Source organism: Helianthus annuus, chromosome 2, assembly GCF_002127325.2.
Source record: "Helianthus annuus cultivar XRQ/B chromosome 2, HanXRQr2.0-SUNRISE, whole genome shotgun sequence".
Taxonomy (NCBI): Eukaryota; Viridiplantae; Streptophyta; class Magnoliopsida; order Asterales; family Asteraceae; genus Helianthus; species Helianthus annuus.
Genome location: NC_035434.2, coordinates 171,045,061 through 171,117,149, shown reverse-complemented (window position 1 = coordinate 171,117,149; position 72,089 = coordinate 171,045,061). Strand labels below are relative to the sequence as shown.

Here is a 72,089-nt window from a genome sequence, read left to right as displayed (position 1 = left end):
AAATAACAATATAGTCACCACAAAGTGTGAATTACAATAACTTAATAACGAGACGTGAAAGCATTTTACTTTTACCAATCTTCCACAATCTTCAACATCTGATAGTTGTTTCATAACCTTCCACATCATAGCTTCTAAAGTCAGTCGCTAGCATTCAGTATCGTTTTGCAACCACTTTTGTGAAATGATAAAGCATGAATCAAGGATCTTGGGGCTCGAGTTCTTTTCTTCTGCACATCAATATTGTTCAAAATATATTTTCTTCAACTTTAAAAAATGTAAATACTAGTTTATATTCTCAATCTCCTTAGTAGAGGCCAACTTACTTCCTCAGCTTGTAATGTCCAGTTTTGATCATTTATATTCTCAATAAGATCTGCAAAATAGGGTGTTGGTAAATTTCCTAAATTTGATCATTCTACTAGAAACTGACACAAAAAATAACTTAAAAAACATCACACCACCTTGTAGATCTTATGAGAAAATACTGCAATTGGTCTAAGTTCATCATTTAGATGAGATAATTTAACCTGTATAAAAAATGCGTTGTTCCAATCAGGAATGCTAACTCGATAATTTAGCCTTGAATATAATTTAAATGCAAGTTCATTGTATTTAAAATCCAAAGTACCTTTGTCTTTATTTCATTAGAGCATCTCCAACAGTGCTCTGCTTTGGTAACCTAATATTGTGTATTATATGCTGCAAATTAACAAGATTTAGAAACCTACCAGTAAAAAATATCATTCAAGATTCCATATACCTCTTGTTTACATGGTGGAAAGCAACTTTCAAAGTTCTCCGACATTATAATTCAAACAGAGGGATGTCTTAACACTTCACAAGACCATGTGTAGTGGTTAAACAATATAATGCCCCCACCATGGGGCATTATTCGACACGTGGCAGTCCAGTCAGCATGGGGTGTTATTACAAAAGTGGCGTAGTGGGAATAATGCCTGATAATGCCCCTTCCAATCATTAAACAAAAAAAAAGCAAACTATTTTCTCATTGGTGGGTCAAACCCAGTCAACCATTCCACAAACCATGTTAGGCGTTTTATATATAATGCCCCACCAATTTTTTTTTTTTTAATAATGCCCTATAATACCCTATGTAATGGGGAAGGGGGCGTTTTTTACCCTATAATGCCCCACTACACATGGTCTAATAAAGAATATCATAAACCTGAACCCAAGCAGAAAAAGACTATATTTCAGATTTTCACCATTGCCATATGAATACATGTTCAAGAAAAGTCAAAAGTATAGAAACTAGATTGTAGTGAACCAACAAATCTAGCAAGTGTTCTGCAAAACGCTACTTGATGGGGTGGGGTTGAGAATAACAGTTGCAAGGAGTAAGTCTATTTTTTGTTGGGTAATCCAGATTATGTTTCTAGCCAACTCTGCCAACCACGTTATCATATGTATGCAATTTTGACTTGTCGATTTTTGTTACAATACCATTTTTCATATAAGGATTACAATATTAGTAAGAAAGCCCAACTCACAATTCAAGACATAAATCATCTTCCTGCTATCTAGAGAGCTTAAATGAACTATCTGCAAATGGCAAAACTCAGGATCGTTTCTTCCTAACTTGGGATATTTTAATATAAAATATGGTGAAACATAACACACCTGACGATTTTTCACATATCATAGAAATGAGGCAACATCAGTATTTCAGTATTTTTCATCAGCTTTAGGAAGTTCCGGTCAGCAAATAATGTCTCCATCTTTGATCTAAAAAGGATTTAATAATGGAATTTAATAATCCCAACTTTCACCAGTTGGCCGGCAACGGACCCAACTTCAAAAATAGCCACTGGCGGTCCCAACTTTTGACATTTTGTAAAACATTGGACCCTGGCTAACACCGTCCAAGGGATGTTAGTGGTGACCGCCCGTGGTCCAATGTTTGAAGTTGGGACCACCCTCTCCTACTCTCCCAGCAAGGGTCCAATGTTTTACAAAATGTCAAAAGTTGGGACCGCCAGTGGCTATTTTTAAAGTTGGGTCCGTTGTCGGGCAACCGGTGAAAGTTGGGATTATTAAATTCCATTATTCCTTTAATTTTTTAGATGTAAATGCATAGCCTATTTAATGATAAAAAGGTCGAGAGGGGTACCTATCTAGATTAAAGTGAGGTTCTTTGTCAAGGTGTTCACACATCACACATGGCTCAAGTTTGATTTCCTGAACAACGATGGCTTAAGACATGGTTAAAAACACACAACTAATAGTGTAGGAAACAGAAATTATACAAAAAAACAATATCAATCACTAGAAGTTACTGGCAGTGTTCTGTAATAGACAATTAATAATAAATATACAAGTGGGTCCAACTATCTTGTTTCCAGACTTAAAACATAAGAAAATGAGTTAAATGCCTGGTTGCAAATATTGCAAACTTGGTCTTAGTGGTTTAACAATTACACACTTACACTTGGTCTCAATGGTTATAATTTTTGAAACCGGTTAATCTCTTAACATCATGTACATAGTTAGTTAGTTAGAATTATTATTAAGTAGCGGTTACAAAGTACGAGGACAGAATTGACAAAGTGGAAGTTAGAAACTACCCTCATAACCGAAAGGGTGTGTCTCTACACACACACCTATTCGATTCGGTATCAAGGCACAAGAAGAAGAAGACGCGACAGTTGGAACGAGTGGACAAGATTCGACATACTTCTTCATGATTCAATCACAACCACATATCCAAGAGACGTGTCCTTTCACGAAGAGACGCAACCATTCACTCGTACCCGTAGAAAACTATAAATAGGGACATGTAGATTCATTTGTAACATACTCTCAATTTGATTTGTAAACATTCATTCGACTATTACAAGTTATTGTTATTCAAGTTATTCACGCTCATTTAGAGATCAAGATCCAGTTCGGGCCAACAAATTGGTATCAGAGCATCAGGCTCTAAGCGTGGGAATCGCAAGGCATCGCAGGGAATTCGCGATCAGGTTTCAATTTCGTTTTAATTCGCAAAAGTTTCATTTCAGAATTTTATTTTCGGTTCTAGGGAAGTCGGTCGAACCGAACGGTTAGTAATCTAGGGTTTGTTTTGATTCCGGGGTTTAGTGCGAATTAGATTGTTTTGGTTATTTGGTTATTACACGATTCGGGTAATCGGGGTTGTTAAGATATATTGAAACCAAAAGGAAAGTTTAGTAGAAGTGAAGATTATTCGGCAAGAAGATATGTCAGGAGCAACCGGGCAAAGTCCGATAAATGGAAATTCTCTTTCCCAGTTTCAGTGTCCGATTCTGAAACCAACAAACTATACAGTTTGGGCTATTCGTATCAAGACGATTCTTGAAGCGAATGGTTTGTGGGAAACGATTGAACCGGCAGAAAATGCAACGGTAGACACTAAGAAATATAAGTCTGCAATTGCATATCTGTTTCAAGCAATACCAGAAGACGTTGTATTGCAAGTTGCAAGTTGCAAGTTGTAAAATTGCAAAAGAGATTTGGGATAATCTAAAGATTAGACACGTTGGCGTTGATCGGGTACAAAAGGCGCGTATGCACACGCTGTTGTCAGAATTTGAATTGTTGCAAATGAGGGATGACGACACTATTGATTCGTTTACCGCAAAGATTAATAGTATCGTTACCCGAGCAACTGAAGTAGGAACGACAATGAGTCAACCGACTCTAGTACGCAAACTCTTAAATGGCGTACCAGATAAGTTTACTCAAATCGTTGCCTCTATGGAACAATACTCCGATCTAGAAACCATGACGCTACAGGAAGCGGTCGGAAGACTAAAGACGTATGAAGAACGTCTCAAGTTAAAGAAAGGAAATCAAGGGGAAAGCGAAGATAGGCTTATGTTCACACATCAGGATAACACCAGAGGAAGGCAATCTAGAAACCGCGGTCGTGGTAGATTTAACCAGACGCGTGGAAATTGGCGAAACAACGGAAATAGGCAAAGTCCCAGAAACGAAGGATCTACATCTAGACCTAGAAATGGAAATTCTAGAAATTGGTGGAAGTTTGCAAGAACCGACCTAAGTAAGATCCAATGCTTTAAGTGTCAAAAGTTTGGACACTACAAGAAGGACTGTTCTGAGAAAGACGAAGTGCAAGAACATTCAAACCTCGTCGAGGAAGACGAAGCACCCGTATTGTTAATGACAATACAAGAAGAAAATGTTCAAGAAAGGGCTCTGCTAAACGAGGAACATATAAAACCGACAAGTTATGCCTCAGAAAATGAAAATCTATGGTACTTAGACAACGGGGCCAGCAACCACATGACAGGAGTGCGAAGTCACTTCAAGGAATTAGATGAAACGGTGACAGGGCAAGTACGGTTTGGTGATGGGTCACACGTAGAAATTAAAGGCAAAGGTTCAATACTACTGGAATGTCTGAACCAAGAACAAAAGATTGTTTCACATGTCTACTACATTCCAAGTCGGAAAACCAATATATTGAGCCTCGGACAACTTACAGAAATCGGTTGCAAAGTGGTTATGGACGGAGATTTACTTACTATCCGAGATCGAAATAGAAAGCTACTAATGCGAGTCAAGAGAATGAAGAACAGGTTGTACAAAGTCAAACTGAAAACAGGAAAACCGATCTGCTTACTATCAAAGACCGAAGACACAGCATGGTTATGGCACGCAAGGTTAGGACATTTACACTTCGACGCTATTAAGGAAATGACTCGTAAGAACTTGGTACATGGAGTTCCCCAAATAAGTCATGCTAGTCAAGTCTGTGACGCATGCTTATTAGGAAAGCATAGTAGGGCACCATTTCCAAATCAGGCAAAGTTCAGATCTTTAAAACCTCTGGACTTAGTCTATGGAGATTTGTGTGGTCCTATAACTCCACCAACTCATGCTGGGAAGAAGTATATATTCTTACTTGTAGACGATTGTACTCGCTACATGTGGGCGTATTTACTAACTTCCAAGGATCAAGCATTCGAAACATTTAAGGAGTTCAAAGAAAAGGTGGAAAAGGAAGCGCAAACCAAGTTAAAGATGCTAAGAACGGATAGAGGAGGTGAATTCACATCGGCTGAATTCAACAAGTATTGCAAAACCAACGGCATAGCAAGACAGCTTACAGCACCATATTCCCCACAGCAAAATGGAGTAGTAGAAAGGCGAAACAGGACGATGTTATCCACTACTCGCAGTATGCTAAAGGCAATGAACATGCCACAGAACTTTTGGGGTGAAGCAATACGACACGCGATATACGTACTAAACAGGGTTCCAACAAAAGCCCTGGTGAACAAGACACCATATGAAGCACTAAAAGGAAGGAAGCCAAATTTAGAACACTTGAAGGTTTTTGGCTGCACTGCTTACGCTAAGGTACTACCACTTCAACAAAAGAAGTTAGATGATAGAAGTGCACCTATGGTTTACCTTGGAATAGAAGAAGGATCAAAAGCATACAGATTATATGATCCAGCAAAGAACAAGATATGTGTCAGTAGAGATGTAAAGTTCATAGAAGGTCAACCATGGAACTGGAATAGTTATATGGAAACGGTAGATTCAGGGAATCCCGAATGGACAAACTTTGTCATTCAAGATGATGACATACCACCAGAATTAGAAGAAAATGAGCCAAGTAGTCCAGGCAGTAGCGGGCCACATCATGACGATTCAGGAGTAGATCAGACAAAAGAACAAGACTCCTATGTAACCCCGCCAGCATATTCATACAATCAGAACTCAGCAGAAAATTCAAGCAGGTTATCAAGTGGAAGTCCATCCACCTCTGAAAGTACAACAGGAAATATTAGCAACACTCCAGTAAGACTAAAAAGTCTCGAAGACCTGTATGAAGAAACAGAAGAAATTCAACTAGATCCACATGAATTATTACTCGCTGAAGAAGAACCAAGGAATTACAAGGAAGCATCTAGTGACAAAAAATGGATTGAAGCAATGAAGGCTGAGTTAGACTCAATAAACAAAAATAACACTTGGAGTTTGACAGAATTGCCAAGGGATCACAAGGCAATAGGTTTAAAGTGGGTATTCAAGACTAAGAAAGATGCAAACGGAAACATTGTCAGACACAAAGCAAGGCTAGTTGCAAAAGGATACGTTCAGCAACACGGAATAGACTTTGACGAAGTCTTTGCACCAGTAGCACGTATGGAAACAGTACGACTAATGTTGGCTTTAGCAGCATATCAAGGTTGGGAGGTACATCATCTAGATGTGAAATCTGCATTCTTACACGGAGACCTCAAGGAGGAAGTCTATGTATCACAACTAGAAGGATTTATAAAGCCAGGAAATGAAGGAAAGGTTTACAGACTATCAAAAGCACTGTATGGATTGAGACAAGCACCAAGAGCTTGGAATACGAAGTTAGATCAAACCCTAAAGTCACTTAACTTCAAGAAGTGCAATTTAGAGAACGCAATCTATACAAGAGCAAGTGAAGCCTCTACACTAATAGTTGGAGTCTATGTTGATGACTTGATAGTCACTGGAACATCAAAGAAGGAGATAGACACCTTCAAATCTCAGATGAAGAACAAATTCGATATGAGCGATCTAGGATTGCTAGAATACTATCTGGGAATAGAAGTAATTCAAGCAGGAGGTGAGATAGGCATCAAGCAGACATGATATATCAACAAGATACTCAAAGACGCTGATATGTTATCCTGCAATGACACGAAGACACCCATGACTCCAGGAACTCAATTAACAAAGACTGAAGAAGGAGATCTAGTAGATGCAACACATTACAGAAGCCTGATAGGTTCTCTCAGGTACTTACTACATACAAGACCAGATCTATGTTACCCAGTCAGTCTACTTAGTAGATTCATGCAAGAACCAAAAGAACAACACCTGAAGGCAGTAAAGCAAATACTACGTTACATCAAAGGAACTAAAGAGCATGGAATCATCTACAAAAGACAAGGAGGATGTAAGATTACAGGTTATAGCGACAGTAGTTTGGAGTTAATACAGACAAAGGAAAAGGAACAACTGGTCTGGTATTTTACTTTGGAGAATCACCTATAACCTGGTGTACACAAAAGCAACAAACAGTGGCACTATCATCATGCGAATCAGAATTCATGGCAGCCACTGCGGCAGCATGTCAAGCACTATGGCTTAAAAGATTGTTAAGTGAAATCACAGGCTGGAAGGAAGAAAAGATAACACTCAGAGTAGATAATGTTTCAGCAATAGCACTCATGAGAAACCCAGTCTTTCATGGAAGAAGCAAGCACATTGACACACGCTATCACTTCATAAGAGAATGCGTGGAAAACGAAAATATCACTGTGGAACACATAAGTGGAGAACTACAACGGGCAGATATACTAACAAAGGCACTAGCAAGGATCAAGTTTGCTACAATGAGGGAACTGCTCGGAATTCAAGATTTAAAGCAACTCATGGATGTTCGAGATTAAGGGGGTGAATGAAACCGGTTAATCTCTTAACATCATGTACATAGTTAGTTAGTTAGAATTATTATTAAGTAGCGGTTACAAAGTACGAGGACAGAATTGACAAAGTGGAAGTTAGAAACTACCCTCATAACCGAAAGGGTGTGTCTCTACACACACACCTATTCGATTCGGTATCAAGGCACAAGAAGAAGAAGACGCGACAGTTGGAACGAGTGGACAAGATTCGACATACCTCTTCATGATTCAATCACAACCACATATCCAAGAGACGTGTCCTTTCACGAAGAGACGCAACCATTCACTCGTACCCGTAGAAAACTATAAATAGGGACATGTAGATTCATTTGTAACATACTCTCAATTTGATTTGTAAACATTCATTCGACTATTACAAGTTATTGTTATTCAAGTTATTCACGCTCATTTAGAGATCAAGATCCAGTTCGGGCCAACAATTTTTACACTCATATGGTCCTTATCACTAAACTCTGTTAAGTTATCCAGTCAAATTTATATTAAATTACTAAAGTACCCTTACTCAATAGCTAGGGCAATAAACACACTAATATAATTTTCCAGAATGATAAACCTAAAGTTGTAATAAATGTGTTTGTTCATCTTGAGCTTTGTATATTTCATATATGATAATTATCAACCATAACCTCATATTACTTCCAACTCAAGATCTCTATATACCTAAAAATTCCATATTGTTTTTTCTATGGTCATAAGATTTTAAAATACCGCTTGTCCTCCTAGTGATGTCAAAAGATCCCAATTATCTATAATAAATACCATTTGAATCCCATGATAACTTGATTGTTGAACCATTTGAAATCCTCCTAACATGATATACACCCTCCAACACATATCTTCCCCGAATTTAACCGCCAAACTCAATAATTTTAATTGAAACCCTAAATCTTATTGAAGCATGGTTGATAGATGAGAAAAAAATTACCTGCGCCCCAGGGCTAAAGTGAGGATTGAAGCATTGAAGTGTGGAGAGACAACTGGCGGCGATGATGGTTCCTCGGTCACTCGGCAATGATTCATAAGTGGTGCAATGGTGGAAACTGATAGAAAAGGGAAATACGAGAATGTGAGGGAAATTATAAAATTTGGGGGAAATGGTCAAATGGGTATCTAATTGGAATTTGGGGAGGGAAATTAAAATTAAAGCACTTGTAAACTAATTATCAAATAAAAATAGGGACTCAAATAGCACTTTACTCAAATAAAAATAAGAGTTAATTACCAAAATCATCCCTGAGGTTTGGGCACGTTTGTCATTTTCGTCCAAAATGACACTTTTGTACAAAATTGCCCCCAACATTTGTAACTTTTTGTCATTTTCATCCAAACCACTAACTTAATTTATTTTTTCTGTTAAGTTAAAGATATTTGGATAAAACTGGCAAATGTAAACCATAGGGATGATTTTGGCAATTTACTCAAACCCTTTTTAATTTCTTTTATTTAATTTTTTTATTACATGTATAATAAAAAAGAATATACACGGAGTTTTTAGAAAAAAAAAATTAATCGTTTTGTCACATAATTTTTATAAATTTTCATCCAAATCACTAACTTAGTTTATTTTTTTGTTGAGGTGAAGGATGTTTTAAATTTTATAAATTAAGACAGAAATTAATTTACAGCTTCTTATAAATCAGTATTGTAACACCCCGTATTTTCCAAATGTCAGAGTCAAAGTCAAATATTGACTGTTATTGGAATTAAAGTTATTTTTTGTATTATGTGGAGTAAGTGTTGTATGATCAAAATGAATCGAATGTTAAGCGAATGCGAATCGATGATCGACTTTGAATAATAGGAAGTAACAATGCGATAAAGTTAATCAATCAATAACCAAGCTAACCGAATCAATCATCGAACTCGAATACGGGAAATTTTGGTACTTTATACGTGTGTGTGTGCCTTATGTGTTACTTGTGCGTGTTTACTTTACGCTGTGGTATGTGGTGAATCAATCAAATCAAATCGAAACTCGAAGGATAATCGAACTCAATCAAAATCGAACTCGAATTAGGAAGTAAGGATGCTTATATGTAGATATAGTGATTGGGTTTAAAAGTAATTTGATTAGGGACTCTATCATACTCAAATCATCGTTCATCGAAATCGAAATATCAAAAATCGTCACTAAACGCTCAAAGGTTGTGCCAATCGAACAGGGCAACCTGGTCGAACAGGCCAACCGATCGAACAGCCCTGTTCGATCGGCCAGCCCATTCGATCAGTGCAACCCTGGCCGATCGGATGCACCTTTCCTCTTTTGGAAGCCTATAAATAGGGCTGTCCATGTCTTCATTTCCACTTTTGGAAAGTTCTGACCGGCCAGCTCCTATTCTTCACTATTTCTCAGATTTCTCTCCAAATCGGTAAGCTTTCACTCTAATTCTTGTACGATCTTACTCATTTAACGATTCTACACCTTTCTATCTTTCAAAACTTGGATTTAAACCGTGAAATCACCAAGATCTAGGTGTTCTTGGGTGATGTCATCATGGTGTTTTTCAAGAACATCAAGTTTTGGCATCATTCCGCTGTGATTAGCTTAGATCTAGCCGATTTCCACATAAACAACCTAAAATCTGTCAAAGATCTTAACATTTCACGGTGGAAAAGATTGAAAGACGGATTTTTCAACTATCTTTCAACTCCTTTACACTCAACACTCTAAAACCGGTGAAAACGGAGCTTGAACCAACTCACAAACCATTTTAAAACTATCACAAGGTTCAAGATTCGGGTTCTACCATGAGGTTCACCGATTTCGGGTTAAACATTAAACGGAAGTTCCAAACAGTTCAATGACCGGACTTGGGTGATTCCTGCCCGAACCAGTGAACCAAGTAAGGACTTAAGTTCTGTGGTTCAACTCGTTATCAAACTACCTCGAAATCACATCAAGTTAACCAGAACAACCAAGTGTTAGAAGATAGGCTAACCAGGTCAGGAATGCTGGCCGAACGGTTAGGCTGTCCGAACGGACGGCCCAACCGAACGGACTACCCAGCCGATCGACCGGGCCAGCCGATCGGCTAACACATGGACCCACAATTTCATCAAGTGTAGTATTGACGAAGTGATGCTCGATCGAACCTACCACTCGATTTGTAACATTACTCATCGAATCATGAGATACTATACTTCAACACTTAGCCATTTTTTTTCTCGAAATATTGGGATGTCACCCGATCGAGCGTGCCACCCGATCGAGTGACACACTTATCTATAATAAATACCATTTGAATCCCATGATAACTTGATTGTTGAAACCATTTGAAATCCTCCTGACATGATATACACCCTCCAACACATATCTTCCCCGAATTTAACCGCCAAACTCAATAATTTTAATTGAAACCCTAAATCTTATTGAAGCATGGTGGATAGATGAGAAAAAAATTACCTGCGCCCCAGGGCTAAAGTGAGGATTGAAGCATTGAAGTGTGGAGCGACAACTGGCGGCGATGATGGTTCGTCGGTCACTCGGCAATGATTCATAAGTGGTGCAATGGTGGAAACTGATAGGAGAGGGAAATATGAGAATGTGAGGGAAATTATAAAATTTGGGGGAAATGGTCAAATGGGTATCTAATTGGAATTTGGGGGGGGGGGGAAATTAAAATTAAAGCACTTATAAACTAATTATCAAATAAAAATAGGGACTCAAATAGCACTTTACTCAAATAAAAATAAGAGTTAATTGCTAAAATCATCCCTGAGGTTTGGGCACGTTTGTCATTTTCGTCCAAAATGACACTTTTGTACAAAATTGCCCCCAACATTTGTAACTTTTTGTCATTTTCATCCAAACCACTAACTTAATTTATTTTTTATGTTAAGTTAAAGATATTTGGATAAAACTGGCAAATATAAAACCACAGGGATGATTTTGGCAATTTACTCGAACCCTTTTTAATTTCTTTTATTTAATTTTTTTTGTTACATGTATAATAAAAAAGAATATACATGGAGTTTTTAGAAAAAAAAATTAATAGTTTTGTCACATAATTTTTATAAATTTTCATCCAAATCACTAACTTAGTTTATTTTTTTGTTGAGGTGAAGGATGTTTTAAATTTTATAAATTAAGACAGAAATTAATTTACAGCTTCTTATAAATCAGTATTATAAAGAGAAAAAGTCATTGGCGGGCAACACATAACAATCGATTACAACATTTATAGTATTTACATATCCTCGTTCCTCGTTCTGATCAAAAGCCCTAAAACATCGGTTTGTAATTCTGAAAAACACTTAACTCCGTTAAGTTATTTTAACGGCAGACTATTTTACAAAAAAATTTGACGAGGTCGGATTATTATTGGCTAATAACTGACTTGGGATTATTATCGGCCAATTTCAGAAAGATGGAATTATTGTTTTCCAATTTACCTATTCTTTTTTATTATATATGTAACAAAATTAATTAAATAAAAGAAATTTAAAAGAGTTTGAGTAAATTTCCAAAATAATCCTTGTGGTTTTATCTTTGCCAGTTTCATCCAAATATCCTCAACTTAACAGAAAAATAAACTAAGTTAGTGGTTTGGATGAAAATGGCAAAAAGTTACAAACGTTGGGGGCAATTTGGTATAAAAGTGTCATTTTAGACGAAAATGGCAAACCTGCCCAAACCTCAGGGACAAGTTTGGCAATTAACTCTAAAAATAAACATACATAGAGACACTACATATTATAAACATTATCCACAACTACAAAAAGAAGTGGCTCACGTTAGCAGGTAATAGTGAATGCCTTCAATTGGGCAAAAAGGGAGGCAGGTGTAACAGTACCAGGCACCTGCCTGGCACTCCCCTATTGGCCAAATAAAATTATGATTCTTTCCTGATTTAAAATTATGAATTTGCCATCAGTTCAAATTTATGTTTTCGCTCCCGCTTAAAAAATTTTTACGCTTTTGCTCTCAGCTAAATATTTCAATTTTACCCCCGGTTAAAAAATTACGATTTTGCCCCATTTCAATTTACAGTTTTGCCATTAGTTTTTTTTCCCTTAAAAAAAGATTTTTTCGTTTGTTCAAAATTATGTTTTTACCCCACTTAAAAAAAATTTACACTTTTGCTCCTGGCTAAAAATTCCAATTTTGCCCTCGGTTCAAAATTACGATTTTGCCCGGTATAAATTTATAGTTTTGCCATTAATTTTTTTCTCACAGCCAAGTTACGATTTTACCCTCAACTTAACTTTACATTTTCCCCATCGTTTTTGTTAGTTTTCCTGGTGACATTGCAATTTTGCCCACAGTGTAAAATTACAGTCGTGTCGGCAACTTCCTGGCACTCCCCCGTTGGTCCATTTAGTTTACAATTTATCCCCGAATTAAATTTATGATTTGGCCCTCAGTTAAAAATTACGTTTTTCCCATCGTTTTAGTTTTTTTTTTTTTTTACCAAAACTATAAAGTGTTTTTGTATTAATTGGTTTACTACCGTCTTATCATCGTTTTTGCTTTTTTCCCTAGGAAAATTATAGTAGTCTTTTTTTAATTGGTTGAGAATTATTCGGCCCTCACCCCGCAACGCGGACGGGGCATCTACTAGTTATAAAACGTTAACTTAAGATTTGATATAGATATTTTTGTTATAAATATAAAAAAATACACATATAAACGAGCATCATCTTATTCTATTTAATTTTAGTAGGTAATTACTCAATATGCAGTGTTTGTATTCCCAGCCGTATCGTGCGGGGCCCTTCTAGCACATATATATGTATATTTAAGTGACCCACTAACACATGTATCACCCAATATGTTCAATTAAGTTAGTATGGTCAATATTAGTCAGCTAAGGTCAACGTAGGGAAGCTAATCGAACCCGAACTCGACGGGTAAACCTGAAACCTGACATATTTGGGGCGGGTTTGGGGTCGGCTAATCGGGTTTGGACAGGTTTAAGACTAGTTTTTATTTATTTTATTATATTTTTTGCGGATTTGGGATTTTGTGAAATACCCGATTACCTGATAAGGTGTACCCATTACCCGATTCTATACCTGATATAATTTATTTTATATTTTTAAATATGTATACATGTGGTACATCTATTTTTATACATACATATACATATATATATATATATATATATATATATCTTATTTCATATATATTATAGTTATTTGATATATTATCATAGTGATACTAAATGTAACTAATTCTTGATGGGTTTTGGGTCAGGTATATTTACTAGGTAAATTTTTTTACTTATACCTATGACCTCTTCCTATCTAAACCTAGAGGAGTTTTCCCTCTACCACTAGGCCAAAGCCTCAGTGGCAAAACAAGAGTTTATTTAACTTTTACAATTCAACATTTTAAAATAAAAATTACATTTAAATTTTCATAAATTTAACTTTTTTAACAAAAGTTGCAAATTTCATTAAAATGTGCAACCTTTCAAGAAAAAAGGTTGCAAATTCATTAATATTTCGCAACTTTTTATGAAAAATATTGCATTGAATGTTCTAATGCAACTTTATCTTCAACAAAGTTGCATTAGAGTCAAATGTAACTCATTAAGAAAAGGTTGCTTCTAAAAAGTTGCATTAGACCTATTTTCTAGTAGTGAATACACCCCTCCCATACACTTTAAATCGTTTTCTTTTCTAGCATTTTCAATTGAAACTTATTACATAGTTAATTCTTATAGGATGTGTTGATAAAGCCTTGAACCGAACATATTTAATCTTTAACCATGAACTCTGATTACCAACTTGTAAGACCCGGACTTAAATAACTAAAAATTTATATAAAAGTATTGCATTTATATACATGTAACGCAAATAAACGTCCATACATATTTCAAGTTTGATAAAAACTTCATAAGTATTTAAAACACTTCAACACGTTAACATTGTTCGGTTCGTAAAATAACTAAACAAAAAGCGGAAGCTTGATCTTCGGTTCTGTTCGATTCTTCGTTATGCTTGATCTTCATCCGTAACATCATAGCGATCACCTATATATCAAATATCATCTCATACGTTAGTTATATGATGCTTAAACATAGTTTCATAACCCAAGTTTACCAAAACAAACAAATAAAAAGATGGTGAGAAGACCCGTTGTAAGCTACGGCATGTATGCCGTAACTTACCGCACCTGTTTTATGTTGTTTCTAGCCATCCCCAGTCGTAGGTTACGGCTGGGAGTGGTAGCCTATGGCACAGCCCAGCTGCAGCATTTCCATTCTTGTCCCTTTTTTACAAACATGTCTATAATTTCCCGATTACTTATCCGTCTCACACAAAAATTGTTTCTACGTGACCAAAAAACATTTGCCAACGTTCTTAACTTATAAACCCATAACTTGGGTTTAAAACTTTATGTTTTACGCTATCAGTTCTAAATTTAGATGTTTATTTATTTGACCCTTTTGCATGTTTGAGCAATCGAGCTTATGAAATTTACATCTTTTTTTGCAAGAACATCATTTTTACGACTTTACCCCATTACCCGGGTTATTAAATTTGCATTTCACGCATCTGTTGCCCGGTTTGCGTTTACTCTTATTCGACCCTTCAACCTTTTAATGGTCGAACTTAATTAGTCCGAATTCTTTTCAAGAATTCACAATCTTCCGATTATGACCCATTATCCGAGTCCATTGATTTATTGTTCGCGTTCACGTTACCCGGTTTACGCATGCCTTCGTAAATTTAACCCTTCAATCGGGTTTATGCCGACGTCATTACTCTCACACTCATTTCGGTATGCGTTACAACTTCATTTTGACCTGTTTGTTTGTTCGTGTGAAATCCATCACTTGGAACAAACCAAACTTATTATTAATTCGTTCTTTGATCCATTTGGTTGTTTCATGTGAATTCCATCACTTTAAACAAACCAAACTCATCAACATTCCTTATTTTGATCCGTTTGGTTGTTTCATGTGAAATCCATCACTTTAAACAAACCAAACTTGATGAGTAATTACCATTATTCAGTCACACACAAATAACACACAATTTAACAAAAACACAATGAAGCGTAAAGCCACGTACCTTAAAGTTTTCCTTTCAAGCGCGTGTCCGCCCCGGCTTGACCACTCAATACTTCACCCAAATTGCCTATAGAGTTCAATCCGATTTATCATTTAGAACTCATAGTACAATTTATGATTCATAAACTTGAAAGTATTCAATTAGAAGGCTCATGTTATGATTCTTCCACACCTTTCAACAACTCACATTCACTTAGGCATTATATCAAACACCTTATGGACATGGATTTTTACACCAAGTTTATTAAGTTTTCACTTCAACAATTACCCATGTTTTTCACACCTTATTAAGTCAATATGACTAGTATAATTGATATCTAGAGCTCACAATATTAACATCAAATGCATCAATTTTACTACCACAATTCATGTGTTCAACATATCTACAAAAAACCCACTTACATATACGTAGTATATTACCCTAATACTTAATCATAACATTTTCTCTACCATTATTCATCAAGGATTTGCCTCAAATCATGTGGGCACTACAAATTTTATCACAATTTCAACAATCCCTACTTCAACTGCACATCATATGGTTTATCAAGAAATCACTACTTCAACATATACTAGATTTTTGACATACCTTATGATGAGATGATGTTGTAGACTCTAATTTATCAAGCATGCATCAAAATCACTTTGATTTTTAGTTGAGTTAGATGGATTTTTTAAGTTACATCAAAACAGAAGGTAGACAGGCAACAAGCTGCTCCGCCACCCCTTTATTTAAAAAAAACAAAAAAGCAGACGAACTGATATGTTCACAGACGCTAAGAACTATTTTTTTTGCATAAGAACGTAAAGAACGATTTTCATACACTCCGAAACTGGCTCAAACGAATTTTGATGATTCATTACAATAGTGTTGGAACTCATTAAAGCTAAACTATAAAATCTAAGATCGTAAGGTTCAACGAGTAAGTTCCAACGTCGCTACGGCGCTGAAATGAGTTGAATCAGAGTTCGTTTGAGTTGGTTTTAGAGTCCTAAAAGTCATTCTTAGGCAAACATTAATTAGTTCTGATGTGATCTCTCTCTCTAGCTCACACACACACACACACATACATACATACATACATATATATATATATATATATATATATATATATATATAGGGTAGGGTTCATGCGAAAACCACCTTTATTGCGAGAACCAATGTGTACCGATACCGTCCCGATCTCAAATTTTGTGTAAACTTGGTACCGATACCGAAATATGTCGGTACGGTATGGTATCAGTATTTTGAGGGTAAAATTCGGTATTTTACCGATACCGTACCGTACCGATACCGAAAAAATTCGGGATCGGGATTTCCGGATCGGGATGGGATCCGGATCCGGATGGGATGGGATCGGGATCAGGACGGTATTTTATACCAATTGCTCATCCCTACCCCCCCCCCCACCCCAAAAACACCTCCGAAAAACCTAACAACCCCATCCCCCACCCCAAGCTAAATGCTAACTGCTAAAAACTAAACCAAAAAGCTAAACTCCCAAAAAACCTAAAAAAAATATTTAAAAATTTAAAAAAACACACAAAAAAATGTTTAATAATTTTTAATAAAAATCGCTACTTTTAGTATCCACTTTTTTTTTAATTTTTAATTAACGAAAAGTAGAGATTTATATAAAAAAATATTAAAAAGAAATTTTTGTGTGTTTTTTAGATTTTTTAGGTATTTTTAGTTGTGTTCACACTGGTTCTTGCGGTTCTCGCAATAAAGGGTGGTTCCTAACGGTTCCTTCTCATATATATATATATATATATATATATATATATATATATATATATATATATATATATATATATAATAAAAGAAATCAATGAGGGGACACATATCATTAATTGGAGCCATCTAATTTTTAGTTTTTTTCCACTCTCTCCAACTTAATTATATATAATTAATATTAATTAAAAGATAATTATAAAATTAAATTTAATATAAACTTAAACAATTCGTATTGGAGATAATATAATATTTTGAAATTAGATTTCAAAATTATTTATCTTGAAATTAACAAAAGACGTATAATAAATATAAATTAAGATATATAAATGATTTATTTATTTTATTAAACAAAAGACGTAATAATCCCAACTTTAAAAATTCCTTCCAATAATCCCAACTTGTAAAACTTTTGTCGCCATTGATCCTTTTCAAACATATAAGAATTTGGTCTACTCAATAGATTCAATTACATCTAGACACTCCTTATTTGATTTAAGTGCACCTATGTTTGAAAAGGATCAAATGGCGGCCAAAGTTTTACAAGTTGGGATTATTGGAGAGAATTTTTAAAGTTGAGATTATTATTAGCCAACTGGTAAAACATAGGATTATTAAAATCCAATAACCCTAAAAATTATATTTATTTAATCCATGTAATAAACGAGATTTTAAAAGATATATTGTTTTATTATTTGGTATATAAAATTACATTTATTCAACTCGTGTATTACACGGGTTCTAACCTAGTATATTTGTAACTAATAAATGTATATAGGATTTAAGTAATTGTTAACGAAAAGTTTTAGAAGCTATTAGAAAATCGTTGGATTTTATTTTCTCAAAATTAAAAATAGTATTAGAAACACGAGTTTGGGGATAAAAATACTTATCTAACTTTAAACAACCTAAGACGTGAAATGTTTTAATGCCGTACGTACCTCTTCCTCTTCTTAACCGAATCGAATTTGGACTCGGTTGGTGCGAAGTTTTTTCGTATCTGGTCTCATATCGTACATTCTCTTTTCTCACCCATCCCGTTGTATCAAAGTCATGAAAACTTGAGTTTCTTTCACCACCTTTTATACTCCACACGTGACACTCTTCTTCATTAAAACGACGTACACAAATGTAACGCAAGCTGATGTTGATAACTTGTTCAACTTCACCAAAACATTCCAAGTCTATGTTGAATATCTCTCGAACGGAATAACACTTTGAAATTGTTATTTGTTCTAGATGTTTCAATAATCGCATTGGATTGGTTGGAAATAGATTCTCAAGCTTATGACACGTTTCCACCTCAATGTCTCTTAACATGGGAATATTATCAAATTCCTCCTCACTACTACTCGGCCATATCCGCTCCAGATTCTTCATACTTTTAATAACTACCTTTTTCAACTCGGAAGTTCTAACCTGCAAAAATAGCTCCACCCAAACAATACATTACATTACATTAAGCCAAAAAAATAACTAAACCAATTGACATATACGTACAAATCAATTATGTGTAATCAGCTACCTGACTGTTAAAGAGTGCTTGTTGCAATGCAGAAGTATTTTTATTGTCAGGATAAATGCTAGTGATTCTGGGAAGTTCATTAACTTTCAGTTCAACCAGTTGCGGTAGCTCAACCACACTGTCAACCGGGAACAAACGTACAAGCTTTGGTAAGCAACCTAAACATAAATACTTTAGCTCCTCAAAAATGATCATCTCGCCTTTACCATTTATCTCGCCATTGTAATCATGCACCACTGCTTCCAAATCATAGCATGACCAAATTGTGAGGCGCTCAAGTTTCCTCAAACCACGTGTCACATGTATTGGGAAGAGGTATTTCAACTTATCACAATCATCAACCTCAAAGTCTCTTAGATACAAAAAAAAGCTTTGATCAGAAGGATTGACTGGAACAAAATCTTCAAGATGACTCATATGCTTCATTCTTAAACATAGACTCTCTGATTTCTTGACCAACTCATCAATTTTGTAGTCCACAAGGTCGCTTCTGTGCTCATCGTCCCAAAGGAACAGCTGTAATGTAGTTTTGAATGAAATTATTGTTTCCACATATCATAGAAATTGACCTCTAATGCACAAAGTTGGCATGAAAGCATCTTTAACTCTTCCAAATTAGCATCCGTGAAGCAGATTCCTTTCTTATAATCACCTCTCATATAAAGCTCTTCAAGTTTGACTAAATTTATAAAGACGCCATCATCAATATGAAGGTCGGCACATTCTGTCAGATCTAGTAACTTTAGCTTTCTTAGATTCCCTATCGTAGATGGTAACTTGCGGATGCCACAACAAGCAAGACTGAGCACCTCCAAATTCACAAGATCTCTGTTGGTGCACTTGTGTCTGTACTTTGTCTGTATTCGGTCACGATGTAAACGATGTCCTTGTAAGTCATGTAAGTTGACCAAGTCAACCGTCCTCCTGGTTTGACTCAGTCAACAGTAAGTAGAGTTGTTGAAAGTTGTCTGGCTCGAAGGATAACCTCGAAGGATAATGTTGATCCTTCGAGGTGCTCGAAAGATATGCTTCGAATGATTAGACCTCGAAAGATGATCTTTCGAGGTCCCTGCTTATCCTTCGAGAGCATTGTATTCGAAAGATGATCCTTCGGACCATCTTTCGGATCCTTCGAGCAGACCTGCTGTGTATGGGTATATATACCCATGCAGTGTATGTGTGAGTCAGTTCTGAAGTTCTGCCATTTTGCACCGAGAGATAGAGAGTGTTGAGAGCTTTCTGTCGGAACTCACACACACACACACTTGAGAGTTTACATGTTAGATTTGTAAACATTGTGCTTGTAACCGAAACCTTCATTTGCATTAATACGACTAGTGTTAATCGGTGAATCTTTGTGTGGTTGTGTTTATACTTGTCTCATCCCGGTTTGCCTACTAGCTTGGATTCCGCACTCGCTAGTAGGTTTGTATAACAAGGTTTAGGTTCGTAATCCTCCGCGAAACAGGGACCTACAAGTGGTATCAGAGCCTCGCTCTTTACCTTGTTTAAAACCGGGTTTTTACAAGTTTTGGTGTGTTGAAACACTTGGTTTTGCACCTGTTTTTACTTGATTTCTTGCATTTTCATTGAGTAAAAACGTGTTCTAAACCTATCGGGAGTGTTCAGGGTCGGTTTGGGTAACATAAAAATCGTGTTTGTGAAACTTTGATTTTTCCGGCCATATTCCGGTTATCATTCCGGTGAACTGGACTTGAGGATATGGTTTGCCTATTTTGGTAAAATTTTTGAAAGTCAAAAAGTTTGGTGAAAAGTTGTTGCAGAACCATCCATTCTGCCGAAAGTTGGTACACCAACCCATCACCTTTTCACCAACCTATCACATCAAAGTCAGTTGTGTCAGAGCCTCTCGAAAGATATCTTTCGACATCGAAAGATCATCCTTCGATATCTTTCGATCAAGGAGGGCTCGAAAGATTTATATCCTTCGACCCATCCTTCGAAGTCTGAAACATATCCTTCGACAGAGGAATCTTTTCGAAAGACTAGTGTCCGAAAGATTAGGATCCTTCGTATTGGTGAATCTTTCGAGATCTGTTGATCGAAAGATAAGGATTTAACACGAAAGATAAGGATCTTTCAAAAGGGAATCCTTCGTGTTCTTGAGTCTTTCGAGATCATTGTTCGAGAGTCAACAGTAATCCTTCGAGTACTGTTGATCCTTCGAACAAGATTATATCTTTCGATTGTGATCTGTTTATTGTTAACAACTTTCTGTGATTTCAGATCTTTCGACCAGGATCTTTCGGTTGTGTATCTTTCGGATCATTCTTACTTAGCATTTATTTTGCTTATCTATCATGAATCCGAGTTGGTGGGGAAGTCCGGCTCCAGACAGTGGAAAATACATGAATAGCAGTCAATCTCCTTCATGGGCCGAATCTCCGGTATCTACATCCTCACAAACAAATGCCACTCCAGCTGGTCAATGGGCGTTTGTTTCAAATCAAACTCCGAGTATTCAAAGTCTTCTACTTAGCGAAAGTGAAACCGGAAGTTTGAACAGGCCTCCAAAGTTGATGCATCTTAATGAATATCCGGGATGGGTTGATCGTTTCCATACATACATTCTTGGTCAAAATACAGAGTTGTGGTTGCGATTCACTACGGAATTCGATCAAACTATCGAGGTTGCTGCTTCTTCGACAGCTACATTTGCCGATCTTCCTGAGGATCAAAAGAAGACGTATGACTTAGAAAAGAAAGCATACGCTATTCTCACTCAAGCACTGAGCAAGGATATTTATCATCAGTTCGTCAGTTTCAAGACTACGAAGAAGCTGTGGGATGCATTGAAGACAAGAGGAGTAGGTAATGAAGCCACACGTCAACTACGACGAGATCTACTGAAGAAAGAATTCGATGGCTTCACATGTATGGATAAGGAGTCCTTGGGAGATATGACAAGCCGCTTCTATCATCTACTTACTGAGCTGACCAACTTTGAAGTCACAACGACTCCAACAGAGGTGGTAAAGAAGTTTGCCGATGCATTGCCTCCTCAATGGAATAACTTCCTGGAAATCTTGAAGTACAACGGAACGTTGAAAACTACAAATATCAACGATTTCGTGCAGCTTCTGGAGAACAAGGATCAGGAAGAAACGTTGAAGGCAAAGAGAGTTGCAGTGCCACAGAATCCAGAGATGTATTATGGCACCTCCAATTCTTCATCTGCAAAAGCCGGTTCACATGCTCCACTTCAAACGGCGTTTGTCACAAGCACGGATATGTATGGCAATCCAGTGCAAGTTCCTGTAAAGCCGCCTCCAACCACAGATCTGTATGGAAATCCAATACAACCACCTCCTCCTCCTCCTGCTCAACAACCACAATATGCGTGTTATGGAGGAACATCATCTGCTGCAGGTCAACAATCAAAGTCAAATACAGTACAGCTTGACACTTCAAGTTTTTCTAAAATCAGTGTAGAAGTAGCTAAGGAACACATGGAGCTGCTTAACACTGTAGTGAGCGCGTACTGTGGGCTGATAGAGGGTCAGATTGGAAACATTAATCTGACACAAGAAGATTACAGGCAGATTGATAAGGAAGAGATGGACTTGATGGACATCAAGTGGGCCTTTGCGAGTGCAGTGAGAAGAGCAAAGGATTGGATGGAAAGTACTGGCAGAACCAGCTTGGAAAGTAAGCGAGACACCAAGTATGGGTTCGATAAGCAGGCTGTTAAATGCTTCAACTGTGGTGAACGGGGCCATTTTAAAAGGGAATGTACAAAGCCAGCACAGCACGGGAATCAAAATCCCTTCAGAAACCGAGGCAACCAGCAGAATCAGAACAGAAACACTGAGCGTTCATTGGTGCCTGCAAATAACCAAACCAACCGAGCACTTGCAGTTCAGGTGGATGAAGGTTGTGACTGGTCAATCCAGTTGGGTGGTGATGCTCCTGATGAAACAGCATGTTTTGCTCAGATTGTGAAGGAGCTAGTTCACACCAGTGGTAGAGAATCTTCTGCCAGTGGTGGTGAATCGTCTGAAGATGAAGACTCTTCTGGTTATAGCAGGAGTGCTGATGAAGAATCATCCAATTCTGGAGATGATTATGTGGGTGAGACATCGAATGCAGCAATCGATGCAGATATTGATGAACTCTTGGAGGAAGCTGCAGCAGAAACTCAAAGAAGATCTATTCTGGTGGATCAAGCTGCTTATACTTCGTCTTCTCTCCATTCAGCCTTTATGGCTAATGTCGACGGTTCATCAAGTCAGGTATGTGTCGATGAACCCACTGCTGCTAATTGTGATGAATGTGCTAGGTTACATGCTAGATATGCTGAAATGGAGAAAAGTATGTCTGAGTTGCAAGGCAAACATGATGCTTTACAAGCTAGTTTGTTTGACTTGCAAGACAAACATACTACTGTGAATGAAAGTTTGAGTGACTTGCAAAGTAAGCATGACGCTTTGCAAGAAAAATATGATGTGACCTTTTTCCACAATCAGAAATTGACTGTGGATCTCTCAAAATGCACAGAAGCCAACATGTTTCATGAAAACCATGAAAAAGAATTTAAGTCAATGATTGAAACATTAAAGAAAGATAAAACTGAATTGACAAAAATGGTTTCAAGAAAACAGACGGATATTAACTTGTATATATCTCGCCTTGAGAATATGCAAAAAGAAATGGCTTGTGTGAAAACCGAAAGTGATGCGATCCAACTCAAGCTAGACAGTTATTTGAGTTCTAGCTATGTGTTAGATCACATCATTGACGTTCAGAAGGAAAAGAGAGATGTCACATGCATAGGCTACAAGAAATGTCCACCACCAGTGAGACATAATTATGATGCCATGCCTGATGAAGAGGACAGAGTTTTCTTTGAACCTTCTGTGCCTCTAGATGTTAAGGAGTTTGCTGCAGGACTCGGATACCAAAAGGAAGTATCCTCAGATTCAGATGTGTCAGCAGATACATTTGTAAGTGCTGAACAGAATCAAGATCCTCCAGTTGTGATTGAGGATGCTGATTCGTCTGATGATGAATCTGATGATACTGTCCCAGCAAAGTCTGATGCGGTAGTCAAAAATGAGGACATACCTATTGAGAATCACATTCTATGTGATCCCCCTGTCAAACCCGCTAAGACTGTTGCAACTGAGTCCTCATCTGCAGGAGAGCCGGAGAGTGTGAATTTGCTGTACACTCTAGTTGGTGATGATAAAATTTACTCAGACAAAGATTTTCCTATTAAGAATGTTAATCAATCCTTAATCTGCAAAGTCTTTGAGAATTCGACGAGTAAGTTCTTGGGAAAGGCAGGACCTAAAGTTACAGTCACACAGTGTCCTCCAATCCCAAAGGATGAAGTTCGAAAGCAATTTGGCAACAAGAAATTGCCAACAGTGCCAACACAGCAAAATCACACCAAACCCAAAGGTAAAGCACCGGCTCCAGTGCAAAAGAAGCCGAATCAAAAGAAGAAGAAGAATGTTAACTTTGTGAAATCGACGGGAACAGACAAAATTGAAAAGTTTGAAAATCAATCTAACTTAGATTTTGTCAAGAAAGCTTTTGTCGAGAAAAGAAATGAACCAAGTAGTTCAAAACCTAGTACCTCGGGTTCACAAAGTTCAACATCATCGGCTAGACGATCACATGATTCTTCGGGGTTTGTAGAACGAAGATCATGTTTTGAGTGTGGAACCATTGGGCACATTATTAGAAACTGCCCATATCTTCATAAACAAAAAGGAAAGGTTGATGATCCCCGTGGCAAAACTGACCGTAAGCCAACTGTTTCCACAAAACAAGATCCCCGCCTTGTAAAAGAAAGGGAAAAGAAACAGAAACGGCAACAGGTCAAAAAGGTGGAAAAAGCGATTAAAACCGATGTGGTTCAAAAACAATCTGTTGTTGTAAAACCAGAAAATTCTAAAACTTCAAATCATCAAGAAGTTAAAATTTTAAAGAAAAACACTGGTGAAACCAAACAGACTTGGAAACCAAAAACGGTTGTTGAATCAGGGGGACCATCACAATTCACCAACCATCAAAGACAAGAAGTGATTGTCATTGATGAAAATGGAAGACCCAAGACCACAATGGCTTGGGTCCCCATCTCCAACTAATTCATTTGAGTTCATGTGCAGGGTGCTTCAGGAGGAACTATCAGTAGTCACTGGATTGTTGATAGTGGGGCATCCAGGCACATGACGGGCGACATGAAGCTTCTCTACGACGTTAAATCTATTAGAGGAGGTTATGTTGCTTTTGCTGGAGATAAAGGTGGATACATTACGGGTGAAGGAATGATATCTAACGGGATTGTCAGCTTTGACAAGATCAATTTTGTGCAACAACTTGATCACAATCTTCTTAGTGTTTCTCAAATCTGTGACAAGAAATTTTCAGTACACTTTGATGCTAATGGATGTTATGTGCTGAAACCCGGCTTCAAAATTCCAAAAGAATGGATTCTCTTGTCGGCTCCAAGGATAAATGATTTGTACGTCCTTGACATGAGCCAGGCTATCACTACGTCTGCACAAGCAACATGTTTCGTTTCCAAAGCCACAGAAAAAGACACTATCTCTTGGCACAGACGAATGGGTCACATTCATTTACGAAAAATGAATCATTTGGTTTCAAATGAATTGGTGAATGGTGTTCCCCTCAAAAATTTCCATCTTCAAGACATCTGTGTTTCGTGCCAGAAAGGAAAGCAAACAAAGAAGAAGCACCCTACAAAGAAGATCAACACAGTGGCAGTTCCTCTTGAACGTTTGCACATGGATTTGTTCGGTCCTGTCAAGCACAAGAGTATTCGGGGTGATCAATACTGCCTCGTGGTTACTGATGATTATTCACGATTTTCTTGGGTTGCGTTCATGGCACACAAGAGTGAAACCTTTGGCATTATCAAAAACTTGATCATTCAGATTGAGAATTTGTATAAGTTGAAGGTTAGGCGGATACGTAGCGACAATGGTACTGAATTTAAGAATCATTCCATGGCGGAGTTCTGCACTTCAAAGGGTATTCTTCATGAGTTTAGTGCAGCTTATACTCCTCAACAGAATGGTGTCGCTGAACGTAAGAACCGCACATTGATCGAGACTGCTAGGACAATGTTGGTAGAGTCGCAGCTACCCATTCCATTCTGGACTGAAGCTGTGGCCTCTGCATGCTATACGTTGAACAGAGTCCTTACAGTCAAAAGACACAACAAGACCTGCTTTGAGCTTCTTCAAAAACGGAAACCAGATTTGTCTTATCTCGAACCGTTTGGAGCTCCATGCACAATCATCGATCCTAATGGAAAGTTTGGGGCAAGAGCAATTGATGGATACTTTCTTGGGTATGCCACCCCTAACTTACGAGTCTGGAATCTAGAGACTAAAAGGGTCGAGGAATGGTCTGAGGTCAGAGTACAAAGGCACACCTTGCCGGTTAAAAATCCGGGTCAACCTTGGATGTTTGAGTACGATGACTTTTTCAATTCGATCAATGTTGAAGCCGCCGAAGAAAATGCTGCGGCTAGGATGTTTTTCGAGAGTGACAATGCAACAGTTTCACCGGTGGTTCGTCCAATTCTTGTTAATCAAGAACCATCTTCCTCGGTGAACAATAATACTCTCAACAATGAGGATTTTCATGATGCCAACGAATTGAACGAATCTTCAGAGGATGATGAATTTCTAGATGCAGATCAAGAAGCTCCTACAACAGCAGTTCATGGTACTTCAGAGGGTACTCCTCCAGTGGATACACATAGAACAGCTGAGACTACTGCATCATCTTCTTCGTCAATTCCGGGCCTTGAATTGGTTGTTGATCTTAATCTCAATAACCTGGGTATAAATGTTCCAGTTCCAGATAATCCAGAAACAAGGATTCATAATACCCATCCTCAACAAAACATCATTGGAAATGTGCAAAGTGGCGTTCAAACAAGAAACATGTTGCGAAACAACAACAATGCAGGCTTGTATGCAGCTATTCGAGAATCCGGGCAACAAAACGACTGGTCCTTCGCGTGTTATGTCTCACAAGAAGAACCAAGAACGTGGAAAGAAGCCTTGAAAGATAATGCTTGGGTTGAAGCAATGCAGGAAGAACTGCAACAATTCCAGAAGCTGGGTGTCTGGAAACTCGTAGAGAAACCTGCTGGATATAAGAAGATTGGTACCCGTTGGGTTTTCAAATGCAAAAAGGATGACCGCGGAGTTGTTATCCGAAACAAAGCTCGTTTAGTCGTTCAAGGTTTTCGTCAGATTGAAGGGATCGACTACAACGAAGTCTATGCACCAGTTGCACGTCTCGAAGCAATTCGAATCTTTTTAGCCTATGCGTCTTTCAAAGGATTCAAGGTTTATCAAATGGACGTGAAAAGTGCATTTTTACACGGTGTGGTTGAAGAAGAGGTGTACGTCGAACAGCCTCCAGGTTTTGAAGATCCTATCCATCCCGATCGGGTTTGGTTGCTCAACAAAGCTCTTTATGGTCTTCATCAAGCACCACGAGCTTGGTATGCAACCTTATCACACTATCTGCTAGAGAACGGTTTTCGTAGAGGTCTTATCGACTGTACTCTTTTCATCAAAGAACAAGATGGAGATCTTCTTCTGGTACAGGTATACGTTGATGACATTATTTTTGGTTCTACTAATGATGTCTTGTGTAGGGAATTCGAGCGCATTATGCAGGATAAATTCGAGATGAGTGCTATGGGGGAAATGACTTTCTTCTTGGGCCTACAAGTACAACAAACGGAGTCTGGGATATTCATCCATCAGACTAAATATGTTGGTGACATCTTGAGCCGGTTCCAGATGTCTGATGCAACGCCCATTGGTACCCCATTGCCAACTAATCACGGAATTACTCCAGATTTGAAGGGAGAAGCTGTTAGTCCTTCAATCTATCGCGCTATGATCGGATCTCTTATGTACCTCACAGCGTCAAGGCCAGACATAATGTACCCAACATGCCTGCTTGCCAGATATCAAGTTAATCCGAAGGCCTCACATCTTGCTGCTGTTAAAAGGATTTTTCGTTATTTGAAGGCGTACCCTGACACCGGTCTGTGGTACCCTAGGGATAATAACTTTGAATTGGTAGCTTTCAGTGATTCTGATTTTGGCGGATGCAAAATCGACGGTAAATCCACAACGGCTGGATGTCAGTTTTTAGGAAATCGCCTAGTCACATGGCAGTGCAAGAAGCAGACGTGTGTAGCTACATCAACATGCGAAGCTGAATACATTGCTGCCTCAAGTTGTTGCTCCCAAGTTCTTTGGATCCAACAACAAATGCGGGACTACGGTTTTGAATTCCTAACTACTCCTATTTACGTTGATAATTCTGCTGCTTTAGATATCACTAGAAATCCTGTGCAGCATTCAAAGACCAAACACATCGAAATCAAATATCACTTCATACGTGATTGCTTTGAGAAAAGGCTAATCGATGTTGTTAAGGTCCACACCGATGACCAACGTGCCGACTTATTTACCAAAGCTTTTGACAAATCAAGATTTGACTTTTTATTATTGGTAAACGGCATTAAGGTCAAGCAAGAGTAAACCAACATCGGAAAATCATTTTTGTAAATACCTTTGTGTTTTAAATTTCTCTTAGTTTATTGATTTTAGGGGGAGTAAATTCAAAAATCTGAAAATCCAAAAACATCGAAAAATTTCAAAAACACAAAAACAATAGAAAAACCAAAAATGAGTTTCCTGGAGAGCAAAAGAGAAAATGATAGTACATCAGTGGTCTATCCAAACCTCTTTAAACCTTAAATGAAAAACGATAAGCAGCTCTATATAAGATGTATCGGTAGGCTCACAATCATTTTAAAGTGTGCAGGGTGATATAAATCTTAATCGACTAAAGATCAGGTGGGAACCATTCATTGGCATATGGTCTTAGTACCGAAATTTCGTTTGATAGATTGCCGAGGTTCTGAGATATTCGGTCTTTATGCTGCTTATCATCTGGGTATCATGGTTGTATCTTTTACCGAAAAATAACGGGGACGCAAGTCTAGATCTTCCATGATACTATACATACGTGTACATATTTCATACTGCATTCGACCTCAATAAGTGATAAACAATCACATGTCCATATCAAATAAGTGATAAAATATCACATTTATCCGGGAGTCAAGTTCGTCTCTCTGCTGTACGGAAGTACTGACCTGTTCACGGACTTGCTCCTGTGCCCTCATGCATATGAAAGTCAAGTTCCTCATCAATAAGTGATTATATCACATAGGGCTTGTTTTCAATTCAAAATAAGTGAGTATCTCACAATTTATACGGTCAAACAGATGATAATCGGTATACTCACCGGTAAGATGAACTCTCGTGCATACCTTGATACGGGAATGTGTCGTGATGTGGATGAACACCGGTCGGTAAGTATAAATCATACCTTAACGTATCCTCTAAACATGATTACATCTGATAAGTTGAGCTTAAGTGGACAACAATACCGATAATTGTTATAGGATGCTTATCTTAATATTAACTAACTGAACAACAAGAGTGTTTTGGCATGACCGTACACTGATATGATTCTCTTACCCTCGAAACTCGCAAAAAGAATGTTTGTATATATTCATTTATTTACTGCTTAACTTTTATTGTTTTTCTTTTAAACAGTTTCGTCGTTTGGTGCATATCAGCACGACATTAGCGGTGATGTCGTTTGATAACACTCAAAGGATTTTAAATTGTTGTCTTTTACTTTCAAAAATACCAAAAAGATTTTAGGAGTGTTTTAATATAAACCTTATAAAAGCCAAAAAGATTTTCTTTTTACCTTATTTTCGATCGTACGATGTTGGAGCTCAAGTCTTCGTTACCTGAAACCTGACTGAAAACCGAACTGACTAAATCTTCATAAACGGTCAAAAATTTGCAGATTTTGAAAGTTAGAATTTAAAATTGATAAATTTATTAAACTTTCAAACTGTCGGACGGTGTTTGATTGTGACATGGTCATTCGTGTGTCATTTGTTTATACTATATTCCAAGCAGTTGTTCTCATTATGCGTTTAGATTTCTTGCATGTGCAGATTCTAAAGGCTAGGAGAACATGGTCGATGACAAGCATTGGAATGAAGACATGACGTGAAGGCACTCAACTGATGAAGATGATCGAGTTGCCGTTGGCCATCATCAACACCACAAGGATCTCACTTCATAAAGATAAAGTCTTTTCACGAGCATAACTCAAGGGGGAGCTTATGTTAAGGGGGAGTTTGTCAACACACTTCCTACATGATACGGGTAGTTTGTTGATACACTTCCTACTTTCAAGACGTGAAGACTTTGAAGATTCTCCGACATTGAAGACTTGTAAGGACGTCAGAGTTTTGAGAACTCGAAGACCAAAGACCGTCGAAGTCCAAGACGAGTCTACATTTATTGGAAGACAAAGACAAAGCTACAGCCAAGGGGGAGTTTGTTGGTGCACTTGTGTCTGTACTTTGTCTGTATTCGGTCACGATGTAAACGATGTCCTTGTAAGTCATGTAAGTTGACCAAGTCAACCGTCCTCCTGGTTTGACTCAGTCAACAGTAAGTAGAGTTGTTGAAAGTTGTCTGGCTCGAAGGATAACCTCGAAGGATAATGTTGATCCTTCGAGGTGCTCGAAAGATATGCTTCGAATGATTAGACCTCGAAAGATGATCTTTCGAGGTCCCTGCTTATCCTTCGAGAGCATTGTATTCGAAAGATGATCCTTCGGACCATCTTTCGGATCCTTCGAGCAGACCTGCTGTGTATGGGTATATATACCCATGCAGTGTATGTGTGAGTCAGTTCTGAAGTTCTGCCATTTTGCACCGAGAGATAGAGAGTGTTGAGAGCTTTCTGTCGGAACTCACACACACACACACTTGAGAGTTTACATGTTAGATTTGTAAACATTGTGCTTGTAACCGAAACCTTCATTTGCATTAATACGACTAGTGTTAATCGGTGAATCTTTGTGTGGTTGTGTTTATACTTGTCTCATCCCGGTTTGCCTACTAGCTTGGATTCCGCACTCGCTAGTAGGTTTGTATAACAAGGTTTAGGTTCGTAATCCTCCGCGAAACAGGGACCTACAATCTCCAATGTAAGACCAATCAGACGTCAATTCGCATCTATGGAGACAAAGGGATTTAAGGTTGATCGAAAATTGAAGAGATGTCGGAAGCGGTGGATATTGCATTTTATAAAATGCAATGACTTTGAGATTTTCCATACTTGCATAAAAATCTTCCGGAAACTTGAGCGACTGATCCCCGTCCATAAGTTGTATAAAAGAGAGGTCTGGGTACTTGAAGTCTCGCGGAAACTCCGACATACCCATGCATGTTAATGAAATTCTTTTGCAAGATTTATTCATTTCGTCTCTACTCCACGTGGATACATCGCCATGGTTTACAATCCAGTTCAAATCACCTTTGGAAACTCTTTCTAAGACAAAAGCAAGCACAAGATCGTGCATTTTAACACATCCAAGCCGTTCACTGTCCATCAACAAATTAGCGTTTACGAGATTGCGCACACATGTATTTGTCCTGTCTCGAGCCTCTCTCAAAGTGGAAACATTTTTAAACAACTTTAGGCCCCATCCATGTCTAACCAGATCCTCTATTTGAATATCAGAGTCCTCGGGGAACAAGCCACAATGTAGAAAAATCTCTTTATCCTCATCTTTTTTTACATACTCGTAGCTTATTCTGATAATTTCTTGCACGTTATCATCAAGATCATGATTCTTTAGACGGTTAAGTGTATCCCTCCACACATAATTTTCTTGAGATTTAAGGGTTGTGCCAATGAGCTTGATGGCAAGTGGCAAATTACCACATTTTTTGACAATATCACATCCTATTTGAAACCGATCTTGATCATGTTCTATACAAACTCCAGTATATTTAGAAAGGAAATTTTGTGCTTCCGCGTCTGACAACACATTGACTCTGACTACTTGAAGAAGGGTAAAAGCATCAGCCGCAATTTGTGTGCAAATATTTGAATCTCGTGATGTCAACAACAACTTGACGCCTTTTGGCAAAGGACTTGTTAGTCCAATATCCTTGATTTCAACCTTCCCCCACACATCATCTAATATAACTAGAATCTTTGCTTTATCCTCTTCTAACTTTTTTTCAAATTTTCTACGGAGACTATCTGCCCTTGCTGTTACAGTTTCTTCACGTAAACCTTCGCCTCCTATGCATACGGCTATTTCATTCTGAATTGAAAGCATGTTAGGATTTCTCCCAAGGGTAACTTTCACAAAGAAATCAAACATCTTCTTGTCTTCTGCAACTTTTTTAAGTTGTTCCATCATGGTGGTTTTTCCTACACCACCCATTCCACACAAGGCTATCACTTGACTCTTGTTGTCGTTTTGTTGAAGGAGCTTCAATGCATCGTTGAACGGCACGTCTCTGGACTTGAAGTCATCTCCACCCGGTGACGATGATAACGGTGTAGAAGTGGTGGAGGATGTGGCTCTTCCAGTAGGCAATGGGGCATCGGTCCAAGTAAACTCAGAATATTTTGAAATCAGTTCTTGGATCCTCATAGTAGCCTTAGAAGCGTTTCTTCCCACTCGATACCTATTTTTCATGTGCAAACATCCAATGTCATCATTTGGGATGCTTTGGACTTGATCCTTGACCTTCTCAACGTCTCCCAACCAAGCCTCTACACGAGCAGGTATCTCTTTCTCATTTGTTTCGTTTCTGTTCTTGTGCTCTATAACTTCAGTGCTTGTATCCACCAAATCTTTCAATTTATCTTTCATGCCCGTAACATATTTTGTAGAGCAAAACACATATCCTAGGTGTTTCGTGATATGACTTGCCATAAATTTCACAACAGGAGCAACGACTTGGTCATATAAAATCTGCTCCATTTTCCTGATCGAGACCAACAAAGCACGCAAACATATCAACAAAAACAAGGTTAGTCTAGTTTCAACTTCAAAAGTTAAATATTGCAAGAACACACAAATAAGAAAGTCAATTATCAAGTGATTTAAGGTCTTCAATAATCGAAAATGAAATCTTACTTGCAACCTTTATTTAATTAGAATATTGTCATACTAAATAAAATAAATAAGAACGCAATCATACAGTTATGTACATGATCTTAATGTGAATTCAATACAATATACTAGTTTTAACTATGGGTTGGAAGAAAAAACCAAAACCACATCATAGTGAAAGATTTCTAAGGAATGTTGAAATAGTCACAAATTTCATTGATTAAAGAAATTCATGGGATTTCAAATTCCTCCCTCCCCCAACCAAGATCAATTTTACAAAGAAAAACTTTCTAATTCCATTCCATTCCATGAAACGAACGCTACATTAGAGTTTTGGGTTTTAGAAGAAAACCAAAGAAACAATGTCAGATTCAGGAGGAGGAAGCGAGATTATACATAAAAGAAGTTGGTTCGTTTTTCTAATTTGAATGTCTTATTTTAAAGAGCAAATTGCATTTTTCCTCCTTTATGTTTTAATGTTTTATCAGATATTGTCCTTGAACTTCTAAAATTACACCGGCTCTCTTTTACGTTTGCACATGATAACAAACAGTGTCCTTATAGCTTAACACAGGTAAGTTTTTTTTTAACTCCATGCATGTGCCAACTCATGTGAGGGCATAATAGTTTTTCCCCTCTTTTAATAAATTAAAGAGTTAATTACTGTTTTCGTCCCTAAGTTTTGTCAAAAATAACAGTTTCAGTCCATTAGTTTAAAAATTGCAATTTCAGTCCATTAGTTTCATTTTCGTAACCATTTCAGTCCACTAACTTAACTCTATCCATTTATTTTGTTAACTTTGAGTTAACTAACTAATTCAGGGACGGTTTGCGTCAGTTTTAGAAACACAGGGTCTTAAGTGTAAACTCTAAAACATTAAAACAAAAAAAATAGTAAATTCCAAAAAATCAAAAAAATTCCAAAAAACCAAACAAATTCCAAAAAATTCTAAAAAATAATAAAAATTCTAAAAAATCATAAAAATTCTAAAAAATTCTAAAAAATCCAAAAAATCCGTTTCGGCGCAAACTGTTTCGAACCCGAACCGTTTCGAGCTGAACCGTCCGTATCGTTTCGGCCCGAACCGTTTCGAGCTGAACCGTTTCGACGCGAACCGTTTCGACCCGTACCGTTTCGAGCCGAATCGTTTCGAGCCGAATCGTTTCGACCCGTACCGTTTCGAAGCCGAACCGTTTCGAGCCGAACCGTTTCGAACCGAACCGTTTCGACCCGTACCGTTTCGAAGCCGAACCGTTTCAAACCGTACCGTTTCGAACCGAACCGTTCCGTTTCGAGCTGAACCGTTTCGAGCCGAACCGTTTCGAGCCGAACCGTTTCGAGCTGAACCGTATCGAACCGTACCGTTTCGACCCGAACCGTTTCGAAGCCGTACCGTTTCGAAGCCGAACCGTTTCGGTTCGATACGGCACGGTTCGCGTCGAAACGGTACAGCTTGAAACGGTCCGGTTCGAAACGGTTCGGTTCGATACGTCACGGTTCGGTTCGAAACGGTTCAGCTCGAAACGGTTCAGTTCGAAACGGCACGGTTCGAAACGGTACGGCTTGAAACGGTTCGGCTTCGAAACGGTACGGGTCGAAACGGTTCGGTTCGAAACGGTTCGGCTTGAAACGGTTCGGCTTCGAAACGGTACGGGTCGAAACGGTTCGGCTCGAAACGGTACGGGTCGAAACGGTTCGCGTCGAAACGGTTCAGCTCGAAACGGTTCCGTTCGAAACGGTACGGACGGTTCAGCTAGAAACGGTTCGGGTCGAAACGGTACGGTTCGAAACGGTTCGCGTCGAAACGGTTCGGGTTCGAAACACTTCGCGCCGAAACGGAATTTTTGTATTTTTTAGAATTTTTATGATTTTTTAGAATTTTTATTATTTTTTAGAATTTTTTGGAATTTATTTGGTTTTTTTGGAATTTTTTTGTTTTTTTGGAATTTACTATTTTTTTGTTTTAATGTTTTCGAGTTTACACTTAAGTCCTTGTGTTTCTAAAACTGACGCAAACCGTCCCTGAATTAGTTAGTTAACTCAAATTTAACAAAATAAATGGATGGAGTTAAGTTAGTGGACTGAAATGGTTACGAAAATGAAACTAATAGACTGAAATCGCAATTTTTAAACTAATGGACTGAAACTGTTATTTTTGAAAAAACTCAGGGACGAAAACAGTAATTAACTCTAAATTAAAGGAAAACAAGAAAATAGAAGTAAAGTACATGAAAATATTCTCTCTACCCGCGCTCTCAACTTTCTCTCTCTACAAATACACTCTGTTTTTTATACCCTTAATTTCAACCTTGATTTAATCAAGATCAAAGCTTTTTGATCGTTCATATCTTTTTCAACAAACACAATAAACTATAATCACACTAAACATCAAAGAACCATAATCAAAGATCAACAAGCAGATAATAATAATAATAATAATAATAATAATAATAATAATAATAATAATAATAATAATAATAATAATAATAATAATAATAATAATAATAATAATAACAATAATAACAATAATAACAATAATAACAATAATAACAATAACAATAACAATAATAACAATAACAATAATAATAGTAGTAGTACGACACACGAAGGGGCTTAGTTCCAACCGCACTTATGGTTACAAACCGGTCGCAACAGGGCAATTGCAATCGTTTTGCGATCTTAAATGCGTTCGCAAAAGCCCATTTTTCTATAGTGAAAGGGATACGGGTAATTTAAGATTGGTTAGGTATATATAAAGCTAGATTTTGAAATATATGTAATTCCCCGATTATTAATAAAATTAAAAAACAGAAAAGAAACACATGATGTAGCATGGAATTGATGAAGAACAGAATCAAGACAAGAAAGAAATAAATTCACACATAATTAAAGCTAATTGATGAAGAAAATACCTCTCTTTTGCTTGCGATCTTCTTTCTTCAAAATATTTGGTTGAGAATGTACTGGTAAGTGTAAACGGAAACCAAATGATTGATTAGTATTGAAAAGAAACAATTATAATTAAAAAGAAACAAAAGGAGGATTAGTGGGGTTTTATATAATTGAAAAGAAACAAAATGATTGATAAGTGGGGTTTTATAATAGTAAGTTTCATAGTTGGTCCCCGAGATTTGAGCCAAAGTTCGGTTTTCGTCCATCCTTTTTAATTTTCTACGTTGGAATGCCAATCATCTATTTCTTGTACTCCTAGTCACTAATTGAGTTGTTTTTTCTTTTAGTTTAGGAGCAATTTAGTTTTAATTAGAAGGGGCAATCTTGACCCAAAGCCTTTCAAGTGGGTCAGTTTGGGTTGCTTTTAAAATTATATAGGTTGGTTTGGGTAAGATATTTTAACTAAATGGGTCACAATGGGTCACTTGAAATTTCATCTTGTTATTTTCGGGCCAAAGCGGGTTGACAACATTAAAAAATGGCTCGATGTGGGTAGTCTTAAAGAAACGGGGCAGGTTTCAGATTAAAATGGGTTTCGAGCCGGCACAAGTATCCGCACGAGACGGGTTATGGCACGAAACGGGTTTTGGATCGGAACGGCATCAGTTCGAATTGAGTTTCGGGCCGAGACAGGTTTCGAAGCGAGCCGTCGCGAGCCGTTTCGACCCGATCCGTTTCGACCCGTACCGTTTCGACGCGAGCCGCTTCGACGCGAGCCGTTTCGACGCGTGCCGTTTCGACGAGAGCCGTTTCGACGCGTGCCGTTTCGACGTGATCCGTTTCGACCAGTACCGTTTCGACCAGTACCGTTTCAACCCGTACCGTTTCGACGCGTACCGTTTCGACCCGTACCGTTTCAACCCGTACCGTTTCGACCCGTAACATTTCGACGCGAACCGTTTCAACGCGTACTGTTTCGACGCGTACCGTTTCGACCCGTACCGTTTCGACCCATACCATTTCGACGCGAACCGTTTTGACCCGAACCGGTTATAAATGTAGCTCATTTTTGTTGTGTTGTTCTTTATACTTTACAACAAGAATGGAATGCCTTGGTGTTATCCGCGTTTGCATCAAACCAACAGCAGTAGTGTGTATATTGTATTGTTAAGCAGTTGAGTTACAGTTAGTATATTGGATTATGATCTTACAGTTTATCAATTACATTTGAGATACCTCAGATCTTATATTCTGTTCAATGTTCAAATTTTGTGCTGTTTGCAAGCCTTCTTTTTTAGTTATTTCCAACCCGACCCAAAACCCGTTCCGACCCAAAACCCGTTCCGACCCGAACTCGTTTCGACCCGAACCAAAACAACCCCTTTTTTAATTCACCCGTTTTGACCCGAACCCATTTTGTCCCATGACCCGACCCGACCCAACCCGGCCCGTTTGCCAGGTCTACTTTTAATACAGCAGCCCCCTAAACTAACAACTTTGTTCATGTTAGTACCTCTATCTAGACCATCTACATCTATATAAGTTAACTAAACAATTTATTTTTCATAAACCTCTCACATCCAACTATATATATTTATCTCTATCTTACTCACAAACACTTATTTTACTTTTTTTATATTTCCTACACACTTAGGGGCCGTTTGTTTTTGCTTAACATGTCTTCAAGGAGCTTATGTCTGCAGGCGGGCAGACATAAGGGCTCAAAGACCGTTTGTTTTTTTTAAAGAAAATCTGAAAGGAGCTTTTATTAGCTTAAAAAAAGCAAATATCTAACCTCTTCACAAATCATCAGATCTTCTTCACATCTACGCTTCCAGACACGCTCCCCCAGACGACTCCACTTCTCCTCACGCCGCCACAGATCGCCGCCGCCTCCCACCATCACCGATCGAACTTCCACAGGTTCGTCATCTATCTAATCGGTTAGGGGAGGTCCACATAGTCCTGCGTTTTCGGTGTACCTTGAAGGTTCAAAGGACTGAAGTTGAGTGGTAGATGGAATTCTCCCTGATAACTTATTATAAGACATATGAAGTTGGAGTGGTTCAGTTTGTCCTTCTCTAAGATTGACTTGAGAGAGAATTGGGAGGAATTGTTTTCAGTTGATATATACAAAATTCAAAATTAATTTATTAGTATTTTATGTTTTAAATATCCTAATTTTATTTTATGACCCAAAAGCAAAATATTAATTAAGATGAGACCCCGATTTATCAAATCATAATGAATTGGCTTAAGCACTATCCACTGGTATGATTACATGGGTAAATAAGGATTGTTAATTGTGTCTACTACACAACTCTCCATTTGGGGTTATCGGTTAAAAGCAATGTATGTTTAACCCCAACTATGTAATTTCTTTCTATGCATGCCTGTGCACTTTTTAGGTTTGAATTTCTTTCTATGCATGCCTGTGCACTTTTTAAATATGTAAATACTGAAATGATATATATACACGCTTTAATCACTATTAATATTTAAATGAGTCTTACTTTAGCTTTTCAATACGTTATTTAGAATTGTCTCCATTGATATGCTTTTCATGTAGTTCGATTTGTCACATCACCTGTTGGTATTTGGAAAACAACAGCAACTAGGACAAATTAGTTGAATCATAATTTAAAGATAAGTTAAGAGTAGTTATATCTATCTGTTTTATTGTACATATATCTACAATCTACATTAGTTTATTAGTTTCATAATTATGTGATTTTAATCTCTCTTTAGAAGGAGATATCCATAGACCATAAATAATTAATACATAAAAAAATCAATTTTGTATATTATTTTTTCTTTATAATTCTTTATCTCTTTTGCTTATGATTCTATTAAGTAATTAATTTGTTTGTTTCTTTTTAAGAATTGTTGGAAGGTGAGAAAGACACTCAGAAAAATGTAGCCATAAAAATCAACTGCTGTTGCATTGTAAATTTGCAACTTCTGCAAGTGAGGATGAATATGCATCAACTGTTGTAGTTCTCAGCAACTTCAACATAATTTTAGCCCTAGCATGTTAGCTAGGTTGTATCATAGGACAAATGGTGTGTTGCCGATAATGATCTTTGATATCTAGATCGCAAATGATAAACTAACTTGAATATAACATGAATTTGAATACAATGAGTGTAATTGAATGTGAACGAATGAACATGAATGAGTTCTACGAATGAAATCTATCCCTATTTATAGTTTCTAATGGGTGCAAACGGATAGACGCGTCCTTTCACGAACGGGTGTGTCTCTTGGATTGTGTAGATGAGAATCAATCTTGAAAGGTCGTGTCTTCTTGTCCAAGAGTCATGTCCCTTTGTTTCTCCTTGTGGTCGAGATCAAACAGGTGCGACTCCAAGGGTGTCGCAACCCTTGGGGTGTTGGTTGACAAGTTCTGTTTTGTCAACTTTAGTCCCTATACTTTGTAACCGCCACATAATTACCTTAAAACTAACATATAATCAACCCTTATGGGTGTGCATGATTAGCGACATCATTCACCCCCCCTATCATGAACATCCTTGAGTTGTTGTAGATCTTGAACTCCGAGCAGTTCTCGCATTGTAGAAAACTTGACCCTTGCTAGTGCCTTTGTTAGTATGTCTGCCCGTTGTAGTTCCACTGATGTGTTCCACAGTGATATCCTCGTTCTCCACGCATTCTCTTATGAAATGGTAGCGTGTATGAATGTGTTTACTTTTTCAATGAAAGTCTGGATTTCTCATGAGTGCTATTGCTGAAACATTATCCACTCTGAGTGTTATCTTCTCTTCCTTCCAGCCTATAATTTCACTTAACAATCTTTTAAGCCATAGTGCTTGGCATGCTGCAGTAGTGGCTGCCATAAATTCTGATTCACATGGCAAAACTAAGGTGGGGTCTAAGGAGGGTAGATGTAGACAACCTTACCTCTACCCCGTCGGAATAGAGAGGCTGCTTCCAGTTAGAACCTCGATTCGATTGTAGTTTTGTATCAAGCTTTGGACCTAAGACGCATAACAGTCAAACAATCGGGACAGAGACTGATTGGTGCATGTACCCAAGTGTCTTTCAGCTATCAACATCACTACATGATGCATGATTAACCATCTTCCGCTTCGTTATTTTCACAAAATTAGTAAAATAACTTTAAAGTTAGTACCATTTCACTTTTGCCCCCCCAGAGCGCCCACACATATATACATAATATGTGCACACCACAAGCGGGGCATAAGGCCCAATTCAAAAATAATAAAACATAAATATAAGTCTGACCCAATAACTAAACAAAATAAGAATGAAATCATCCTGCTGCATTTTGCGGCTCGTCCCAAACTCGGGTGATCCTGATTATCGGACATCATTCTCCCCCCTTACTCAGAGCAGCCGTAGTTTGCCTTTCATGCTACTCGTCTTTCTTGCTGGTGACCTCGAGTATGATCACCAAATCAGGTTCGTCGTCGCTTTCGATCACCTTGATTTCTTCATCATCTTTTGTACTACTAGAACCCGCTTCATGCTTCTTGCTTACACTCTTTAACAACTTCGTAAAGTGTGACCAAATTAACAAGTTTCTCGTTTAGGGATGTCTGTGGCATTTTGCTTTCTTTGCATATGCCAAGAAAACATGTTACGAACCAAGTTATTATTTCTTCCATGCTAGCTTCATAGAATATTTCATGCCCTACCAACTCTTCATATAACAAGATCAAATCAAACCAATCTAGGCAACTTTCGATGATCATATCATTCTCTGTCATGTCCTCCTCGTTTTGAGCAATTAACATTGCTTTCTTTTGTATCACATCCCGTGATTCTAACTGATTTTCTTCCAAACCATCCATGTAAGCCATAAATCCCAACTTGGCCTTTTTGGAATACACGATCTCATCTTTCTTTGCACCCGAAGTGCCTTCTTCATACTTCTTCTTTTGTCGTTGCCTTTCGATCTCAAATTCCTTCTCATAATAATCTTCCACATATTCTTGCCACTTGGCTTTCTCATCAAGAAAACCATTTTCGACATCACTATTTTCATAAAATTTATCTAGATACTCCTGTTCTAGCTCTTCTTCACACTTGTCTTCATAAATATCAATACCCCTGGCGCGATTGCCAAACATCTTCTTTAAAATACACGAATCACTCGTGGTAACCATCTTGATTCCTTAATAGAAGAGTTGTTCCAAACTAAGTACATTCCTTTTCATGCTAGGAACGTAACTTACGCAGGGAATCGTCTTGTCTTTCCCGTTTACCGGAACCTTTAATTCTCCAATACCGCGCACAAACGCAAACTCCTTGCGCTTTTCATTCGTCAACTCCCCAAAGTGTCTTTTGAACACTTTAAATAAATTACTGTTACCCGTCATTTGAATTTTGAACGTAGGATCAACTACTCATATCACCCCCCATTCCCCTCTGCAAGTATTATAACAACCCTCCTAAAATATTTCCAACACTCCTAAAATATTTAGAACACCTCTATATGTCATAAAATATACCCGGTATACGAGAATGGACCCGAAATACCTTAAAAAATAACAAAAATAAGAAAAATCAAATCCATGGGGCGCTCGCGAGCCGCGAAGACCATGTCTTCGGCTTACGCGGGGCGCGACAGCTGGCCACCCGCCCACACCCCCTGCTGAGGTGGTGTGTCGAAGCTATGTGTGTGACCGGGCAAAGATAGGCCCTACATATCCTATGTCGCGGGGCGCGAAGACCCCTTGTAGATCTTTCGCGGGCCGCGAGGAAGCATCCGATCAGCACTATAAATTGAGAGCTTCGACTCTCATTTGAAATCGTTTAGAAACATCGAATTCTCTCTCAATCTCTAAAATATTTAAAGCTAAAATTATACCTGGGTATTATACCCACTAAAATAGCGAAGTTCTGCCTCAATGTAAGTATCATAACCCCGGTTACGTATTAGATACGCTGCCCGATTGATCTAGTGCTCCGTAACGGCTGTTGAGGCTCTGCCCGACGTAGTCTTTGGAATTCTGTCTCGGGGAGGGTATAACTAATGTAAAATTTGGGTTATTATACTAACGCGTGTGCATTATTTAAAACTTATAGATTATAACCAGGAAGCCACAGGAAATTACCTAAGATAGCAATGTGAGTTAATCCTCTTTTTGTAAAACTTTTGTGAGTAGTTTCTATTTTCACAAAGTGTTTTTACAAAACCTCAATTGTTTTAAATTATATTTAACAGTGATTGAGTATTTGTATTCTACAATTATCGTCGGTATGTTGGGGTTTTGTATACAAAATTTGTTACTACACTGTGAGTAATAACATAACCACAAGTCGGGTTGACAGTACCGTGGGTGGTAATTAAAGTAGAAAACTAAACAAAAGTAATTGCGAGATCGCCCTCAATGTTTTAAACTGATAAACCTGTCTTGATTAAATTGGGATTCACTCACCAGTATTTCCCACTGACAAAATGTTTTAAACGCGTTTCTGGTAACATAACAAAATGTGAAAGCCAAATAGAAGCCAGTTGGACAGCACTGAAGGCTTGGAAGTGGCTATAATAGTTATCTAAACAAAGAAGATGTTTTATTTCAATAAAATAGGGTTTATCCCTATAAACCTGTTTGTAACAAAAAATTGGGTTTTATCCCAATATAATTATAATTATAAAATGTGGTGTTTTACTCAGATAAAATATTTCCTAACTACGGTCCTGTAGAAATTTCCTCTGCCAAATAATGATAAACACCGATACCACTATCTCTGAGTAGGCCGCGGCCGCCCGCCTCCCAGGGCAGCGGTCGGGGGTTGCGACAAGTATCCTTTACAATATAATTGTTTTCAACCGATAAAGGACTGAGATTTATGTACTTACTCGGGCAAATGGATACAATGTGGCCATATTGCTTGCATGTGAAGCAACAAATTCCTTCCTTCCGCGGTCTACCGACTGAAGCGCTACTTTTCAAACTCAGTTTCTTAAAAAAAATTTCAGCACCATTTTCTTTGGGAAGCTTTTAATGGGTGACTTCCACGAACGCGCAGATGACTTCCCCTGTGCGTACTGATTACCTTTTCCGCTGCCCTGGTTGCACTTTCTAGGGTTCGAACCGGTGTCACACGAGTCAGTTGCACTTAACTTAAACCCGGTTTCCTTCAAACGGTCTTCCTCTTGCTCTTCCTTAATCTTGGAAGAACCTTAGGCTCTGATACTGATGTTGGTATCATTGTCACAGGATTCCCAGGTCTAAGATTTAGAACTCGAGGGATGATAACATTTATCCACATAGTCACAACATTCATCGCACCAATACATGATCTTAAAACTTGATAAAGAAACTGAAATGAACTTGTAAAACTAATCGTAATACATAAACTGAACTTGATAACTTGAACTTAAACTGTACGATTACAAGAAACTTGAAACCCGTAAATACAAGAAAGCTAAAACCCTTAAATACTTGGTGAAAAGGTGTGTGTGAAGGGAGACGTCGACCAAAGAAGGGATGTGTCGATCCCTTAATAACCATTTGTACAGTTATTCCCACACACACACACACCCTTTCATAATCAAGCACAAACTAAACAAACTTAACCCAAATGGACTCTAACTTAATGACCCAATGTTTAATGGCCTTATGCCTAATTCAAAAATAATAAAACATAAATATAAGTCTGACCCAATAACTAAACAAACTAAGAACAAAAACATCCTGCTGCATTTTGTGGTTCGGCCTGAACTCGGGTGATCTTGATTATCGGACATCACCTTTTCCATGCCTAATCCTAAATGATCATTCCATTTTCTTTTCGACAACAATCCGTTATAGTAACTTTTTATTTTTATTTTTTGCAAGATTGAATAACAACATGAACCTACTCTTGAGAGTCCCCCTTGAATCCAATGGTCCATCCAAAAAGCCCTTTTAACGCATTTCTCGAATTTAACTGAAAGATACTATTGAACCTCCATGTTCACTTTGAGTAGGTCTTTATCGATCCCCACCATTTCTCTTCAAACCCCTGTAGGCGACTTTATATCCGACATTAAGTTTGACCCCTTGCCTCCATCGTGAATAGACTTGAATACTTCAGCCCACAATTGAGAGGGTGTAGATTTAAGGCGCCACCACCACTTCAACAACCACACAATATTCGCCGGCCTCCTTTATACCCCCCGCACCCAAACCTCCATATCTTTTAGCAGAAGTAATTTTTTCCTATGCAACCCTCCAGGTTTTTTATTGTGCCTCGGGCCATCATAACCCCATAGAAATTTCGGCCAAATACCGTTTAGGGTCCGGATGAAACCAACAAGGGATTTATACAAAAGTAAATAATACGTGGGAGATTCCCCGTAACCGATTTAACCAAAGTAACCCTCCCTGCAACGATTTGGCTTTCCACACAGACGACTTGGAATTAAACTTGCCAATGACATGTTTACAATATGAGATCCGGTTCATATTAATGCCCCCATCAACCCGACTTATGTATTTGAAACATTAGATATAAGAACGTAGCCCAAATAAACACATTTATTGGTATATTAGTCAAGATTGCCACTTCTATTTCACCTTATAAGTGATGCGGGTCCAAGTGTGGAGGAGCGAGCCATCTTGTATTTGGAGGCCCAAGATCGTGTAACAAAAGGGGACTCACTAAAATGGCTATAACTTGGGCTATGAGGGTCCGTTTTGGGCATGCGACCAGGCGGAACAAACGTGGGAACGAGCTCCATCTTGCTGCAAACGCCTACGGCGGTTTGGGCCATTGTCCAGGCCAAAAAATGCTTATTTCTATTAGTTATTTACGTTTTTATGTTTTTTGAAGTGTGTTGGGCATTTTGTTTTTGGGCTTGTGTTTAACCCGTTGTCTTTTTTAGGTCCATTTCGAATTTCTCTTCCTATTTATATGTTTCTCTAGTAATTGAAAAAGGAGACTTGAATTTTGAATTAACTCATTTTTCACTTCAAACTCTGAGCCCTTTGGGTGGAATCTTGGGGGTTGGGGAAGAACTACACGGGTATTCGTAGAATCAACGTGTTTGATCTTCATTTTCGTAAGACACGCTACATCAATAAGACTCACATGTGTTGATTGCTTATACACAAATAGGGAAACATCTCAAACCCAATATTCAACTATCTCTTAGGGTGTGTTCCCGAGTTAAAAATCCCTCCCCATCCCTCCCCTCCCCTCCATGTCTTTCCAAATTGAAAAGACTATTATCAGGCAAAAAAAACCCCATTTTCCCTCCCCTCCCCTCCCCCTGTTAAGTGGATCTCTGGAACACAGCATTAGTGATTTTACATTCATCTTTCAAAAGATGCAACTGTTAATACTTGTATTGCATTATGATTTTTTTACAAAAGTTGTAACTGTTGATAGGAGACGCATACCTATTACTGGGAACGGATTATTTCACATAAAAATATAGTAGTTATCACACCCTTGAACCAAGAAAGCTTAACACAACCCTCTTGATCAAATATGACCTATTTGGTTGTACAGATATAATAAAGCATTTGTATACACATATTGAAAAACAAAGATAAAAGCATATCCGATGGCTATTCAATCAACTAAAAGCATCTCCCGTGGACACATCTATCTATCAGTTCATATATAATATTTATGAACATAAAGGGTTGAGCGGTTGGATGCTTTCATGAATTATTAATTTGTTTATTGTTAAACGTCTATTTCATTAAGCACTTAAAAATTGCAAATGATAACATTGTAGTACATGTTATTATAAATTAAGAATCTTAAATATTTAAAATATGTAAATATTTCTCTAATCATTCAATCAATAATCATTTATCTATTTTTTAACAACAGTTACTCGTACACTACTTTACATTGATTATTTTTTTGTCTTTGTTTTAATCTTGAACCTTCTCTCTAATATGCATATGCCTCTATCAAGTGAACTAGTCATATACTAACAGAAACTCTAAAAAGTAGCTAAAAGATATCATATAAACAATGAGAGTATAGATAAGTAAAGAAATATTGGATATATAAAAGAAACACTTAGAATGCTTATCTAAATTCATAATGAACACCACAACCATCAATGATACACTTTAGATATCACTTCTTTCATTCCTTCACAGCTCTTCATATTGATGGAAGTGAGCACCAAATTGACGGAATACGAACTATTCTCCTCAAAAACTTAATCTGTATATATACACGAGAGAAACCGTTTTAAAGCCACACACATTTCGACAGGCACATTGGTATCAATGTGGGCCCTTTAATTTTTTTATAGTTTTAAAGTTACAAGTTTTGTTCTTTATATTTACACCAAATTGCAGGCGATGTTCTTTAGCGCAAAAGTTGGCAAGTTTTGTACTTAATGTTACAAAATCTTGCACATTATGTCCTTTAGGCTAAACCCAGTTAGATTTTTTTGTTAAATCTAGTCACTCAAGGGCATTTTAGTCTTTTTACCACATTTATTTAATAGTATTTATAAAATAAAACAAAACAATTTAAAATATTATTATTATTTGAACTATATATATATTACCTCCATCACCACCACCATCACCCTCCATTGCGATCACCACCACCACCCTCCCCCTCCCCCTCCACCTCCACCGCCACCAACCATGCCTTAAACCTCATCGTTCCCTCTCTCACACCCTTGTCCCCATCCCAATACACTCCTTAATCACCACCCTATACATTTTCGGCGCCACCTCCGCCTTAACAAACCACGACGCCACCACCATCGCCTGCAAAACATTCACTGCTACTTGCATCGCATCCATCCCCCTAAACCATTCTCAACAAACCTATATACCAAATCAAAAATCCCCAAACCCAAAAATATCAAAAACCCCTAAAAAACAATTCAAGCATCGAGTCTCCGGCCACCACCACCTGTAATCGCCTATAACATCTCCTCCACCGCCACACCTAACCCGCCACCACAAATCACCCCCTTCACCCACCGTCGCACCTAACCCACCACCACAGCCACCCCTTCACCTACCGCACCTAACCCGCCATCACAACTACCTCTAACCCACTACCACCTGCAATCGCACCACAACAACCACCGCCACCACGTCCATCTCCCTGTACCGTCGTGAGTCGCCACAACAACAACCACCACCTCCACCACATCCATTGTCTGAGTTCTTACAGTATCATCGGTTGGTAGACAGAGTGGTGGCCAACATCATCAACCACCTCCATCTCTTGTTAGAGAGAGAGAAGTTTCAGATCAGAGAGAGAAAAGAGAGTTTATATATTTTTTATTTTTGAGTTTTGTTAAAAATAGTCCCTCAATAAGAGTTCTTTACAAAATAGCCCCTAAGAATGTGAAATGATAAGAATGCCCTCATGTGCAATGAACATGACTATGTTTAACCAAAAATCTAACTAGGTTTGACCTAAAGGACATAACGTGCAAGGTTTTGGAGCATTAAGTACAAAACTTGTCACCTTTTGCGCTAAAGGACAATGCCTGCAATTTGGTACAAACATAAAAGACAAAACTAGTAATTTACTCTTTTTTTTCACCAATAATTGTCAAGTTACATCTAAACAGAAGGTAGACGGGCAAAAAACAAAAAAAAAAAAAAACAAAAAACAGACAAACGGATTTGGTCACATACGCTAAGAACTATTTTTTTTTTTTTTTTTTTTGCGTAAGTACGCAAAGAACAATTTCATACACTCCAAAATTGGCTCAAACGAATTTTGATAACTCATTACAATAGTGTTGGAACTGATTAAAGCTAAACTATAAAATCTAAGATCGTAAGGTTCAACTAGTCAGTTCCAACGCCGCTAAATAAGTTGAATCGGAGTTCGTTTGAACCGGTTAGAGAGTCCTAAAAGTCATTCTTAGGCAAACATTAGTTCTGATGTGATCTTTCACTCTCTCTCTCTCTCTCACACACACACACACATATATATATATATCACATATATTTGTAATTCAAAAATGTATATAGGCTTTAAGTAATTGTTGCAAAAAAGTTTTAAATGCTATTAGAAAATCGTTGGATTTTATTTTCTCAAAATTAAAATGAGTTAAATGCATGGTTGGTCCCTGTGGTTTGCGAAAATTGCAGATTTGGTCCTAATGGTTTACTAATTACACACTTGGTCCCATTAATGGTTGTAATTTATGCACTCGTGTGATCCTCATCACTAATCTATGTTAGATTTGTCAGTTAAATATATATGAAATGTCCATTTTACCCCTAAAGTTAAAAGAAAAAATAATAAGAATAAAATTAAATAAAATAGATGGGCCACCTTACCGTTCATCCTCACCCTTCACAAAACCCACCACCATCACCTTTCTTTCCACTGTTTTCTTGATCTTATATGCCATAATATAGCCATTTAAGTCCAAAATCCCCAAAACTCCATTAACGAATAACTAGGAATTTTGAAGAAACAAGCTGGACAAGTAAGAAAAAGCTAATTGTGAAAAGGTGCAAGCTGATTTGCTTGATCAATCGAAGAAGAGTAGTTACCAAAGGACTGTACAATCGAACGACCACAACCACTCTCGATTCTCCAACCCAATATGTCTGTTCACTCGAATAAGAAATCGACCACCTTCCATCAATAGGAGAACCTGCAGACGCCGGTCCGCCGACTCCATCACCACCAGCGGCGCACCACTGCCCAGTGGCTCCATCACCACCACTGGTCAGAGACCAACACCTCCTGTCCGAGACCCGACAACTCCATCACCACCACCGGCGCAACGCATCGATATCTCACACTTCAGTTGTTCAATTACATTCGGTTTATAATGCTTTAGTTGATCATCCCATTTGATTTTTAGAATAGTTTGTGAGCAGGTGGTGGGAGGTGGATGGTGACAGGAGGAGCAAGAGAGGTGGTAGGGTTTTTGAGAGAGAAGGGTGAGGGGCAGGAGGGATTTTGGCTATTAATAAGTTAGGGTATTTTGGTCATTTCACAAGGAAAATTTAACAAAGGTTAGTGTTAAGGACCACCCAAGTTTAAAAGTTACAACCATTGAGACCAATTGTGTAATTAGTAAACCATTAGTATCAAGTCCACAATTTTCGCAAACCACAGGGACCAACCAAGTATTTAACTGAATTAAAATAGTATTAGAAACATAAGTTTCGGGATAAAAATACTTATCTAGCTTTAAACAACCTAAGACATGAAATGTTTTAATGTCGTACGTACCTCTTCCTCTTCTTAACCGAATCGAATTTGGACTCGGTTGGTGCGAAATGTGAACATATGTCGTATAATATTCATATTCTCCATAATCATTTGGTATACCATTAATCAGTTCACTCTTCTCGCTCACTCTATCAAAGTCATGAAAACTTGAGTTTCTTTGACCGCCTTTTATACTCCACACGTGACACTCTTTGTTAAAAAGATGCACATAAATGTAACGCAAGGGGATGTTGATAACTTGTTCAACTTCACCAAAACATTCCAAGTCTATGTTGAATATCTCTCGAAGGGAAGAACACCTTGAAATTGTTATTTGTTCTAGATGTTTCAATAATCGCATTGGATTGGTTGGAAATAGATTCTCAAGCCTATCACACTCTTCCACCTTAATGTCTCTTAACATGGAAGTTCTAACCTGCAAAAATAGGTCCGTCCAAACAATATACATTACATTAATTATAATATTGGCAAAAGAAATAACTAAACCAATTGACATATACAAATCAATTATGTGTAATCAGCTACCTGACTGTTAAAGAGTGCTTGTTGCAATGCAGAAGTATTTTTATTGTCAGGATAAATGCTAGTGATGCTGCGAAGTCTACTAACTTTCAGTTCAACCAGTTGCGGTAGCTCAACCACACTGTCAACCGGGAACAAACGTACAAGCTCTGGTAAGCCACCTAAAGATAAATACTTTAGCTCCTCAAAAATGATCTTCTCGCCTTTACCATTTATCTCGCCATTGTAATCATGCACCACTGCTTCCAAAACAGAACATGACAAAATTGTGAGGCGCTCAAGTTTCCTCAAACCACGTGTCACATGTGTTGGGAAGAGGTATTTCAACTTATGACAACGATGAACACGAAAGTCTCTTAGATACAAAAAAAGCTTTGATCAGAAGGATTGACTGGAACAAAATCTTCAAGATGACTCATATGCTCCATACTTAAAAATAGACTCTCTGATTTCTTGACCAACTCATCAATTTTATACTCCACAAGGTCGCTTCTGTGCTCGTCCCGAAGGTGTAGTTGTAACGTAGTTTTGAATGAAGTTATTTTTCCAAAGTACACATCACCTATAGATATCTTGAACTTATCAAGTTTCTCAAAGGATACATCTTTTAGGTGGTTCATATCATAGAATTCGACCTCTAATGCACAAAGTTGGCATAAAAGCTTCTTTAACTCTTCCAAATTAGCATCCGTGAAGCAGATTCTATTATTATAAGAACATCTCATATAAAGCTCTTCAAGTTTGACTAAATTTATAAAGACGCCATCATCAATATGAAGGTCGACACATTCTGTCAGATCTAGTAACTTCAGCTTTCTTAGATTCCCTATCGTAGATGGTAACTTCTGGATGCCACAGTAGGCAAGACTGAGCACCTCCAAATTCACAAGATCTCCAATGAAAGACCAATCAGACATCAATTTGCATTTACGGAGACAAAGTGATTTAAGCTTGGTCGAAAATTGAAGAGATGTCGGAAGCGGTGGATATCGCATCCTATAAAATGCAATGACTTTGAGATTTTCCATACTTGCATAAAAATCTTCCGGAAACTTGAGCGACTGATCCCCGTCCATAAGTTGTATAAAAGAGAGGTCTGGGTACTTGAAGTCTTTAGGAAACTCCGACATACCCATGCATGTTAATGAAATTCTTTTGCAAGATTCATTCATTTCGTCTCTACCCCACGAGGACACATTGCCATGGTTTACAATCCAGGCAAAATCACCTTTGGAAACTCTTTCTAAGACAAAAGCAAGCACAAGATCGTGCATTTTAACACATCCAAGCTCTTCACTGTCCATCAACAAATTAGCGTTTACGAGATTGCGCACACATGTGTATGTCCTGTCTCGAGCCTCTCCCAAAGTGGAAACATTTTTAAACAACTTTAGGCCCCATGCATGTCTAACCAGATCCTCTATTTTAATATCAGAGTCCTCGGGAAATAAGCCACAATGCAGAAAAATCTCTTTCTCCTCATCTTTTTTTACATACTCGAAGCTTATTCTGATAATTTCTTGCACGTTATCATCAAGATCATGATTCTTTAGACGGACAAGTGTATCCCTCCACACATATTTTTCTTGAGATTTAAGGGTTCTGCCAATGATCTTGATGGCAAGTGGCAAATTACCACATTTTTTGACAATATCGCATCCTATTTGAAACAGATTATGATCATGTTCTTTAGAAACTCCAGTATATTCAGAAAAGAACTTCTGTGCTTCCTCATCTGACAACACATTGACTTGGACTACTTGAAGAAGGGAAGCATCCGCAATTTGTGTGCAAATATTTGAGTATCTTGATGTCAACAACAACTTGACGCCTTTTGGCAAAGGACTTGTTAGTCCAATATCTTTTATTTCAACCTTCTCCCACACATCATCTAATATAACTAGAATCTTTTTTTTATCCTCTTCTAACTTTTTTTCAAATTTTCTACGGAGACTATCTGCCCTTGCTGTTACAGTTTCTTCACGTAAACCTTCGCCTCCAATGCATACGGCTATATCATTCTGAATTGAAAGCATGTTAGGATAATGTTTGCTTGGTCAACTCTTGACCGAGTAAGATACTCACGTGTGTTTAATGTGGACTCAACAAAGTGGATGTCATGGGTATCACACGAAGGCTACAACGTGGGGTTACGTGCTTTAATTGTTAATTGCAGTTTTTTTTTATTTGTTTCCAGTATTTAAGCAGTAGGAATAGCTTTATTTGTTGAGCACCTTTTCAATTATTCCCTTGTACTCGTATTTTCAATTTGAGAAGTAAAACCCAGAAAATTGTCCCAAATATCGCTTCTGTTGTGCATTGTTTGATCTCTGATTTCACCAACACTTGGTATCAGAGCTTCAAGGTTCAACGTACATGCCCAAATACCCCCGTTACAATACGATGTCAGTTGTGGCGACTACTTCTTCAACACCGAAGGAAACTAATTCAGTTTCTCTTCAAATTCCGACACTCACACCAACAAATTACACTACTTGGGCCATCAAGATGGAGGCTGTGATGGATGCTCAAGGTTTATGGGAATCTGTCGAACCGGTAGACGGAATTGCGGTCGACGAGAAGAAGAACAAAACTGCAAGAGCATTTATCTTTCAAGCGATTCCGGAGGACGTCTTGTTGCAGGTGGCAAAGAAAAAGACGGCTAAGGAGATCTGGGAATCGTTGAAGACGAGATATGTTGGTGCTGCTCGTGTGCAAAAGGCACGGTTACATACTCTTACAAGTGAGTTCGAAAAGATGAAGATGAAAGATGGTGAGTCGATTGACGAGTTCGCTGGAAGATTGAGTGGGTTGGCTTCGAAGTATAACAGTGTCGGTTCTACACTTGAAGATGAAAAATTGGTGAGAAAATTGCTGGATGGGGTCCCGGATATGTATCTTCAACTTGTTGCCTCTATGGAGCAATATTCGGATGTGGAGACGATGTCGTTTGAAGAGGCGGTTGGCCGATTGAAAGCGTATGAAGACCGTCTAAAGCTCCGTCAAGGTAACTCGAGTGGCGACAATGGTTTGTTACTTACAAAAGTAGACAACCACTTGAACACAAAGAGAACAAGCAAGACTCCATTCTCGGGTAGCCGGGGTAGAGGTTCGTTCTCAAATGACCGGGGCGGTAGATCGAGTTCAAGGGGGCGAGGAAGTACTCGAGGTAGAGGTAACCGGGGTGGTTACACAAACACTCATGACACAAACAACCGAAAGCCAAAAGATAGGAAACACATTAAGTGTTTCAAGTGTGATCAATATGGTCATTATGCCTCCGAATGTAATGAATTGAAAGAGCAGAAGGATGAAGCCAATTTTATTCAAACACAAGAAGAGGAGCATGCTTTGCTATTGAGTGTGCATGGAGAGCAAGTTAAAGATGTGGTTTTTTTGAATGAAGACAAAGTATTTCCAGCCAGAGACGATAATGACAATGAAATCTGGTACCTTGATAATGGTGCCAGTAATCATATGACGGGGGAGAAGACATTTTTCGCCGAACTTGATGGTAATGTGACGGGTCAAGTCAGATTTGGAGACGGGTCGAAAGTACAAATAAAAGGAAAAGGAACAATTTTGTTTAAGTGCAAAAATGGAGAGCAGTTAGTATTGCCAGACGTCTATTTCATTCCGGCTTTGAATAGCAACATTTTGAGCTTGGGGCAGATGACGGAAGTTGGGTACGAGGTGAATATGCGGAGTGATTATTTAAAAATGCATGATGTAAATGGGAGACTCATGATGAAGGTACAAAGATCAAAGAACAGGATGTATAAAATTGCTCTCAAAACATCACAACCTGTTTGTCTTGCAACAAAATTAGATAATGAAGCTTGGCTATGGCATTCAAGATTGGGGCACATTAACTTTCGCAAAATGGAAGAAATGGCGAGGAAAGGTATGGTACGGGGAATTCCGAGTATAAAACACCCAACACAGCTTTGTGAAGGATGTTTGGTTTCGAAACAAACCCGGCAATCGTTTCCGAATGAAGCACAGTGGAGAGCAAAGGAACCACTGGAACTAGTTTATGCGGACCTCTGTGGTCCAATCACGCCTCAAACAGCAGGGGGTAATCGATATTTTCTCTTGATTGTTGATGATTTTTGTAGATTCATGTGGGTGTACATGATTAAAACAAAGGACCAAGCATTCATGGAGTTCAAGAAGTTTAAAACACTTGTCGAGAAACAAAGCTCCTACAAAATCAAGACTCTTCGAACTGACCGAGGCGGTGAGTTCACATCACGAGCATTCAACCTATTTTGTGAAGAACATGGTATCAATCGGCAGTTAACGGCACCCTACACACCGCAGCAAAACGGTGTTGTAGAGCGTCGAAACCGAACAGTTCTTGAAGCAACCAGGTCGCTATTGAAGACGATGAAAGTGCCAGATACGTTTTGGGGGGAGGCAGTTCGTCATGCCGTTTATGTCCTGAATCGGGTGAGTACGAAAGCATTGAACAACATGACGCCATACGAGCGGTGGAAAGGAAGAAAACCGACACTCCAACACTTGAGAGTGTTTGGTTGTGTGGCATATGTGAAGAAGTTCAATGAAATCACGAAACTTAGTGACAGAAGTGAAACTATGGTGTACCTTGGTGTTGAAAAGGGAAGTAAAGCGTATCGTCTTTACAATCCTAAAGAAAACAAAATTGTGGTGGGCCGTGATGTAGAGTTTGAAGAGAAAAAGATATGGGCCTGGAATTCGATCCATGTGGGTGAGCCCACATATGCATCTGGGAGTTTTAATGTGCAGGTCAAAATTGGGAGCAATGAAAGTCAAACCCAGAATGTCTCAGAAGAATTTTCAAGCCCTAGCTCGCCATTGCAATATGGTGGGTCATCCCCTGCCACAATTTCACCTGGCAATCAGCAAGATGATGGTTCAAGTGATTATTCTATCAGCTCACAACATTTTTCAAGCAACGATTCAACTGGTAAACATGCTCCGTTCGATGACACACCTCCACAAGGGCAGAGAAAAATTCAAGATGTCTATCAGAACACGACACCTATGAACGAGAATGAGGTACGTGAGTTGTATGATAGAGAATCTGAATTATTGTTGATTAATGATGAACCATTAACCTACAAAGAGGCAGTGATTGATAAAGATTGGTTGGGGGCCATGAAAGAAGAGTTGAACTCCATTGAAAGAAACAAGACCTGGTCTCTAGTTGAATTGCCAAAGGGTAAGAAGGTGATAGGTTTGAAGTGGGTTTTTAAACTGAAAAAGGATGCAGAGGGTAATGTCACCAAACACAAAGCTCGTTTGGTCGCCAAAGGGTACGTACAGAGAAAAGGTGTCGACTTTGATGAGGCTTTCGCGCCCGTTGCCAGGTTAGAAACTATTCGTTTACTATTAGCATTGGCAGCAAAAGAGGGATGGGTTGTTCATCATCTTGATGTCAAGTCAGCATTCCTTAACGGTGATCTCGAAGAGGAAGTATATGTATCCCAGCCGGATGGTTTCGTGATTGAGAAGAAAGAGAATTGTGTCTATAAACTCAGAAAAGCGTTGTATGGGTTGCGACAAGCGCCAAGGGCATGGAATGCTAAACTCGACAAAACACTAAAAGACATGGGGTTCAAGAGATGCTCTCAAGAACAGGTTGTGTACAAACTCCAGAAGTCAAAATCTGATCTTATCGTAGGTGTCTACGTTGATGATCTTATTGTAACAGGGGCAGACGAGACGAAGATAAAGGAGTTCAAAGAAAAGATGAAAAAGGTGTTTGATATGAGTGACTTGGGGAAGCTAAGTTATTATCTTGGAATTGAAGTTGAACAAAGTGAAAAAGTAATTGTTCTGAAGCAAACTAGATATGCGAAAAAGATCTTAAAGTCGGCTGGAATGTTGGAATGCAACCCATCAAAATGGCCCATGGAACCGAAGTTACACTTGACCAAAGATGAGAAAGGAGAAGCTGTTAACCCAACTATATATCGGCGACTTATAGGAAGCCTTCGGTACTTACTTCACACGAGACCAGATCTCAGTTACTCTGTGGGCGTTGTGAGCAAGTATATGCAGGCGCCAAAGGTATGTCATTTTTTAGCCGTTAAACAAATCCTTAGATACATAAAGGGTACAGTCGGATATGGGCTGAAATATGAAAGGGGAGGAGATGGCAACTTGATTGGATTTAGTGATAGTAGTCATGGGATGGATTTGGATGATCGCAGAAGCACAACTGGAACTGTTTTCTACCACGCAAACAACCCGGTTACGTGGTCTTCTCAAAAACAGCGTACTGTGGCTCTCTCCTCCTGCGAGGCAGAATTTATGGCAGCATCGGCTGCAGCGTGTCAAGCTTTATGGCTGAGAAGTCTGCTCAGTGAATTAACAGGTATGGAACCTCAAACTGTGAAGTTACTTGTTGATAATGAATCCGCTATTGCTTTGATGAAGAACCCCGTCTTCCACGGGCGAAGCAAACACATAGATATAAAGTTCCACTTCATAAGAGAGTGTGTGGAAAGAAGTCAGATTCGGGTAGAGCATGTTAGTGGTGAAATGCAAAGGGCTGATGTTTTGACCAAGGCACTACCTCGGATTAAGTTTGCTGAAATGAGGGCATTGCTGGGAATAAATGATGTTGGGGAACAAGCCAACATTAAAGGGGAGAGTATTGGTTAATGTTTGCTTGGTCAACTCTTGACCGAGTAAGATACTCACGTGTGTTTAATGTGGACTCAACAAAGTGGATGTCATGGGTATCACACGAAGGCTACAACGTGGGGTTACGTGCTTTAATTGTTAATTGCAGTTTTTTTTTTATTTGTTTCCAGTATTTAAGCAGTAGGAATAGCTTTATTTGTTGAGCACCTTTTCAATTATTCCCTTGTACTCGTATTTTCAATTTGAGAAGTAAAACCCAGAAAATTGTCCCAAATATCGCTTCTGTTGTGCATTGTTTGATCTCTGATTTCACCAACACTCCCAAGAGTAACTTTCACAAAGAAATCAAACATCTTCTTGTCTTCTGCAACTTTTTTAAGTTGTTCCATCATGGTGGTTTTTCCTACACCTCCCATTCCACACAAGGCTATCACTTGACTCTTGTTGTCGTCTTGTTGAAGGAGCTTCAATGCATCGTTGAACGGCACGTCTCTGGACTTGAAGTCATCTCCACCCGGTGACGATGATAACGGTGTAGAAATGGTGGAGGATGTGTCTCTTCCAGTAGGCAATGGGGCATCGGTCCAAGTAATGTCAGAATATTTTGAAATAAGTTCTTGGATCCTCATAGTAGCCTTAGAAGCGTTTCTTCCCACTCGATACCTATTCTTCAAGTGCAAACATCCAATGTCATCATTTGGGATGCTTTGGACTTCATCCTTGACCTTCTCAACGTCTCCCTACCAAGCCTCTACACGAGCAGGTATCTCTTTATCATTTGTTTCGTTTCTGTTCTTGTGCTCTATAACTTCAGTGCTTGTATCCACCAAATCTTTCAATTTATCTTTCATGCCCGTAACATGTTTTGTAGAGCAAAACACATATCCTAGGTGTTTCGTGATATGACTTGCCATAAATTTCACAACAGGAGCAACGACTTGGTCATATAAAATCTGCTCCATTTTCCTGATCGAGACCAACAAATCACGCAAACATATCAACAAAAACAAGTTAAGTCTAGTTTCAACTTCAAAAGTTAAATATTGCAAGAACACACAAATAAGAAAGTCAATTATCAAGTGATTTAGGGTCTTCAATAATCAAAAATGAAATCTTACTTGCAAAGTTTATTTAATTAGAATATCGTCATACTAAATAAAATAAATAAGAACGCAATCATACAGTTATGTACATGATCTTAATGTGAATTCAATACAATACTAGTTTTAAGCACTGAACTATGGGTTGGAAGAAAAAACCAAAACCACATCATCTTAATGTGAATTTAATACAATACTAGTTTTAAGCACTGATTTAAGAAAAAAAAAACCAATCATACTAAGACTTTAACTCTAAGGGGGCGTTTGGTTTGCGGATTGATTTGGAAGATTGGAATTGGAAATTGTTGGAATTGTATGTTGGGTTAATCGGTTCGTTCATACGGGTCGCACGAATCGCATGTCGCGGGTTCAATTCGGGTCACCGGTTACGAATAAAAAGAGCAAATAAATCAAAGGTAAAAAGGTCATTATTTGGATTACTTTGTGGCTTTCTCTACAAGTTGAAAGAATAAAGAAATGGTCAGATTTGACCGAGATCAAAGGGGAAGGATGTTGACCGAATTTGATGCATGTGGACGTTGATGGAAATGAACGTGGAGTTATATTTTTGCATGTGTTTTTTCTACTAGTTTTGTAGTATATATAGGAGTAGCAACAAATGCTTATATTCAAAGACATACAATTCAGTGTGTGTCATCAAGAACAATATTTTTATTCTATTTCCAGATTTAATAGCACTTTTAACAGGTCTGATGGTACCGAAGGAGAACAAACCTAATTGTTCATATATTCAAAGACGACAGCAGCCAAATCGCCGAAGTTGAGTTGTAGGTTAATGGGTCTTGATCGATCTTGTAGCATATTTATTACATGGGATCATATTTGCAAAATCAGGGAGAGTTGTAGGTTAATGGGTCTTGATCGATCTTGCAAAATCAGGGAGAGTTACAAATGCCCGAAAACTGTTCGATGAAATGCCCCACAGAGACACAGTTGTTTGGAACACAGTGCTCACTTGTTATACCCATCTAGATCTTTACCAAGATGCTCTGTTATTGTTTCACGAAATGACAGGAGTTAGCAACACCAAATCTCGATTCTAAGCTTCTATGCACAAATCGGTAGTCCTGCTGATGTGGTGAAGATGTTTGAGTCGATGAAGACTCTAACCCAAGTTTCTTGGAATGCGATAATCGATGCTCAAATGAAAATCAGAGATACCCACAAAGCAGTTATCGCGTTTCAGCAAGCCCCTGAAAAGAATGTTATTTCATGGACTTCAATGATGAGAGGCTATGTTAGAAATGGTTGAGATTTTTTGAATTGAGTGAGTTCAATTGAGTGTGTTCGTGTGGCACTTCAAGAAACAAATGTCCTAAGTCAACACTGTAAAATTCATCAAATCTGTAAGTCTAACACTGCAATTGGTTTATCTAATGCTTGCAGTCACTGTCATGGCACTTCAAGAAACAAATGTCCTAAATCAGCAATTGCAGCCCATGGTCAGATTTGGGGTACTTATGATGAATTTTACTGATTTTTGTCTCTTAGATGGTGATTATGAAGCTTATTGCTGAATGTTAGATGGAGCTCGATGGTGGGTGGTCGAGGCTGATGGTGGTGGCGGCTGATGGTGGTGGGGGGTGGGTGGTGGCGGCTGATGATGGTGGGGGTAATTGTGCGACATAACAAGAACGTTGGGGGGGGGGGTAATATTAAAGGGCAATATAGTCATTTCACATTAAAGTTAACAGATCTGTTAACAAATTTGAGGCCGGGGGGTAAGGTTGCGACATAACAGTGAACAGTGGGGGGTAAAATTGCAATTATTTCCTTAGGGGGTAGACATGCCAATGACCCCTAACCTCAGGGGGTAAAATTGCAGTTTACTCTAACTTTAATTTAGATAAAAAATTTCACTTTTGCCCTTAGACTTTTCATTTTAGTAGTTTAGAGTTTTGGGTTTTAGAAGAAAACCAAAGAACATACGTGAAGCTTATTGGATAAGAAACGATGTCATATTCAGGAGGAGGAAGCAACAGAAAGATTATACATAAAAAAAGTTGGTTCCTTTTTCTAATATCAATGTGTTATTTTAAAAAGCAAATTGCATTTTTCGTCCTTCATGTTTCTCTTTGAACTTCTAAAATTACACCGGCTCTTTTTTACGTTTGCACATGATAACAAATGGTGTCCTTATAGCTTAACCCAGTTAACTTTTTTTTGCTCATGTGAGGGCATAATAGTCTTAACCCAGTTAACTTTCTCTCTCTACAAACACACCCTGTTTTTTCAATCTTGATTTAATCAAGATCAAAGCTTTTTGATCGTTCACATCTTTTTCAGCAAACACAGCCATCAAATTCACATATAAAAACTAGGCCTCACATCCCAATACAATCCGATCAACTATCAACAATTCGATTTCAAAAATTCATATTTTCATTTACTCGGTTAAAGGTTTTTATCAAGGGCAAAATAAGAAGACTCTCTGGAAAAACTGGACCGAGACGTACAAAGTGTCAGGATGTGGCGGTGGACGACGGAGGTTTTTAAGGTGGATTTGGTTACGATTATTAGGTGGTTCATGATATTTGTTGTGAAAGATGAAGAAGCATAGGCTGCTGATTTTGAGGTGAATGTTGTAAAAGTGCAAAGGAGATTCGGAATGCATTAAAGACAAGGCATATCAGTGTAGATCAAGTAGAGAAGGCACGTCTTCAAACACCTAGAACTGAGTTCGAGATACTGAAATGAAGGCGGGAGACACTATTGATTAATTCACCACAAAGCTAAATAGCATTGTCACTAGGGCAAGACGTCTTGGATCAACCAACTTTAGTACAAAAACTTCTAAGTTGTGCACCTATAAGGTTCGTTCAAATTGTTGAAACCATTGAACAATTCGCTCATCTAGACACAACAACTCTAGATGAGACAATTGGAAGATTGAAATCCTTTGAAAAAGAACCAATCTAATGGATGAAGATCCAATGGACAACCAAGACAAACGGTTGTACACACGACATGACAAGAACTATGGTTGTGTAAGGCGTTTTGGTTGTACACACGACATGACAAGAACTATGGTTGTGTAAGGCGTTTTGGTTGTACACACGACATGACAAGAACTATGGTTGTACACACGACATGACAAGAACTATGGGTCAAAGTTAATAGGTGGTTTATGTAAATAGGTTAAAGTAGTTTTAGTGTTTATTATGTAGCCTTTAGAAGTCAAGGGTTCTAGTGTGTTAGAAATCAAACTTAATAACTTCCATATGAAGGGCTGCCACGTTTAGGAAAGTCACGATGCTTTGGAATTGGCATATAGTCATGTCGTTTAGATTGTAAGGTTAAATAACCCATACACTAATCATTGTAATATAATCATATGGTCAATTGTCAAAGTGGATTGTTCAAACAAAATTACCCTTCTGTTAAAAATAATTACATTTTTATTACTTTATTACCTTGTATACCTTTTATTACTGTCTAACTATTTTATGTACCGTTCAAAAAAAAAAAAACTATTTTATGTTCTTATTTGTTTTGTTACATGCAACTTTGGAGTTGGGCTTGGCTTGAAACATGACAACAACTTTGGAGTTGGGATTGGACTTGACAACTGCTGCTAATGGGCTGGATGGCTGGATACGCGGAGAAGTTGTTAGAAAGTCTTGTCTTCATATGAGATGTATTAATCACACATGTGTACAAAATATCTCTCTGTTCCTTTTTCTTCTCTCTCTTAGACTATAGGGTGTGGTCATTACCCTTATGACCACCATGACCCTCCATGTTAATGCCATATAACTCACCTCTAATCCACCATCCAAAACCACTATCCTAAAGGTGTGATCATGACCCAAACCACTAGCCCCTTATTTATTTTAATTTATCTTTGTCTAAAGAGGAAAAAGGAAATGATTTGTTGAAAAATGGAAAGGAGGACCATGGTTGCCATGGTTTAATCCATGCAAACCATGGTGGATCAATCAAGGGGGTGGTTTAGCCTTCTATTCATGTTCCTAGGTGGCAAATCATGTACCAACCATGACCCCCATACCCTATAGCCTTAGGGTTTGGTCAGTTCTCATAGATCTTGTGTTGAGATCGAGTGTTCATAGCCTAGATCCGTTTTAAAGAGTGCAGATAAGGTTGTGAGAGATTATTGTGTCTATTTCATCTTCGGTTGTTCTGGATTCAATTGTGTTAAGAATAATAAACAGTTTCTTCATTAGATCCATGTATTTTTGACACCTTCCTTGTCATTTCCTCCTTCTCGTGTATGCTTCGTCCGCCTTGTACATGATCCAAGCACTTGAAGTTGAATGCATTTTTTAGTTTAAACAAAGTCGAATGATTTTAAGAGAACAATGAAATTATTTACAGTAGCAGTCGCTTTTTACTTTTTATCCTTTAGATAATTTCCACTTTTTTCCCCAAAACTTAAAAATTACAAATTTAGACACACTATCAAAACAACTGTTGGGAAACACAAAATCGAAACAAATAACAAAAATACAAAGAACAAGCAACTAAAAGCAATTATAACAGCAATAAACTACATTCACACTAAACATCGAAGAACCATAATAAAAATAAAAAACAGAAAAAGAAACACATAATATGACATGTAGCATGGAATTGAATCAACTTGCAAGCAGAAGAACAGAATCTACATTCATAGATAAAGCTCATTGATGAAGAAAATACCTCTCTTTTGCTTGTGATCTTCTTTCTTCAAAATCTGTGGTTGAGAATGTACTGGTAAGTGTAAACATAAACAAGATGATTGATAAGTGGGGTTTTATAATAGTACAGTTTCATGGTTGGTCCCCGAGATTTGAGCCATAGTTCGGCTTTCGTCCATCTTTTTTAATTTTCTGCCTTGGAACGCCAATCAAGTATCTATTTCTTTTATTCCTAGTCACTAATTTTTCTTTTAGTTTAGGAGCTATGTAGTTTTAATATAGTAGCACCCTAAACTAACAAATATGTTAATGTTAGAATCTCCGTCTCCATCTATATAATTTAACTAAACAACATTTTTATTTATTTGTTTATTTTTTAAAAATCTTTCACATTCAACTTTATATATTTATCACTATCTTACTCATAAACACTAATTTTATTTTATTTTTTTTATTTCCTACACACTTATAATAAGAATATAAAGAGTTATGTGCAAACTTCTAAATATAGTAATGTACTTTAGTTTCTAAGAACGTCTAGGAGGAAAATGACGCAATTTTAAAATTTGGCCTGAAATGGCAAAAAATAAACAAACCACAAGGACGTAAATGACATTTAATTCTTCTTATATTTTGTTTTTATGTATAGCTCTTAGGTTGTGGGGTATGAGGCTTGGGTTGGGGCGTGGGTTGGCTGAAAACGCCCAAACCACCACCCCGTGGGCTTGGGTTGGGGCTTGGCTTTGGGCGTGACCCCTTTGGCGTGGGTTTCAGCCCGGACGTGGGGCGGGGCTATGATATGACATGGCGGAATCTCATTGTCCAAGAGCACTAGCCATGGCTTGGCCACGCCAGCCCACCCAGCCACACCCCTTTGAAATTGGATTTTAATCTTCATGCCCCCAACCCACGCCCACCATACCCACATTCTTAGGAAATAGTTGATTGAAAGTTTCAATTTTTCTTTCTAAATATCCAAAAGGAACAGTGGAAGGTGGGGTCTACTGGTGCACTAAAAATTACAATGTTTGACTTGATAGCTGAAACAAAAAAGATGGCGGGCTTGGCTTTGGACGTGACCCCTTTGGCGTGGGTTTCAGCCCGGGCGTGGGGCGGGGCTATGACATGACATGGCGGAATCTCATTGTCCAAGAGCACTAGACATGGCTTGGCCACGCCACGCCACCCAGCCACACCCCTTTGAAATTGGATTTTAATCTTGGGTGCCTCATACTCCACGTGTCATACCATGCCCTCAACCCACGCCCACCATACCCACATTCTTAGGAAATAGTTGATTGAAAGTTTCAATTTTTCTTTCTAAATATCCAAAAGGAACAGTGGAAGGTGGGGTCTCCTGGTCCACTAAAAATTACAATGTTTGACTTGATAGCTGAAACAAAAAAGATGGCAGATTAAAAAAAATTGTTATATGAAATGCCTTGTAATAAAAAATAATATAAAGGAGTCTAGCAGACCCAGGTTAATATTAATATTAATAGTATTTATATTTATATTTATATTTTGTAACAGTGATGGTGGAAAAATATGTAATTTTAACTAGTAAACGTCGAAAAAATAAATGTTTTCAGGCTTAAAGAAAAAAGTAGCAATTTTTATGAGATAAGAGGGGTTTGATCAAAATTTCTATGCATTATCAATAGATTATGTATTATTGTCTAGGTGGAAATAGCATCTTAGGTCGTTATGCATACCTTTCATTTTAGTTTTTCTTTTTCAAACATAAAAGGAAGCATTTATTCATAACATTTATGGTGTTAGGTGAGGGTGAAGACGATTTGCTTTTTTTTTTCTTTTTTGAAAGGTAATTATATAAACAAACGGCCTGGCTGGCAAAAAACCAACCAGAACCTATCCAAGATTACAACATATACAACGGGAACTACACCAATCACCCCAAACCAAATTACAATGCTTCGATCTACTTTTTAGCCATAGAAAGCCAATACTTTCTATTATCCACTTATCTAGGCAATTTTATTATCCACTAAGGAATCCTAGAAAGTATTCCACAACATTAATTTTACCGTTAAGCATCAATTTTGATGGGTGTTTTAGATTGTTTTTCAATAGTTGAACATCTAACTAAACTATGTTGTGTGATATTGCATCTACTTTTATATGGTTTATTTTGTTGTTTTTTATGTCAATTCCTTTGGTTATACTTGATTGCTCTTTGTAAATTAGTTGTCCTGATAAATTTGTATTAAAAATAAATTACGTGAAACCTGCCACGCAACATGCGCCATAAAAACATTACAACCCGTGGGTTTCACGATGCTATCTCTACTTCCTTTGCCCCTAAACGGACTCTTACTCCGTCGACTATCATTAACACTCCCAAGTTGGCTTGGGAGTTCATGTTCAATGCCTTGCCAGCTGCTCAAAGGTATGTTGATTCCTCTCTGGATCAGAGGATCATGGATGATCAATATTGTCTTTATGTGACAACTTTGGGAGGAGTGTTGAGATATATCCTGCGTCACTCAATCTCTCTTTTCCCTCTTGCTTCATATGATTTTTCTATGGTTAGTCCTTCCATGGCTTCTATTTATGCTTATTGTAGGGTGAGCTCCGGGAGACCCTGGGTCATTTAGAAACGGTTCTCCAGGAGAAAGAATCTGGATAGGAGGATGAGAGAGGCTGCATGGTGAGAGGTCGAAAAGGAAGATATGAAATATTTGATGTAAACTTAAACAAAAAGCGGAAGTTAACAAACTTTTGGGAATTGTTTGGTTTTTGACGTGGCTTGATCTTCATCCGATGCTCAAACTTAGTTGTTACCTACAATTAGATTTCATTCAAACAATTGTATTCAAGTTATTTGACCAGAAAACAAAAACATTTTTTCTGATTCAGGGTGGGCCCCCGCCACGCGGAAGGGTAAGCCTAGGGGTGGAACTAATTAAGAATGAGCTCAACCCTTTATTCGTATTCGCAGTGTACTTTTTTTTTTTTTTGATTTTATACATAGCCTACCCAAAAACATATACGAGGATAACCCTAAAAGAAAATTAAGAAACTTGATATTATTCATTAAGCCCAAAACACGTTCAGTAACAAAACATAAATAATTAGTTTTATGATAATTAAGCCCTAATTATAATAACTAATAAAACTCATATAATAGAATAAGTGATCTTGTGCATCTTATGGTTGAAATTGAACACATAGTTCTTGTCCTTTGGTTTATTGGGTAGTGAAACTAGCTTTGGTTTTACCGGTTACAACTGCAACCGTTGAAAGATGTTTTTTTTTTTTGAAAATTGAAGATTATCAAGACGGATTTACGCAATCGAATGGGCCCGTAATTTTGAACAATGCTATGTTTGTGCGGTCAAAAATGATTTTTTTCATAAATTAAAAGACGACGATGTGATGGAACGATTTCAATCTATGAAAAAAAAGATGCCAAATCTATTAGTTATTTGTTTACTTTATTAATTTATTGTCTTTTTTTTTAATATTGTATGATTGCACGGTAAAAAAAATTATGATACCCCTGATTTAATGGGCTAGCTCCGCCACTGGGTAAGACCGTTCTCTCGCATAGCGCGAGGGCTACTTACTTAACCAGATCCATTGACGGGCTCCCACTCGCCACGCAGAGGGGCCAGGTCTCTCCCTGGCGATGCTCGAGTGAGACACTTTTTAAGAAGGTTGTCACTGTTTTCCAATTTTCTCATACTCAAGCCATTTTTTCAACTTTTCACTAAGTTTATACTAAGTTGGTCCAAACCCAAACTACTCTATCTATCACTCCCACTCATTGATCTCTTGTTTACTCTCTTATTTTTCATTATGAAACAATAACTAAAGTTTTATATAAAAAAATAAAAACTAAAATTCATCTCATTACATAAAACAAATAATCTTGTTATATACATCTCTTTTTTTGCTTTTCTTTTTTTTCCTTTATAATATTTAGGATGACTATAAAGTTTTACAATCTCACTTACACAGAAACATCACCTTACAATTATGATAATGACACCAGGACAAAAATCGCCAAATATATTCCAGGCCCATGTGTCAATTATTGAAGGATGTGGGGACACGTGAGCCCAATATGCACATAGTTGTTGAAGTATGTGGGGACATGTGAGCCCAATATGCACATAATTGATAATGGCACCCACTATACACACACTCCTATAATCTTATTTTCAAATTTGTAGTGCATATGGACCGTATAGCCTTATATGGCTTGTATAGAATGCTATTGTATAGAAATAAATGCAGTGGAATGTTTTTTTTTGTTTTACATGTATACGAGCCGTATAATATCATACGAGCCGTATACAATTGTATACGAGCAATATAATGTTATACGACCAAATGTGTTTATTTTTGTGAGGTTTTGGGTTTTTAAGATCTGTATACGAGCCATATAATGTTATACGACCCGTATATAAGTTAACCGACGATAGGTTGTGAGAGTAATAGGAATATGATTGCTGAAGGTTTTCAGTATTCGGAGTTTGTTGGTCACATATTTGTGTGTTGCAGTTTGGAAATATGACTGAATAGAGATCATAGCCAACCTAAATCCATGAATTCCTGTGTCTTGTATTTACCAACGATGTTCTGATGTTATAGTTTAGTTAAAAAAATGCAACTTTTTTCTAAACTTATTGCAACCATCATTATCTTTCAATGGAAAAAATGCAACCTTTTTTTACAACAAACATAACTTTGTAACATAAATTTAATTGAATTACACCAAAACAATAATAACACTATCATTAATAGTCATATGTTGACTTGAATACACTTGTCCAAATTCAAATAACAATATAGTCACCACAAAGTGTGAATTACAATAACTTAATAACGAGACGTGAAAGCATTTTACTTTTACCAATCTTCCACAATCTTCAACATCTGGTAGTTGTTTCATAACCTTCCACATCATAGCTTCTAAAGTCAGTCGCTAGCTATCAGTATGGTTTTGCAACCACTTTTGTGAAATGATAAAGCATGAATCAAGGATCTTGGGGCTCGAGTTCTTTTCTTCTGCACATCAACATTGTTCTAAATATATTTTCTTCAACTTTAAAAAATGTAAATACTAGTTTATATTCTCAATCTCCTTAGTAGAGGCCAACTTACTTCCTCAGCTTGTAATGTCCAGTTTTGATCATTTATATTCTCAATAAGATTTGCAAAATAGGGTGTTGGTAAATTTCCTAAATTTGATCATTCTACTAGAAACTGAAACAAAAAATAACTTAAAAAAACATCACACTAACTTAAAATAACTTATGAGAAAATACTGCAATTGGTCTAAGTTCATCATTTAGATGAGATAATTTAACCTGTTTAAAAAATGCGTTGTTCGAATCAGGAATGCTAACTCAATAATTTAGCCTTGAATATAATTTAAATGCAAGCTCATTGTATTTAAAATCCAAAGTACCTTTGTCTTTATTTCATTAGAGCATCTCCAACAGTGCTCTACTTTGGTAACCTAATATTGTGTATTATAAGCTGCAAATTAACAAGATTTAGAAACCTACCAGTAAAAAATATCATTCAAGATTCCATATACCTCTTATTTACATGGTGGAAAGCAACTTTCAAAGTTTTCCGACATTATAATTCAAACAGAGGGATGTCTTAACACTTTACAAGACCATGTGTAGTGGTTAAACAATATAATGCCTCCACCATGGGGCATTATTCGACACGTGGCAGTCCAGTCAGCATGGGGCGTTATTACAAAAGTGGCGTAGTGGGAATAATGCCTGATAATGCCCCTTCCAATCATTAAACAAAAAAAAAAAAACAAACTATTTTCTCATTGGTGGGTCAAACCCAGTCAACCATTCCACAAACCATGTTAGGCGTTTTATATATAATGCCCCACCATTTTTTTTAAATAATGCCCTATAATACCCTATGTAATGGGGAAGGGGACGTTTTTTCCCAAATAATTAAATAAAAGAAATTTAAAAGAGTTTGAGTAAATTTCTAAAATAATCCTTGTGGTTTTATATTGGCCAGTTTCATTCAAATATCCTCAACTTAACAGAAAAAATAAACTAAGTTAGTGGTTTGGATGAAAATGGCAAAAAGTTACAAACGTTGAGGGCAATTTGATATAAAAGTGTCATTTTAGACGAAAATGGCAAACCTGCCCAAACCTCAGGGACAAGTTTGGCAATTAACTCTAAAAATAAACATACATAGAGACACTACATATTATAAACACTATCCACAACTACAAAAAGAAGTGGCTCACGTTAGCAGGTAATAGTGAATGCCTTCAATTGGGCAAAAAGGGAGGCATGTGTAACAGTACCAGGCACCTGCCTGGCACTCCTCTATTGGCCCAATAAAATTACGAATTTTTCCTGATTAAAAATTATGAATTTGCCATCAGTTCAAATTTATGTTTTCGCTCCCGCTTAAAAAAAAAATTACGCTTTTGCTCTCAGCTAAATATTTCAAATTTACCCCCGGTTAAAAAATTACGATTTTGCCCCATTTCAATTTACAGTTTTGCCATTAGTTTTTTTTCCCTTAAAAAAGATTTTTCCATTTGTTCAAAATTATGTTTTTACCCCACTTAAATAAAAAATAAACGCTTTTGCTCCTGGCTAAAATTTTCAATTTTGCCCTTGGTTCAAAATTACGATTTTGCCCCGTATAAATTTATAGTTTTGCCATTAGTTTTTTTCTCACAGCCAAGTTACGATTTTACCCTCAACTTAACTTTACATTTTCCCCATGGTTTTTGTTAGTTTTCCTGGTGACATTGCAATTTTGCCCACAGTGTAAAATTACAGTCGTGTCGGCAACTTCCTGGCACTCCCCCGTTGGTCCATTTAGTTTACAATTTATCCCCGAATTAAATTTATGATTTGGCCCTCAGTTAAAAATTACGTTTTTCCCATCGTTTTAGTTTTTTTTACCAAAACTATAAAGTTTTTTTTGTATTAATTGGTTTACTACCGTCTTATCATCTTTTTTGCTTTTTTTCCCTAGGAAAATTATAGTAGTCTTTTTTTAATTGGTTGAGAAATATTCGGCCCTCACCCCGCAACGCGGACGGGGCATCTACTAGTTATAAAACGTTAACTTAAGATTTGATATAGATATTTTTGTTATAAATATAAAGAAATACACATATAAACGAGCATCATCTTATTCTATTTAATTTTAGTAGGTAATTACTCAATATGCAGTGTTTGTATTCCCAGCCGTATCGTGCGGGGCCCTTCTAGCACATATATATGTATATTTAAGTGACCCACTAACACACGTATCACCCAATATGTTCAATTAAGTTAGTATGGTCAATATTAGTCAGCTAAGGTCAACGTAGGGAAGCTAATCGAACCCGAACTCGACGGGTAAACCTGAAACCTGACATATTTGGGGCGGGTTTGGGGTTGGCTAATCGGGTTTGGACAGGTTTAAGACTAGTTTTTATTTATTTTATTATATTTTTTTGCGGATTTGGGATTTTGTGAAATACCCGATTACCTGATAAGGTGTACCCATTACCCGATTTTATACCTGATATAATTTATTTTATGTTTTTAAATATGTATATATGTGGTACATCCATTTTTATACACACACACACATATATATATATATATATATCTTATTTCATATATATTATAGTTATTTGATATATTATCATAGTGATACTAAATGTAACTAATTCTTGATGGGTTTTGGGTCAGGTATATTTACTAGGTAAATTTTTTTACTTATACCTATGACCTCTTCCTATCTAAAACCTAGAGGAGTTTTCCCTCTACCACTAGGCCAAAGCCTCTGTGACAAAACAAGAGTTTATTTAACTTTTACAATACAACATTTTAAAATAAAAATTACATTTAAATTTTCATAAATTTAACTTTTTTAACAAAAGTTGCAAATTTCATTAAAATGTGCAACTTTTTATGAAAAATATTGCATTGAATGTTCTAATGCAACTTTATCTTCAACAAAGTTGTATTAGAGTCAAATGTAACTCATTAAGAAAAGGTTGCTTCTAAAAAGTTGCATTAGGCCTTTTTTCTAGTAGTGAATGCACCCCTCCCATACACTTTAAATCGTTTTCTTTTCTAGCATTTTCAATTGAAACTTATTACATAGTTAATTCTTATAGGATGTGTTGATCAAGCCTTGAACCGAACATATTTAATCTTTAACCATGAACTCTGATTACCAACTTGTAAGACCCGGACTTAAATAACTAAAAAATTATATAAAAGTATTGCATTTATATACAAGTAACGCAAATAAACGTCCATCATATTTCAAGTTTGATAAAAACTTCATAAGTATTTAAAACACTTCAACACGTTAACATTGTTCGGTTCGTAAAATAACTAAACAAAAAGCGGAAGCTTGATCTTCGGTTCTGTTCGATTCTTCGTTATGCTTGATCTTCATCCGTAATATCATAACGATCACCTATGTATCAAATATCATCTCATACGTTAGTTATATGATGCTTAAACATAGTTTCATAACCCAAGTTTACCAAAACAAACAAATAAAAAGATGGTGAGAAGACCCGTTGTAAGCTACGGCATGTATGCCGTAACTTACCGCACCTGTTTTATGTTGTTTCTAGCCATCCCCAGCCGTAGGTTACGGCTGGGAGTGGTAGCCTATGGCACAGCCCAGCTGCAGCATTTCCATTCTTGTCCCTTTTTTACAAACATGTCTATAACTTCCCGATTACTTATCCGTCTCACACAAAAATTGTTTCTACGTGACCAAAAAAACATTTGCCAACATTCTTAACTTATAAACCCATAACTTGGGTTTAAAACTTTATGTTTTACGCTATCAGTTCTAAATTTAGATGTTTATTTATTTGACCCTTTTGCATGTTTGAGCAATCGAGCTTATGAAATTTACATCTTTTTTTGCAAGAACATCATTTTTACGACTTTACCCCATTACCCGGGTTATTAAATTTGCATTTCACGCATCCGTTACCCGTTTTGCGTTTACTCTTATTCGACCCTTCAACCTTTTAATGGTCGAACTTAATTAGTCCGAATTCTTTTCAAGAATTCACAATCTTCCGATTATGACCCATTATCCGGGTCCATTGATTTATTGTTCGCGTTCACGTTACCCGGTTTACGCATGCCTTCGTAAATTTAACCCTTCAATCGGGTTTATGCCGAAGTCAGTACTCTCACACTCATTTCGGTATGCGTTACAACTTCATTTTGACATGTTTGTTTGTTCGTGTGAAATCCATCACTTGGAACAAACCAAACTTATTATTAATTCGTTATTTGATCCATTTGGTTGTTTCATGTGAATTCCATCACTTTAAACAAACCAAACTCATCAACATTCCTTATTTTGATCCGTTTGGTTGTTTCATGTGAAATCCATTACTTTAAACAAACCAAACTTGATGAGTAATTACCATTATTCAGTCACACACAAATAACACAAAATTTAACAAAAACACAACGAAGCGTAAAGCCACGTACCTTAAAGTTTTCCTTTCAAGCGCGTGTCCGCCCCGGCTTGACCACTCAATACTTCACCCAAATTGCCTATAGAGTTCAATGCGATTTATCATGTAGAACTCATAGTACAATTTATGATTCATAAACTTGAAAGTATTCAATTAGAAGGTTCATGTTATGATTCTTCCACACCTTTCAACAACTCACATTCACTTAGGCATTATATCAAACACCTTATGGACATGGATTTTTACACCAAGTTTATTAAGTTTTCACTTCAACAATTACCCATGTTTTTCACACCTTATTAAGTCAATATGACTAGTATAATTGATATCTAGAGCTCACAATATTAACATCAAATACATTAATTATACTACCACAATTCATGTGTTCAACATATCTACAAAAAACCCACTTACATATACGTAGTATATTACCCTAATACTTAATCATAACATTTTCTCTACCATTATTCATCAAGGAATTGCCTCAAATCATGTGGGCACTACAAATTTTATCACAATTTCAACAATCCCTACTTCAACTGCACATCATATGGTTTATCAAGAAATCACTACTTCAACATATACTAGATTTTTGACATACCTTATGATGAGATGATGTTGTAGACTCTAATTTATCAAGCATGCATCAAAATCACTTTGATTTTTAGTTGAGTTAGATGGATTTTTTAAGTTACATCAAAACAGAAGATAGACGGGCAACAAGCTGCTCTGCCACCCCTTTATTTAAAAAAAAAACAAAAAAGCAGACGAACTGATATGTTCACAGACACTAAGA

The 72,089-nt window shown here is 37.5% G+C and overlaps 4 protein-coding genes and 3 long non-coding RNA genes across 12 annotated transcripts in view; 1 reads left to right on the top strand and 6 right to left on the bottom strand.

Moving 5' to 3' along the window:
- The window catches only part of LOC118488347, an 11,135-nt gene extending 69 nt beyond the window's left edge, over positions 1–11,066 (bottom strand). Inside the window, exons 1-8 of one of the 5 annotated variants that reach the window (XR_004884314.1) lie at positions 10,891–11,066; positions 2,135–2,202; positions 1,645–1,749; positions 1,515–1,566; positions 632–702; positions 465–530; positions 327–376; positions 1–230 (exon numbers count right to left, since the gene is read on the bottom strand). The exon at positions 1–230 is cut by the window's left edge and continues 69 nt beyond it. This is a non-coding gene — a long non-coding RNA (uncharacterized LOC118488347). Of the gene's footprint in view, positions 231–326; positions 377–464; positions 531–631; positions 703–1,514; positions 1,567–1,644; positions 1,750–2,134; positions 2,203–8,412; positions 8,708–10,890 lie in introns of those variants that run through there. The other 4 variants (XR_004884311.1, XR_004884315.1, XR_004884320.1 and 1 more) reach the window with 4 other exon arrangements.
- Positions 11,067–14,234: 3,168 nt separating this feature from the next.
- On the bottom strand, positions 14,235–20,099 carry LOC110927187. The gene is made up of 4 exons (XM_022170807.2): positions 18,769–20,099; positions 18,185–18,662; positions 15,510–15,575; positions 14,235–14,464 (listed from the first exon to the last, which is right to left on the bottom strand). The coding sequence occupies exons 1-3, from the start codon at positions 19,192–19,194 to the stop codon at positions 15,511–15,513; spliced, it is 969 nt and encodes a 322-aa protein (XP_022026499.1). The 5' UTR covers positions 19,195–20,099; the 3' UTR covers positions 14,235–14,464; position 15,510.
- LOC110927186 (probable disease resistance protein At4g27220) lies at positions 19,308–35,804 on the bottom strand. The gene is made up of 3 exons (XM_022170806.2): positions 35,732–35,804; positions 30,880–32,690; positions 19,308–19,528 (listed from the first exon to the last, which is right to left on the bottom strand). Exons 2-3 carry the CDS (start codon positions 32,684–32,686, stop codon positions 19,308–19,310), a joined length of 2,028 nt encoding a protein of 675 aa, XP_022026498.2. The 5' UTR covers positions 32,687–32,690; positions 35,732–35,804.
- A 9,837-nt stretch (positions 35,805–45,641) lies between these two features.
- On the bottom strand, positions 45,642–61,912 carry LOC110900634 (probable disease resistance protein At4g27220). 2 transcript variants are annotated; one of them, XM_035985754.1, is made up of 5 exons: positions 61,826–61,912; positions 56,065–57,011; positions 49,413–51,456; positions 48,888–49,302; positions 45,642–45,875 (listed from the first exon to the last, which is right to left on the bottom strand). In XM_035985754.1, exon 3 carries the CDS (start codon positions 51,443–51,445, stop codon positions 49,766–49,768), a length of 1,680 nt encoding a protein of 559 aa, XP_035841647.1. In that variant the 5' UTR covers positions 51,446–51,456; positions 56,065–57,011; positions 61,826–61,912; the 3' UTR covers positions 45,642–45,875; positions 48,888–49,302; positions 49,413–49,765. The 2 variants fall into 2 exon arrangements, with proteins under 2 accessions (XP_035841647.1, XP_035841648.1); XM_035985755.1 differs by having other exon boundaries at positions 56,065–58,359; positions 61,826–61,890.
- LOC110900599 (retrovirus-related Pol polyprotein from transposon TNT 1-94) lies at positions 51,813–56,063 on the top strand. Its single transcript, XM_022147487.2, has one exon. It carries the CDS (start codon positions 51,813–51,815, stop codon positions 56,061–56,063), a length of 4,251 nt encoding a protein of 1,416 aa, XP_022003179.2.
- Positions 61,913–66,548: 4,636 nt separating the features above from the next.
- On the bottom strand, positions 66,549–66,990 carry LOC110927191. Its single transcript, XR_002585560.2, has 2 exons — positions 66,937–66,990; positions 66,549–66,840 (listed from the first exon to the last, which is right to left on the bottom strand). It is a non-coding gene; the product is annotated as an uncharacterized LOC110927191 (long non-coding RNA).
- Positions 66,991–70,128: 3,138 nt separating this feature from the next.
- Positions 70,129–72,089, bottom strand: part of LOC118479392 — a 4,856-nt gene continuing 2,895 nt past the window's right edge. The window contains exons 2-3 of the long non-coding RNA XR_004884299.1: positions 71,307–71,372; positions 70,129–70,260 (exon numbers count right to left, since the gene is read on the bottom strand). This is a non-coding gene — a long non-coding RNA (uncharacterized LOC118479392). The remainder of the gene's footprint in view (positions 70,261–71,306; positions 71,373–72,089) is intronic.

Coding starts and splice junctions, on each gene's coding strand:
- LOC110900599 (XM_022147487.2), top strand. CDS start 51,813: ATGTCAGTTGTGGCGACTACTTCTTCAACACCGAAGGAAACTAATTCA.
- LOC110927186 (XM_022170806.2), bottom strand. CDS start 32,686: ATGGAGCAGATTTTATATGACCAAGTCGTTGCTCCTGTTGTGAAATTT. Junction 19,529..30,879: donor TTGGTCTTACATTGGAGATT/GTAGGTCCCTGT, acceptor CATCTACGATAG/GGAATCTAAGAAAGCTAAAG.
- LOC110900634 (XM_035985754.1), bottom strand. CDS start 51,445: ATGCTTTCAATTCAGAATGATATAGCCGTATGCATTGGAGGCGAAGGT.
- LOC110927187 (XM_022170807.2), bottom strand. CDS start 19,194: ATGAAGCATATGAGTCATCTTGAAGATTTTGTTCCAGTCAATCCTTCT. Junction 18,663..18,768: donor AAGCACTCTTTAACAGTCAG/GTAGCTGATTAC, acceptor CTATTTTTGCAG/GTTAGAACTTCCGAGTTGAA. Junction 15,576..18,184: donor TCGGTTAAGAAGAGGAAGAG/GTACGTACGGCA, acceptor TGAACTCTATAG/GCAATTTGGGTGAAGTATTG.